The sequence below is a fragment of the Solanum dulcamara genome, chromosome 7, assembly GCF_947179165.1.
Source record: "Solanum dulcamara chromosome 7, daSolDulc1.2, whole genome shotgun sequence".
NCBI classification, from domain to species: domain Eukaryota; kingdom Viridiplantae; phylum Streptophyta; class Magnoliopsida; order Solanales; family Solanaceae; genus Solanum; species Solanum dulcamara.
The window spans coordinates 55,580,276-55,652,364 of record NC_077243.1 but is presented as its reverse complement, the minus strand read 5'-3'; the positions used below and the strand labels follow the sequence as shown (position 1 = coordinate 55,652,364).

Genomic DNA, 72,089 nt, shown 5'->3' with positions numbered 1-72,089 from the left:
TTCTCCCCACAAGGTGTTCTTGGTTCTAAGGGTCCACCACTGCTTGTATTGAAAAGATTTAACCACATCAGTGATTTGTCTAAACCCTATGCCCCCTTCATCATAAGGATAGCTAAGGTTCTTCCATGAGGACCAGTGGTACTTCCTCTTGTCATTTTTCCATCCCCAGAAGATGTTAGCAGTGATGCTCTGAATCTACTTGATGATGGTTGAGGGAGGGATGCTGGCTGAAAGCAAATGTATTGGCATGGCTTGAATAACATGCTTCACAAGAATAGCTCTACCCCCATAGCTCAAGAATTTAGCATGCCAACTAGTGATCCTACTTATAACTTTTGCAATAAGATCAGAGTAGTAAATAACTCTTTGCCTACCAATATAAATAGGACATCCCAAGTATGTTATAGGACTACTCTTTTGGTTGAAACCAGTGATACTCTTGATTTTCAGTATAGTAGACTTGAAAGCATTGGAGGGAACCACGAAATGACTTTTTTGCTTGTTAATCAATTGTCCAGAAACTCTTTCATAGGTAGTTAAAGTTTCCATAATGAGAGCTAAGGTGTGCCTTCTTCTAGAAGTAAAGATGATGATATCATCTGCAAAACTCAGATGATTGATCTGAGGTCCCTTTTTTGCCATAAAGAAACCATGGAATTGGGTATGCTGATGAAGATTATTCAGTAGTCTGGACAGTACTTCTGCACCTAGGACAAATAAAGCAGGGGAGAGAGGATCACCTTGTTTGAGACCCCTTGTGGAGCGAAAGAAACCATGTCTTGAACCATTGACTATAACAGAGTACCAGTTATCAGCCATGATTCTCCAAACCATGTCAATGAAAGTTTCTTTAAACCCCATTCTTCTCATCACAAGACAAGTGTAATTCCAAGAGACCCTATCATAAGCCTTGGTCATGTCAAGTTTAATCACAACATTGCCTCCAATATTTGGTTTTTTGATCTGGTGGATTATTTCCTGGGCAAGCATTATATTTTCAGAGATGTTTCTATTCTTGACAAAGCCAGATTGGTTCAAGGAAATGGGGTTGGGGAGAATAGGAGCAAGTCTTAGGTAGAGGAGTTTGGAAATGATTTTGTTAGTGAAGTTGCTAAGGCTTATGGGTCTGAACTCAGAAATTTTTGTAGGATGGTTTACTTTTGGTAGTAGAACCAAACAAGTATGGGTGAAATATTTAGGCATTGTTTGTCCACAAAAGAAAGATGTGATCACTTTAAGAAGGTCTTCTTTGATAATGTCCCAGCACACCTGAAAGAAAGTTCCATTCATCCCATCAGGGCCAGCAGCAGAGTGAGGATTCATAGTAAAAACAGTAGTTTTCACTTCTTTCATAGTAGCCATGGCTTGTAAATCTTCATTGTCTTTGTCAGTCATTATTGTAGGGATGCAATGGAGTGTCTGCTGTTGTATGTGATCCTCCTTTCCAGTAAAAATTTGTTGGAAATATTCACAAGCAGTATCAGCTATCTCTTTATCACCTTGCACCCAAGAGCCTTCTTCATTTTGGATCCTATGGATGTAAAGCTTTTGTCTCCTGCCTCTGATGAGAGCATGAAAGTAGCTAGAGTTCCTGTCACCTTCTTTGAACCAGTGAAGTTGAGACTTTTGTCTGAGGATAGAATCCTCCATCTTCATGTATCTAATGTACTCAACATTGATAGCATGCAGTTGAGACCTATTTTCATTGGTGTTTATACTGATCAGATTCTCTTCAGCTTGTCTAGCCTTCTCCTCATATTCTTTGACTTTAGCATAGATGTCTCCAAATTGATTTCTTGACCAGCAGCTAAGAGTAGCAGTAAGTCTTTTTATTTTCTGATGAAAACTCGACATTGGATTTCCTTCAGAAGGTCTGCTCCAGCAAATCTTGATAGTATCCATGAAAGAAGGTTGCTCAGGCCAGTAGTTCAGGAATTTGAAATACTTGATGGGGTTGTGTTGTTGGTCAATCATTTCCAAGAGCAAGTGGCAGTGATCAGAACCCACAGAAGGAAGATGAGTAATGCTGGTATGGGGCATGGTCTCTAGCCAGTTATCATTAACTATCCCTCTATCAAGTCTCTTCTAAATTCTAAAGTTGATACCCCTCAGGTTGGACCAGGTGTATTTCTAACCTGAGAAACCAAGGTCTTGAAGACCTGAAGCCTCAATAATACTAATGAACTCAAAACTCTTTCTCATATTATAGGGGACACCCCCTAATTTTTCTTCAGGGTCTACAATAACATTAAAGTCTCCTATAGTGCACCATGGATTGGAAGTAGTAGACTGCTGTAGAAGGCTATCCCATAAAGGTCTTCTGAGATGATCTTTACATTTAGCATAGACAAAGGTAGTGATGAATTGATTTGGGATCATGGCATGATTGAGCTCACAAGTGATTAGTTGCTCATCATTCTCCAAAATCTTGCAATTCACATCTTTGGTCCAGAAAATCCAAATCTTACCATTGGGATTGTGGATGGCATGGTCCATATTAAGCTGGTTTCTGAAGTATTGTAACTGAGAGTTATCAGAAAAAGGTTCCATTAGAGCTATAAGAGAAATTTGATGGATATTTTTGAGAAGTTTTATTCTATCCATGGCTCCTTGGGTATTAATACCCCTTACATTCCAGCTAAGGGTACTAATCATTGAGAAATTCTTGAAGTATGGGACCTGGTACTTGGTCTGCCTGTGGGGGCAGTTTTTGTAGAAATTTTTGCCTTGTTGCTAAATCTGGTCCTCTGTATCCCTCTAGGAGATAGACCCTGTGAACTAGCCACCTGTTGGATGTCTTCCTCATATATATACTCAGAAGAGGGGTTGATGGTTTTGATTAAATGCTCACTTATAATATTATCTTCCTCCTGATCATGCAAGGGCTGATAATTATTATCTTCTTCATTTTCTGAATCACATACAACATACTTATCAATAGGGTCCTGTATGTTGGTGTTGAAGGTGAAGTGATCTGTAGCTACCTCTGGAGTTTGAAAAGGGGTGATATCTATACCCACCTGATCATCATCAAGTACAAATTGTTGATATCTCTGTTCACTTTGCTGCATTGCAACACTGTCAGTTAAAGGAGTTTGGCATTTCTCAGAAAGGTTTCTTTTCTTTTTTATGGCCTCTCTCCTTTTCTTGCTTAACTTGTTCTTTTTAGCATTATAGTCGTTGCCACTACTGCTTGCAATGGATCCCAAATCCTTGGCCATAGAGCCTAAGATGTTTTGCATGGTAAAATCATCAGTAGGGGGATCTCTTCTGATGGATTCAGTATTTGGTATGTCATTTTGAGCCTTGTGTGCAGGGGTAGCAGGGGCTATAAGGGCACTCCTAAGGTCAGTGATATTCTCATGCAAAACATGAGACAAGATCCCTCCCCTTTTGGGTTCCCCATCCTGCAGATTAGTGGGGTTCTCCATTACTCCTCCAACCCTTCCTCCATCAACTACACAACCAACAGTAGCAGAGATATGATGTGGGGGTGTAAGGGGTATGGGGAGTAATAAGTCAATACCTACATTCCTTGTTACATTGTTCCCCTGAGTAGTACCTTGCTGTTGAATTATGGTGTTTTCCTGCATTTTTGCTGAATTCTTCAAAGTGGAATTCCTTTGGTTACTTGGTTCTCCTGCATCTTGGTTATTAGTTTGAGCCTCGGTAACAAGATCAACATAATTATTGGAAGTATAAATAGGAGTAGAGGGCTTACCTGGACCTGTGATATTTTGCTGAGGTTTATCAACTCCCCTGTTCTGCTGTGGTTGAATAGAGCTGATCACATTTGTTTGTTGGGGATTGTTTTGTCCCTTAGACTATTTCTTCCTCTGAACTTGCCACAATAGTTCTTTTGCATTGTCAAGTGTTTGTCGTGGATGAGAAGGAGCATCTTTTACAGATGTATTGATATTTGTGTCATCATGATCTTGGTTAGCATGCCCTCCTTGTTTTTGTTCATTTTTGCTGTTTCTTCTTCTTTTCTTTTTTTTTTGTTCTTCATCCCTTCTTTGAATATTACAAACATGTATCAAGTAACCCTGATGTTTGCAATACATGCAGTAATCAGGTATATTTTCATATAAAATAGCTTGCCACCTCCCTAGAGTTTTATCAGTTTTGTCATATCCTAGCCAAGCATGGGGAGGTCTTTTATTGGTGAGGTTCACTTAAAGTCTCACCTTGGCTATGCTTCCCCTTGTTTTTTTGTATGGAAGCAGTGTCTAGATAAAGTACCTTCCCTACAGATGCTAGCAGGGCAGTGGTGAACTCCATGTTATAACAATGTCAAGGTAGTTCTGGTAAGGCTACCCAGATTGGCACTATTGGGGTTTCTTAATCCAGTTTAAAAGTAGGTGTCCATGTCTGAATCCTCAAGAGTTGTCCCTCTATTGTCATTCTCTATTTGGTCCAGACAGTATTGTAATCCAACTCATTGTCCAAGTCAATGTAGACATGTCTAGCATTGAAATGAGCAATTTTTACACCTCTTGAGAGCTGAGTTTGAATGATAAAGATCCTTCTTATCAACTATATCTTTGGCATGGTGTGGGTAAATTTGCCAACCAAGGTGTATTTGCATCTTTGAGCTAGTTTGTGCATAAAATCTTCTTTTTCAAAAAACACAACAGGCAGGCCCTGTTTGGTTGTGTATTCAGGGGTGGCTAATTCAATAGGAGCCTCATTCTTTGCTTGATTGTTTCTGAGTTTGGCAGCAAAGGTCTGGACTACAGTGTAAGGGGCAGGCTGAAGGACCTGGTCCTTTAAGTTGGGAAAAATATTTTTCTGGGGGTTTTGGTTAGTGGGATTTAGTTGAGGTTGGGTATTGACTGATTTAGTTCCAACATGTCTAGGACCAACATTAGCATAGCTGGTGGGTACCTTAGGTTGGCTAGTTTGAACCTGGATGTAAAAATTACTAGACACCTTAGGGAAGCTATTATGGGTGGTGGTAGGCTGTTGAGTGTGTAGGTGGTTGCTAGTTTGAGGAATAGAATTGTTAGGCATTTTGGTAGGAATTTTAGGGCTGCTTTTAGAATTGATTTTGGTATGATCAGTGCCCTGCAAGGCGTTACCTACAGCATTACTAGGGATTACATTTGCATTAGGTTGCAAAAGAACTCCACTGGATTTCAAATTGGCAGTCTCAGAGTATATCAAGTTGGAAGGATTGGTATTACCTTGAAGGTCTGTAACATTAGCACTGTTATATTGCTGTGAAGTTCCGAAGGCATGTTTATTATTTTTGGAAAAAGGATGCATCGACTTTGCATTATCAATTGTGTGCATATCATCCTTTAGTTGATTGAATTGACCATATTGTTGATATTGGTCTTGAACCAATGTGTGTTCTTCAGCTTGATTATCTGTAAAAATATGCATATTACCTTGACGAGTGTCTCGACGACTTTTTGAATTTGAATTTGTTGTTGATGATTCGAGACACCTCTTTTGGATGGGAAGTTGCGCATTGCCCTTAGGGACATTTTGGATTTGATCTTGTGACAAATGGTTCGCTGGAGCTCCGGCGCCGGCACTCTGACAGTGACCCTATTGATTTGGCAAATTCGAGCTAATTTGAGAGGATTTGATTCCTTCTCTAGTGTTTGTGAGTTGCTGGTGGGGTGTATTTGTATCAATGGAATGCCCCGTTTTGCATTGGTTTCCACCTGAAAATATCACCTGAGCTCCGGCAACCTCGCTGGTACCATCGTCCCCAATAATTTCACCATCCATTTGGGTTGATATTTTGGTGGTAGGAGCATCATCAGGTAGGGAACAAACCCCAGGGGGTCCGCCGTCTCGAATATCGCCGGAGCCCCTTCGAATATAAAGGCGCAACTCCGGCGACTCTGCGATATTTCTCTCAGGCGTCGCCTGATCAGTGCTCTCAAATGGTGCGGTGGTTTGATCCAATTTTTGGACTGTATGTAGTCCAAAAGATAAGGAATCATCTACCACAGTTCTTGATACTCAAATCAAACCATGTTTCTAAAAATTGATGATCTTGTGTGCAATTCTCAGCTCCTCTTCAGAGACAGTGATTGCATCAGTATTTTGTTGACCGATCGATTGTTGTTGATTCAAGCCAGCTTCACTTGAAATTGCAGTATTATTTTGCAGATTCAGAGTGTCATTAGCTGGTGATGTTTGATGATCTATATTCGGTGGCCATGGGAGCTTCACCGGCGGTAGTGAAGCCATTCAGAACTGACCGGAGATGAACAGTGTGAGATAGAGAGGGAGGAGATAACCGTTAGAGATGACCGTTGTGCAAATTTTTGGTTAAGTATTTTGATGGGTTGTTTTCTTTAGGTCCTTTGGATGATTTACTAGAGTTAGATATGGTGGAGTTTGATGTTATTATGGGTATGGATTGGTTAGCTTCTTGTTATGCCAATGTGGATTGTAGAAACAAAGTAGTTAGGTTCCAGCTCCCAGACAATCCAGCTAGCGAATGGTTGGGGAATACGACATCGTCGAGGGGTAAGTTTATTTCATACCTCAAGGTAAGGAAAATGGTTCGAAAGCGGTATATTTATCATTTGGTGTGGGTGCATAACCTAGAAGCAGAGGTACTGACTCTTTAGTTAGTACCAGTGGTTAATGAGTAACCAGATGTATTCCCAGATGAACTCCCAGGTCTTCCTCCCGAATGAGAGATCGAGTTCACTGTAGATGTGTTACTAGATACTCAGCCTATATCTATCCCTCCTTACAGAATGGCACCTGCAGAATTGAAGGAATTAAAGGAGCAGTTGAGGGAGTTTTTAGAGAAGGTCTTTATTAGGCCTAGTACCTCACCTTGGGGAGCACCGATACTATTTGTGAAAAAAAAAAGATGGGTCGCTGCGAATGTGTGTTGACTATAGGCAGCTGAATAAGGCAATAGTAAAGAACAGATACCCTATCCCAAGTATTGATGATTTGTTCGACTAGTTGCAAGGTGCTAAGTGTTTCTCAAATATAGACCTGCGGTCAGGCTACCATCGGGTACAAGTAAGATAAGAGGATATTCCAAAGACTGTGTTAAAAACCCGATACGAACATAATGAGTTTAGAGTAATGTCTTTTGGGCTGACTAATGCTCCAGCGGTGTTTATGGATCTAATGAACTGAGTGTTCAAGCCATTCCTAGACTTGTTTGTGATTGTATTTATTTATGATATTCTGGTCTATTCACAATCAAAAGAGGAATATACAGATTATTTACGGATGGTACTTGGGGTGCTCCAGCACCAGAAGTTGTCTGCTAAATTCTGTAAGTGCAAATTCTGGTTAACTTCGGTAGCATTCTTGGGGCATATTATTGGAATGGATGGTATTCGAGTAAATACATAGAAAATTGAGGCCATAAAGACTTGGTCGAGACCTACGACACCTACTGGGTTACGTAGTTTCCTGGGGCTAGCAGGGTATTACAGGAGATTCGTGGAGAACTTTGCTTCGATTTCCACATCTTTAACAAGGTTAAATCAGAAGGCGGCTAAGTCCCAATGGACCGATGTTTGTGAATGAAGATTTCAATCGCTGAAAGATAAGATGACTACGACCCCTGTTCTAACTCTTTCTAAAGGACCATATGGCTACGTTTTTTATTGGGATACTTTTAGTGTTGGCGTAGGTTATGTACTTTTGTAACATGGTAAGGTCATATCCTATGCCTCCCGGTAGCTCAAGAAGTATGAAAGAAAGTATCCTACTCATGATCTGTAGATAGCAGCAGTAATTCATGCTTTGAGAATATGGAGGCACTATTTATATGGCGTGCATGTTGATATTTAGACAGATAAAAAAAGTCTCCATTACATCTTTAAGAAAAATGGGCTAAATTTACGGCAAAGAAGGTAGCTCCAGTTTCTGAAATATTATGATGTTGACATCCTATACCACCCAGGGAAAGCAAATGTGGTAGCAGATGCACTCAGCCATAACTCTATGTGTATCTTGGCAGAGATACAACTAGAACGGAAAAAGATGGTCCAGATATTTGCCAGTAACTAACCTTGGAGTCCGTGTAGATGATTCGGAAGATGGTGGAGTTTTTGTTCGAGGAGTTACTGAATCCTCTATCATAAAAAAGTGAAGCAATGCAGTATGAAGACTCTATTCTGGCACGATATAGGGATGCAATTCTTTAAAAGAGAAGGGCCCCATTCGAGATCACACTTGGCGGAGTGTTAAGGTATAGAGGCAGAATATGTGTACCTGAGATTCCAGGGCTACGGCAATAGACTATGGGAGAGGCACACTGTACCTTCTACTCTATTCACCCAGGGTCAACAAAGATGTATCATGACCTTAGATGTTTATATAGGTGGGTTGGCATGAAGAAGGATATAGCAGAGTTCGTAGCCTAATACTTGAATTGCCAACAGGTCAAGATTGAGCATCAGTAGCTTGGTGGACTATTACAAGAGATGAAAGTCCCGACTTAAAAATGGGAAGCAATTAGTATGGATTTTATTACAGGCTTACCTCGCACCCTACGAAAGTATGATTTTATATGGGTTATTATAGATAGCCTGACAAAATCAGCCCATTTCCTTCCAATTAGGACTACATATTCAGCTAAGGATTATACAAGGTTATATATCAGAGAAGTAGTAAGATTTCATGGGGTTCCCACATTTATTATCTCATATAGAGAAGCTCAATTTATAGCTAGCCTCTGGAGATCGCTCGAGAGGGGAGTGGGAACATAGGTGAATTTTAGTACAATATTTCACCCGCTAGAAGATATATTACAGACTTCCATTATTGACTTCAGAGGTAGCTGAGGTGATCACTTGTCACTTATTGAGTTTGCCTATAATAATAACTATCATTCTAGCATCCATATGGCACCATATGAGGCTTTGTATGGTAGCAAGTGTAGGTCACCTATTGGTTGGTTTGATATTGGTGAAATACAACTAATAGGCCTAGACATATTTTAGCAAGCTGGGGATGAAGTGAAGCTCATTTAGGAAAGGTTATTAGCAGCCTAGAGTCGACAGAAACTATATGCAGATAATCGACGTCGACCTTTAGAGTTTTAGGTTGATGATTGGGTATTTTTAAAGGTGTCACCCATGAAGGAGGTAATGAGATTCGGCAAGAAAGAGAAGCTTAGCCTGAGATACGTTGGTCCTTATTAGATCATTCGTAAAATAGGCAAAGTTGCCTATGAGTTGGACCTACCATCAGATTTGGAAGAAGTTTACCCTGTCTTTTATGTGTCGATGCTTCGTAAATGTACTGGTGATCCTTCAAGAGTATTCCCTATGGATAATGTCCAAGTGACAGAGGAACTATCGCATAAGGAACACCCTATATCCATACTCGATCGCCAAGTCAGAAGGTTACGTACCAAGGATGTGGCCTCCATCAGAGTATTATGGCAAATTAAGAATAGAGAAGAGATGACCTCGAAAGCCGAAGAAGAGATGAAAAATAAATATCCATACCTGTTCCCTATGTCTACAAGTAATCTAAACTCCTAAATTGATTGTATTGATTAATAAGAGGCCTATGGATGACAACTATTACAGAGTTTTCTTGAAATCCTTGTAAGACCTTATGAGATTAATTAACATTCGATGACGAATGCTCTGAAGGGGAAAAGGATGTTATACCCCGCACTTTCTTAGACCGAAATATTTTTTTTTGGTGTCTCTAAAAAGTTGCCATGTGATCCATGTGATCTATAAACTACTATGTGAGTAGTGATGGTTTGAAATAGGTTTGGCAGGATTTGAAAGGAGCTGGAGGGTAAATAATAAGTCATGGTAATCGACATACGTAAGCTACCGGTTTGGATGTCTTACATCATTAAGCTACTTGAGTACATGCCAAGATTGAGTAGGAAAGATTATGTAGGTTCTCAAGGAGAGACTAGATTATGAACCTATGAAAAAGAGTAAGTAGGTGATGCACCTACTTGGCATGAGTAGGTGATGCAGCTACTAAGGTGGACCTCACCAAGACATGTGGCAGTCGTGGGGTGGGTGCATGGATGAGGTGGACGTGTAGCATCTGGACACGTTCCACCCTTAGGGGATGACACACGTTACTTCCAAGGGTGGTGTATATAAGGATAAACTAATGACTAAGGGTTCATTTCCTTATCTTCAACTTTGAAAATTCTTGAAAGAAAGAAGGAGATAGCTACGACCATAGCTATAACAAGGTAAGGCCTCAAATTTTTATCCGTAAATAAATTATTTATGGTATTCTTTGATCAAGGAAATATGATTAACAACGTAAATTAATTATTAGGGAAGCAAGAAAGTCCAATGTGAAGCCATCAACTTTCTGATGAGTTAAGAAGCCAAGTTGCTAAGGTAGGGTTTCTTCTTTTCAAATTGGAGTTAATGGTGTTGTAATGTAAAGATTACTTCGTATTAAGTAGGGTTGGAGGTAAGAAAATTACATGATTATTGTTGACGTTGTAAATGGACACAATTGAAGTCGTTCTAGTCAGACTAAAGTTTGATTAGTATTTTCAGTATGATGGTATGTATTTGAAGGTAATTCATGTATGTTGAAGGGATGAAAATATAGTCATGAATGAGTATAAGTGTTGCTATTCGCAGCCACGTTATGCTCCTTTTCGTGTGGTTATGATTTTACAAAATAAAGATCAAAAACTTTATTTTGATGTGTTGTTTTAGGTGGGCTATTTGGAACTTTGACTGAATAGTGTTGAAGTGGTTTTATTGTATATGGATGGTGGTTGTTGTTGTTGGTATGGACTTTTTAATCGGAGGTAAATTGGAAGTTCGAATAGGGTGAGTTATATAGGGGAAATGCTGCCCGATTTCCGTCAACTTCTTAACGAATCAATATACTAGTCGAGAAGTGTTAATGAGGAAATGATTCCTATGGGTAACTGGTTGTATATTTAGAATCTTTAAAGTCAAATTTTACTCATAATAGTGTTACTTTCATGTTAAATAGGTTAAAGTGATAATGAAGCAAGCTTGGTTATGGTTGATCTGTAACAGGTATGTAAAGCTATCCCTCTTTTCTCTTAGCATGACTTAGACATAAGTGATATATGATATGAGCTTTGGAGGTAATTCCATTCATAAAGATCCAAGTATAATTCATGACTCTTATCCACTTTTTGATATTAGAACTCATACAATAATTGAGTTATTGCCTCTCAAGTCCTGTATGATGGAAAGTAGTAGTAAGTATGTAAAGTTATGCCTCCTTTCTTTTGGCATGTCTTAGATATAATTAAGGAATGATATGTATATGAAGTTTGGGGTAATTCTATTCATAATATTTGAGTGTGCTTCATGATCCTTATTCACTTCTTGATATTACAATTCTGAAGTGATTGAGACTCCCCCTCCAGTTTTCGGTACATTGGATAATAGTCGATATACACCCATTTTGATTCTTAGGGACTCTATGATAATTAATATTTGGACTTCTATAAGATGTTTCATACTATAGTGACATATGACTATGATTCTTGAGGCTCTTTGACATACTTTATGATGATATTCGAGGGATGTCTGATATGTTTTCATGTTTTACATGCATGTATATGTATTATATTATATATGGATCGGGCCATATGTTCCTCGACACTAACATGTTATATTATATATATGGATCAGGTCGTACGTTTCTCGGTACTATTATAATATATATGGATTGGGCCATATTTCCTCGGCACTAACATGTTATATATATAGATCGGGCCGAATGTTCCTCGACACTATTATATTATGTATGGATCAAGTTGTACATTCCACAGAACTAACATTTATACTATAGTCTATGCCTTCCACACACCATAAAGGTAAATTCCATTATATAGAGTTATGTAGATATTATCACATGTTGGCCACTACTGCATTCAATTATTGAGACTGTTTTCATGATTCATTTATTTTTAATGTTCTTATATTTTATATACTCAGTACGTATTCCGTGCTGACCCCCTCTCTTCGAGGGGCTGCATTTCATGCCCGCGGGTATAGACACGCATTTTAGGGATCTACCAGCTTAGGATTTTCACTCAATAATTTTGGAATTGCTCCATAGTGTCGGAGCCTAGATTTTTTGTATTGATCTTTTGATGTATATATTTATTTATTGGTACGACAGAGGCCCTATCCTGCCATATGATACCGTTGACACTCTTAGAGGTCGGTAGACATGTGTGGGTTGTGTGTATATGTGTTTGGTTGTGCCAATATGACTTATGTTTTGGGATGTTTCTATTCGTAGTACCGTCCTTGTCAGCCCATGTGTATGTCTATAACGGGATGACCCCACATGCTATGACAGCATCATTGGCTTATGTACTATGTTACGTATTGATAAGTTGTGATTCCTTAGGAGACAGGTTATGTTAATAGGTGCACATGTGACAGTTTGAGATAATATTCTATTTCCTTAAGTTATAAAGTATGTATGGTTTACTTATAGTTAGCAGGAGTGTACGCGAGTGTCCAGCTTCGACACTAGTCATGGCCTATGGGGCTAGGTTGTGACAAAAGTGGTATCAGAGCAGTTCATCCTTAGAGTGTCTACAGACCGTGTCTAGTATAGTCTTATTTATTGGTGTGTTGTGCACAACATCTATAAACAGGAGGCTACAAGACATTTAGGATGTTATATTTTCTTTTTATTTTAAATTGTGCGATAGAGATGTATTATCAGGAAAATTCCTCCCTAACAGATTATTATGTGTACAGTGATGCCTCCAAGGAAAGCGATAACTACCTAGAAGGTCAAGTCAGTAGCGGGAGAAACTAGTCAGACCTCGAGAGTTACTAGGGCCCGTGCCCAATCCATGTTGGGGATTATGCTCTAGTCGGCGAGCTCTACTACGCCTCCATCTCCAGAGGAGCTTAGAGCAGCAGCACCTACAAATCCTGAGGCTCCAGTACCTGAGCCTCCAGCCCCACAAACAGGGGTGAAGGATAAGGCTATGAGAGATGTAGTTCCATTGCTGACCAGACTAATGGAAAGGCAGGTTCGAAGGCATGGGCTAGAAGTAGATGATACAAATAGACATGATATTTTGAGAGTTCGTCATCTAGACATGATAGTATATCCTTGGAGGCATCACTGTGCACATAGTAATCCATTAAGGAGGAATTGTCGTGATAATACAGCTCTATCGCACGATCTTATATATAAAGGAAAGGCAACATCCTAAATGTCTTGTAGCTTTTTGTTTATAGATGTGGTGCACAACACAGCGATAAACAAGACTCTACTAGACACGATCTGTAGACACTCCGAGTAGTAACTACTCTGATATCACTTTTTTCATGATCCAACCCAATTGGTCTTGACTAATGCTCGAACTGAACACTCATGAACACACTAGTTAACTATATTCAAACCACACCTACGCATAATATGGAACTTAAGGAAATAGGATGTTATCTCAAAACTGTCACATATTTATTTATTAACACAACTTGTCTCCTGAGGAGTTACCACATCAAAACATAACATAGTAGTAAGCCAACAAGGCTGTGATAACGTGTAGGAATGTCCCAACTATACATACAAAGGCTGACAAGGCTTCCACTATATACCATGTACCAAATTATGCAAACATGAACACCGACATGGCTACCACTACAAAAGGGAACGTGCCCCAAAACATAAGTCATGTTAAAATAGCTGAACAACGTCTATATACAACCTAAATATATGTCTATATACGTCTAAGAATATTAACAGTAGCATATGACAGTATAAGGCCCTGGTTTACCCCTAGATAAACAAATATATACATCAAAAGGATCTACTCCAAACATCTAGGCTCCGGGACAATGGAGCACTCCAAAATAGCCGAGTGGAAATCCTAAGCTGGCGAAATCTCTGAAATGAGTATCTATACCTACAGGTATGAAACTCAGCCCCCCGAAGAGAGGGGTTCAGTACGACATATATACTGAGCATATAAATCATAACATACCATAAAGGAGATCACATCTAAAGTAGAGATTCAGGAGATAAGTATAATAATCAGAAATTACTGTACTTGTGCCTTACGAAACAAAGTCATGCATGTCATTATCATATACCATACCCGACCTATTATGACACCCGGTGCCATAATCATATGATCATATGATCATATACATATACTGTACCCGACCCTCTAGTAAGGGACTCGATGAATAAAATCGTGTGCACATATACTGTACCTGGCCCATAGTGGGACTCAGTGCTATAATCATATCATCATATACCGTACCTGGCCCTCTAGTAAGGGACTTGGTAAATAATATAGTGGAATACATACATGATAACGTACCTGGCCTATTTTAGAAGTGGGTGGATAATACAATAACAATATGCATAAATAGGGTATCATTAGCAACCTTGTACAATTAAATCATTATCTGAGATTTAATAGAATAATCAAAATGAATCATCATTTGAAAATCAAGACAATAGTCATTTAAAGTACCATTTGAATGTCATTATGAATTATACCAAAATATACATTATACCAAACTAGGATGGCTAGAATCATACACATGTATCAAGACATAATGATATAATTTCTGGAAATCAAGAACATTATCCATCCTAGTATATCTAAGAATAAGAGCTTCTTTGGAATTTATAAATTTGTCATCTGTTTGCTTCATATGGTTCATGCCAAAAGAAAAAAAGTTAGGTTTACATACTGACTACTTTCCAACATATAGAAGACTTGAGAGGCAATAGCTCAAATATTGTAAGAGTTCTAACATCAAGAACTAAATAAGGATCGTGAATTACACTCGACATTTATGAATAGAATTACCCTCAAGCTCATATCATTCATCACTTAAATCTAAGATATGCCAAAAGAAAGGAGAGACAAATTTACATACCTTTAGCATTTATCCGCACACAATATGTATATGCTGCCCCATAGTGTCTCAACCTATATTAAGATGTTAAGCACTATGGTTAAGTTATGGAAGGCATAAAATGTACTTTATCGTTAGTAGGTTATTTCTAGAAAATTGGACATCACCTTTCCTATATCAGTCATTTTTCTCACCTCCAAATCAGCCATACAACAACCAAGCAATATCAATAATTACATATTCAAATGCCATGTTAAGACTAGCCAAGATGAGATTCAAGAATACTCCGAACATCCCACATAATATTTGACTTTTATTGATTATCAACATGACGACCACGATGCTATTGAATTACTCCTAATAGGTTGTAGCCACCACACTCTACCGAAATGATCTATAACAGCCCTATAGTTAGCCATACCATGCATAATCATAACTATACAAGAAGCCACACATTATAATCAGCCCTTAAATCAATTACAACTCCAACTTGACATATCGAATTCTTTCATTTTCATCATGAAATCAACCATAATAATAACCGCAATATTAATCTAAAAAAATGGTGGATTTTTTTAGATTAGAACAGCCTCACATAACATTAACATATACAATCCCTTCACTTTTAACACATAATCCATAACGATAATAGTACGATAACAACCAACCCAATCTAATTCAAGCAACTCAAATTCTAACCATTTCAACACCAACACTAATCATGGAGTTTTCTTACTTCTTACTTCATTTAATACAAATTAATCTCTTCATTATAACATTATTTCTAGATTAAGAAATTCCACATTCATAACATCCAACAATAATCCAAATCCATATACAACTACTACATCTTCAAGTTATCATTAATGATCTATAGTCTAAACATTTTCATCGAAACATTCCTATAATAACTCAACCAACATAAAACATAACTTATAATCTTAAATATTATTAATATTCCAAGCTCAACCAGAACAACAACAACATAACAAAACAACCTCTAATTAACAACATAAGAATGGTCGAAACCTTGCGAGTACTTGTGGACACACCAAGGAAACCACATACGAATTTTACACCTTATTTCTTACTAACTTTTCATTAAAGTTTTGTGAGACATAAGCAAAAGCCACTAGACAATTATATCACCTTTTTATATGCAAGTAAACTACATTATCCTCACTAAAATCCTTACAACAGCCCACAACAAATTTAACTACAACTTTAACCATTAAATACCTTCATTCTCATCATAAAATTCATAACATCAACAATCAAAATACTAAGCAAAATTAGTTCACCATCATCTACAACAAACAACCCCCAACGTTTCACAATATTTCAGCATCAACACACATGATTTCATACATCTAATTTATGTTTATACACTCACAAAATGTCCAAACTCACCCTAAAACATATAGAAAATGATCAACTCTTACCTTGATACTTTGTTCCTTTGTTTGCTGAAATTTGAGGATTGAAAGGATGAATATTTTTGGTTGCTTCAATGGATGCTTCACGTCACTGTAGACCTTCCAATTTGTTGAAATACTTGAAGATAACTAACCTTTAATCACCAAACTTGGAGCTACTGCCATGGCCATGACCGTGAGCTTTCAAAAGCTTTCCATGGCATGTTTGTGGTTTCTCTTTCAATTGAAACTTAATGGTAAATATATAAAACACTTTAGGGATTTAATGGTGTAATAAAATAGAGGAGCTGGCCGTGCTTGGTGGAGTTTCCATGGCTGGTTGTGGCTCTCTCTTTGTTTACTTCTCTCTATCTCCATTTGATGAAGATGAGAGTCTCTTTCTTCTTGGAGAGCTACCTAGAGTTGGAGAGAATAATACTGCAGATATGTTTTTGTCAATAAAGAGACCAAGTGTTGCAGATTTTTAATCAACAAGGAGACCAAGTGGCTGCCCAATAAGCCTACTTGTCCCCTATTAACACATGGACCAATCAGAATTGGCCATATTGCAGTGGAGGACACTTTTCATCCCACTATTAGCTTAATTCATCTTAATTAATCTAAAATTATCACTTAATCATCCAATCATAGTTAATTAATCCCTAATCTCAACTAATATTTTTTTTACTAATTGAATTTTACAAACAAGTTAGCCATTTAAAATTCAAAATTAAAAGTCCTTGAATTTATGTCCATTAGGTCATGAATAGTCCAATGTACCAAAAATACGGAATATAATTCCATCTTTAATTTAAGTCGACTTGATTGCAAATAATTTGACGTGTAAATATATGGGGTATAACAGTGCAGTCCCTAAAATAGTAGCTTTACACAGCGTAGATCGGGACCTCTTTTGCTTATTTCTTTGGCCTAAATACTTCCTAGTACATTATTTTAAGTGTCCGTAAGAACTTGTAAAATTTTGGCTTCTTTTGTCGGTTTTTTGAGCTGCAAATGGCTTCCAACCATGTTTCAAATGATCCTGAAATTGTACTAGAACTGGAAAATAAGGAGTACTTTGATGCAAGCAGGTCCCTATCATCCAAATGTGCCTGTAAATATGATGAATACTTGGGCCGAGCTGTGTTGAAAAAAGGGGTATATCTTGGAGAAGCTTGAGGATGGGATGCCAGAATTTTATGATCGGCTTGTGTTTAGCAAATAGATGTGCTTTGCTGCTGAGCCTATCAAGGCTAAATATACTTTAGTGGTGGAATTCTAGGCCAATGCACTAGAAACTAATTTTGGAAAGGTCGAGGTGACCATAGTTCAAAGTGTGCAAGTCAATTTTAGCCCAACGGTTAGAAATGTATTGTATGTTCTCCCAGATGTTGATAATAAGGTGTACATGGACTGAAACAAAAAATTGGGAAATCAATGGCTTTTGGACAAGTTACATGATGGATTGCCTCCAGATTGGTTTGTGTCAAATAGGGGATCGATGTAAATGATTTCACCACCGGTGTCAAGTCTTGACTTTCCATTATTTGTGCTCGTATCATCCCCTCCACTTATGAGACCGAGGTTACACTAGACAAAACCCTTGTTATTTCCAATATTATGGATGGTTTAGAGGTAAATGTGGGAAAGCTCATTGTTGTCATGACCCAAGTTAGGCCCTAGGTGTGACACGACAGTGAGGATTCCTGAAGAAATCCCAACTAAGACTCTTAGCATATCATAAGCATAAGTAGGATAACAATAAAATGGAAACTCATAAGAAATACAAGAACATAACATAAATATAATGAAGTAAGAAACAATAGACTCCATACACATATCCAACATGCCTCTACATGAACTAACATAGGTAGGGACTAGGACATGTTCCTAGCTCACCTTCAAAGAAAAGTAATAATATATTGTTAGATAGTCTCAATGTATCATCATAGTCTAAGAATGACAGTAGAAGAGAAGATAGACTGGATTGCCCTCAAAGCATGAGGACTCACCACACAATTTTTAATAGACTATATTAGTAGGTTTGAAAGTAATAAGTATGAAGGCAATGTAATTCATAATAAAAATCACGTAGTGGAAATGATAAAATAGCACGATAAAAGATGTAGTAAAAATCATAACTAGATATGAAAAGGGACAATGCACAATAAACCATAAGAGTATTATGTAAAAGTAAAGACTAGGGTTAGACAAGTAAATCATCATAAGGGACCATACATATGTGGATATAACCGTAATGGATATTTAAGACCATGTGATCTATAAATGGAATTTGATATAACTCTCACACCGAGAAGAGGGAGGCTACTTGCCAAGGTAGACTCCGTATCATAAACATGAATATGAACTATATGTGAATCCACTAGCTAGGCTATAAATGCAAATCTATAGTGGTAATGTAGTTAAGGGATTATAGATTGCTACTAAGTACCTCTTTGGTCGAATTCCCACCTCAAAATCCTCTCGGTGCTAATTCAATAGCCCATGGAATTCATATCATTATCATAAATTATACTTGTCATAAATCATAATTCATACTTGTTCATAGGAATATCTCATTATCGTATGATTCATGTAATGTGGCTATAGGCCTTACATCATTACGAATCTTATTTCATAAGGAGTATCATTAGGGTCTTAAGTCACCATTAAGGATCTTAAGTCACCCTTTTTCATAAACATGATTGAAAAATTATTAAAATATTATTCATAACCTTTCATGACTCATTCATAAACCTTGATAATTATTCATAAACATTTATTAAAATCCATTGAAATTCATGATCATAATTTCTTGAAAACATACTTAAAAATAACACATAGCATAGTTCAATGAAAGACAACTTGAGATCACACAATGGGTGACGTGAATTATACATAAATTGACCATTAATTATAATATAAATTATAATTGAGAAGACCCAGATGCAAATTCATGAAAACTAATGTAAATTTGAAGTATAATTCAAAATATGCATCATCCATGTCATGAACCATAAAGAGTAATGTAGGAAATTCATAGATAAATCTATAATTCCATGCAATAATCTTCAATTCATGCTGAAATAGGTTCATAATCATAATTTAAATCATAATTCATTTAATTGAAATTGAGATCACAAAACCCATAAAATACATACTTGAATTGATTGAAAAAATTGAGAATTGGTTAGGCTCCACGGGTGAAAAGGACCTATGGATGAATAACCACATACCTTGGATAAGAAGCTAAAAAAAACTTGAAGAAATTTTGAATTTTGATGAAGAAAATGAGATGATTACTTGCTTATCTTCAATGAAGATTTGAGGGCCTTTGTAGATAGAGAATTTTGTAATTGTTGAATTGTCAAAATAATGAGGGATAATATGGGTGTTTTTGTATACTTAATAGGGTGGAATTTAGTCCCAAAAATACCCAGGTTCATTAACTAATAGATAGGAAAAAATCCAAAGTGTCTTTACTAAAAAATGAAATTCTGGAAAAACATATTTCCAGGTCCACGTAACTGGTCCCTATATCCTATTTTAAAAATTCTGTTACGCAAAAGAATCGCGGACTCTACTATCTAAAAAATTTCCCACATCATAAATAGGTCCTCAAGACTTCAACACGCAGTTGCTTCCAAAATCTATTTTTCATAAATTATGTCTTATTTCATAGAATAATCTAAGTTAGAACGGTATGGGGTATTACACTTTCTCCTCCTTGGGAAATATTGACACCAAAGCACACGCAAGTGTACGTGGTCTTACATGTAATACAGTGTCTCCTTTCAGAACTGGATTGTCGAACCCAAAGGACTTTAATCAGGCGGGAGTAATATTTTCAATTAACTAAATTATTCACATGTGTTGCAAAACGTTGATTTCAATTATATTGTCTACTAAGTTATTAAATCTACTATTAAGAATCACTTCAACAATTTAATGAGTTGTGATCAAATGAGTAAATAATTCTAGGGTTATAGCACCTGCAGATTTCAGGTCTAACATACTTCACTTTGGCATTTAATGTGTCTTTCAATTACTGATTTATAGGGTTGATTTTACAATTATGGTCTCTATACCTCTAATTACGTACCTATATTAACAGGCTAACTACATCATTGAGCAAGGAAAGGCATGAACCAGCACAGATGCTTTAATCCTATCATCCTGTCTAATAACCAAGTATGGTGTATCGATATATGTCATGAGCATCCTATACACGAATAATCCTAGGCAATTCTAGAGTAAACATAATCCTTATACTCTAGTGTTCTATCTCCCTTTTGTCTCTCGAGCTCCGGGTGGACAACTAATTTATTTTAATGTTGAGCAGGCATTAAAATAGTATAAATGAGAATATAAGATCCATTATATGAAAGACACCATTTTCAACCAAAGAAAACTATATTAAAACCTTCATCTTGTAACTACAACCCTAGAACAAGGGATTTTAGCCACTCATAATGTTTGAAAGAATCTAAAATATAATTAATAGCATGAAAAACCAACTTACAAATGAAATAGAAGAAGAAATAAAACCCTAGGAGAGTTCTCATTTCGTCTTCCTTCGTTAAATCATCAAATAAAAACTAAATATTTTAAAATAAAATATAAGTGGACTATTTATAGCCTCGATAAATGTAAAGTTTCAACCCCTGTAGTAACTCCACGACGCAGAGATGTTTCTGCATAGTCTAATTTTATATTTATTTTTTTGCAGATTTTAATATATACTCAACCAGGTCTGCGTGAAGACCTGGCGCATACTCCTCTATTTAGCAAAATAATTTCCAAGTGATAGAATTAAATGGCTCGAGCAGACTGCGCAACACAGACACAATTTAGCATGGTGTATTTCCTTCACATTTGGTCCCAACTTCTTCTTTAAGATCCACTTTTCATTCAACTATCATTTGAATGTCCATTCCTTTTTATCAAGCCCTAAAAGTATCTAATCATGTTGGTTAGCTATATTCACACACAAGTATTCTAAAAATGAATTAAATTATAAGAATTTGCTCTCAAAATCTACTATGAACATGGGTTATTTTGTCTATTGGATGCGTAAATGCACCCAAGATCACCAACCCCCCCCCCACTTACAATTTTATTCATCCTCGATAAAATCCTCAATCCTACGTGCACAAAAACACTCATCATGCATGTAAAACATTCTTACCAAACCACAATGATTTCACAAATAGTTTACTTTCATAGCATGTTGACTATATTCAAACAATCGACTCACCCAAAATGACCTAACCTCCAAAGTTGACTCTGACATGCAGAAAACTCACCTGAATTGCTAAATCAAAACTCATTCAAGATGACCATTCTTCTACTAAACAAGTTCACTCACCATGAAAGAATTACCAATATATTCTCATAGTTACATCCAATTCCAATAACAATAGGTATTAAGTAGAATTCACTCACTCTCTCAAATGAAGTCACAAGTTACTCGAGATAAGCCATAGGCTTTCCCTTAGTGTACTATGTAGCTCAATTAAGGTGGCTAAGACTTAAGAATCACTTAGCAATTTTTCGAGTTGTAATGTAGGCTAGGGGATGGGTAGGTATAACTCTAGACATGTATAGTGACTAGGTTCCCAAGAGCTTTTAATACACTAGATTTATTCATTCCATGGAAGTTCTTCCTAACCTCATTCTCACCACTTTATTCTTTCGCTAGCTTACCCTTTCTCTTTTCAGCTCACTTATCTGTGCAGGGAATGTCTTTTCATTCATACTCCTTTTTTTCACAACTACCATGTAGTTTGCTTTGTTTCAACTTTCAAAATTTTTTTCTTCCCTAACACAAAATTTCATTTCAGTTTTTGCACCAATGGCTTTACTCTTCGTAAAGCAAAGTTGTAACCCCCCTCCCAATTTCTTTCGCTTATTCTTTCCTAAAGCGCTTAGGCTTTTTGGATCAAAATTATGGTCTAAGAAACACATGAGAATAGAATTCAAATAAGGATACCGAAGAATTAAGTCAAAGGCTCAAAAAGGCTAACTAAGGTATTGTATTATGGTGGGTTTTTAGAATTAGTCACTTTGAACTGAGGCTACAAAAGAAATTCCTCGTTCCTTTTCTTAATTCTAACCTTCCTTTGTTTTCGCTACATAAACACTCTAGGCAAGTTCTAGCAATCAAAAGTAACAAGGACTGCACAAATTCTACCTCTCACACACATGGCACATGCCTAATTTAAGAATGACAACTTTCATGATATTTCAACTAAATCAATCACATCAATTCCAAATTAAGCTTACACATTCAAAGTCTAAGAACATAACTGTAGGTGTCTTGACTGAGCCAATGCTTTCTTAGAATGCATGTGTTTCAACGCATTTGTTGGCTATTTATGCAATCCCATGGTTTAGAAAACACTTCACAATGACAATAAAGAAAGAAAATATCATATATGAAAAACACATCTTTTTTTTATACGGTTCAAGGTGATAATCCAAGGCCAAAGAACCAAAAACAAATGCCGTGAAGCCCAAAATAAAACATCTAAACAATTCAACTAAGATAAAAATAACTCAAGCAGTTCCACCAAATAGCACATATGTATAACAGTAAACACTCAGGTTCCCACCCCACACATAAAAAATTGATATTGCACTCAGTGTCACACACATAAACATCCAAACCAAGTGTGGTATGAGACTGCACTGTCTACTCGTCCATATCTCCTACAATAGATGGATCAATAACATCCAATAGGGTGAAATCCTTTGCCTCCAAATGTGATTCACTATCCGAACCTTCCCTGTTTTTGTCCTCATCAGTGGGGACATCATTCTCAGTAGGCTCATAAAAAGCAGGACCAAGTTCTAGTACAACCATAGCGTGCTCATTGAGTGGATATTTGTTTTCCACTTTACGCAGTTTCTCCTTTATCGAATTGCAACTACTAGTGCAGTGTCAGAGCATCTTCCGGCCAAACATACGGGTTGTGATTATATCATCATATTTTAGATACTCCAGTGAAGTGAGGACTGGTTCATAAGTGGTGTTTGTCCTCTTAATCTTGGTAATATCATTATCTTCAGAAGTAAAGGGGCCATATAATCATCCGGGTCCTCAAGGACCCTGGCCTTGCGGCATAACTCAGTGATTAGGCCTCCAAAGGCGTAGCTATGGCCGTGATGGACTCTGCACTTACGGATAGTTAAGTTGATCAAAACACCTACATTAATCTCCATACTCTTAATAATGGCATACACCAAACACACCCTATCCCTCATACTTCGGTGTATTGTAGATCTGGATAAGGATATGCATTACAATCTTCACCTACACACGAGCTTTCTTGTTCAAATGGGCATATGGGAGAGCTTGATGGTAATCTCGATGCCCGTGACAGACCCACTTAGTGGTGGATTTGGGCCCACATAAAGTATGCCAAATATCTGATCCATCAAATGGGCAGTAAGAAATATTAAAGTGCCAATATCTCATTTATAGCCATAGGATACAATGGAAAATCAACTCCCCACACTGTGATATAATGAGTGTGAGTATCCGACTGGTAGTTGGTGTAGAATTCCCTAACCATATTCAAGTTACACGACTTTAGGTTAGGAAATAAGAAACTCATGTTGAGCTGCATTAATCTCCTCATAATCTGTGGGTACTCTCAGGTCAAGCTCTCATCCTCTATAGGCATATTCAAAATATAGCGAGATTCAGTGTGATATTTCTACTAATTTTTTCTTGCCTGATTTACCATCTTCAAACCAAACATACGAGATTAACCTCGCGGTATAGATAGTATGGGTGGTGTGGAGGGCACACCTCTGTTCTTCTTCCTTCTACTAAAGGTTGCTGGTTCCTTACCATGCCTTTGACTGGATGACATAATTTCCTGCATACGAGTCACAAAACAAAAGAACATATAAGCTCCTACACGTACATTCGCAATTTGAAGGCCTTCAACCCTACACTCAAACATTATAGTATCATGAAAGTTATATATAGGTACTCAGACTTCCCTTTATTCAAACAATATATGCATATATTCTTTCACACCAGCCCATACTTCAATCAATCAACAGGGTGAACCCCAAGCAATATGAATTCATAGAAGCCTCCCAATATTCTAGTATGCCACATAGAAATATACATGATTTAACAACAATGCACCATCCCAAGTGAATACCCCAAACATTAGGACAATAGAAGCGCACCCCACACTTAACTCACAAAGCAAACTAAATTTAACAAAATATAACATGCGTGCTTACTAAAGACTTCAACATACATGATCAATCACAACCACAAACATCCACTCCCCATAATATCAAAACTAGGGTTTCAGTTCAATAACTTTAACCCTTAAACAAGTTTCCATAATAAGCAAGTTCTCATAAAAATTTACATACCCATCATATTTAAAAGCAAAGAACAAAGCAAGAATCAAAGTCATAGAGGCGAAACTCCAAGCCTATGAGCTTAACTATGCAAAATTTAACCACCCATATCATAAAACTAGTTCAAGAATACAAATCTTGTGTGGGTGAAGAAGAAAATAGAAATTTCTTGCTTGAATTGTACTAGGCTGTCGCGGAGTTCGCTTGAGAATAGAGAATTTTGAGAGTTGAAGCAGTTTAGTTTAGAGGTGGGGTGAAAAATAATTGTTAAAGGGTTTTTTTAAGGTTAAAACAAAGATGGGTTGAGTTAAAATAAATCAAAATGGGTAAGGCCCGTCTTTTTTACTGAAGATGCTTGAAAAATGTCCAGGTTCATGACACAGAGATGTCACGGACTCCACTTTTTAGATTTCCAAATTTTTTTAAAATTAAATTTATACAGGGATAAGCAAGGTCCTCGTCGCGGACCTGGCGCACACTTTTATTTGACATAAGTTTTCCAAAAATTCTTGCGATACATACCTGGCCAAAGTTTAACAGGGAGGAAGTAGGTCTGCGATGCAGAAATATCGTGGACTATACTATTCATAGATCGTCTAGTTCTTTTTTTTTATTTTGTTTTTTCATGAACAAATTATAACATCCTAAATATACACTAAAATAAAATAAAATTTTAGCAAACTCCAAAATTCTAATTATAACCTATGACTTAAAATTTTATACCACCTCACAAGTTGCTTCCCGTGTAGCTCTTGGTTTATAGTCGAGCACGACTTAGTTCTAGGTTTATTCACTCTTGAGCTCAATTTTATCCTCCTAACTATCAATATCCTGCCTAAAATAATGATTAACATGTTGGCCATTCACTATGAACATGGTTTATTTGGAGTGATCCCCTAGTTCCACGACTCCCTGTACCGATATTCGCACCACCTCTAATGGTCTCTACATTTTGATCGAAGCTTACCTAGAAAGACATGCAAACGAGAGTTAAAGAGTAATACCTTCTGGCCTGGCTCTAATACGCGAGTGACTATATACTTTTCATGCCATGTCTTCCTCTTCTATTTATATAATTTCACATTCGCATAAGCGTGAAGTCTGAATTCTTCAAGTCCATGAAGTTGATTCATAAACTTTCTACCTGCCACCTCTGCGTAAAGGTTTTGCCCTACCAAAAGGTGACATGCTTTTCCAAACACCATATGGTATGGTGAAGTGTCGATTGGTTTTTTCTACATAGCCTCGTAGGCCTAGAGAGCTCATATAGTTTAATGGCCTAGTTTTATCTTATAACATTGATAGTTTTCTGAAGGATTTGCTTCACTTCATGATTCAATACTTCAACATGTCCTCGAATCTGGGGATGATATGATGTGGTGACATTGTGCCTGACACCAAACTTATCTAATAGATTCTTCACCATTTGATTTATGAAATGCTTACCTCCATCACTAATGTTGGCCCTTGAAGTGCCAAACCTTATGAAAATGTGCTTCTTGAGGAAGCGACTTACCACTTTAGAGTCATTGGATGGAAAAGTAATGGCCTCAACCCATTTAGAAATGTAATCTACCGCCACTAGTATGTACTGATTTCCATATGACAGTGGGAAAGGACCCATGAAGTCTATTCCCCACACATTAAAGATATCTACCTCTAATATGTTATTAAATGATATCTCATGTCTTTTTGATATGGTGCCCATCTGTTGGCATTGGTCACAACTTTTGACAAAACCTACAGCATCTTTAAATAAATTAGGCTAAAATAAACTAGACTGCAATACCTAATGAGTTGTGCATTCTCCTCCATGATGTCCACCATAAGCAGATGAATGACAACTTTGTAGAACCTGTTGGACCTCAGATTCAGGCATAAATCTCCTTATCATTCGACCAACACCTTATTTAAATAACTACGGTTCATCCCATATATAGAACTTTGCTTTATACATTAGCCTGTTCTTTTGTTGGGAGTTTGGTTCGGGTGGAAACACTCCACTCACTATGTTGTTCATAATATCTACATACCATGGGAGTTCTTTGACCTCTAATGCTAATAACTGCATATTTGGAAACACTTCCTTTATCGAAATTTTTGCACCCACGTGTGACGAGTCCTTTAATCTAGATAGGTTCTCTGCTATTTGAGTTTTACATCCCTTCCTATATTTGATTTCTATATGTACTCTTTGAATAATAGGATCCACCTGATTAATCTTGTTTGGCGTCCTTCTTGTTGAACAAGTACTTGAGAGCTGCATGGTCAATATAGACAATCACTTTTGTACCTACTAGGTTAGAGCGGAATTTATCAAACACATAGACCAATATGAAAACATCTCCATTTTTGTCACAATGTAATTGGCCTGAGCTGAGTAAAGAGTCTTGCTGGAATAGTAGATAGAGTGAAATATTTTCTCCTTCCTTTGTCCTAACATTCCTTCCACTTCTATGTCACATGAATCACATTAACTAAAAGGGTAGCTCCCAGTCAGGAGCTATAAAGATTGGTGCTTCATTCAACCACTTCTTCAAAAGTTCAAAGGCTTGCAAACAATTATTATTAAAAATAAATTTTACCTACTTTTCCAACAAGCTGCTTGTGCCTATTTAAAACTTTAAGTGCTTCTTCAACCTGCATATCAGAAAAACACGATGAGAGAATTATAGGTAAAGTATTATTGACACCAAGAAAAGCATACTTGAGATGGGCAAGAAGTGGGTTCAACTCCAAGCTAGGAGCTTCCTCTAGAGATGGCTTAGGCGAAGGACCCAATTCTCTATTTAGTGGCTCCATATTCTTTTTCCACATACTGACATTTGCAATGTCAACCACATTAGCTAAATCTTTAGCTTAATTCATCTTCAATATCTTGACCCATCAATACTCTTTCTAAAGTGACTTTTGCTTAAATTCATTGAGCTGCCACTTCCTAATTGATGACAGTTATATCAGAAAAATCTTCATAGACTGCAGGCAATTTTAGTGCTTAATATACATCAAACACCTCAAATTTGTCATGTGCTCTCACAATTATTCTACCTATAGACAATTTAATAAGCATGCCTCTTGTTGCAAAGAAAAGACGCCCCAAAATAAAAGGAACCTCTGGATCAGGATCAAAATCTAATACAACAAAATCAACAAGAAAGATGAGGGATCTTACTTGAACTAACATATCCTTAATAATACCATCGGGTCTAGCTACAAAACGATCAGCCAATTATAAGAAAATGGTGGTTGGTTTAGGTTCTCCCAGGACTAATTTCTTAAGCATAGATCTAAGCATCAAGTTTATACTTGCACCTAGATCACAAAGACCCCTTGCATTACTGTAGTTTTGAATGGTCACCTGTACCATGAAATTACCATAATCTTTTTGCTTAGTTGGTAGCTTTACTGTGTTCAAGATTCTTGAACTACACTCTTTAGTAAGTGCCACTGTTTTAAATACAACTAACTTGCTCTTGTTAACCATAATATGTTTGACAAACTCGGCATATTTGGGAATACCCTGCAACACATAAATCCAAGGCAAGTTAATTTGAACCTGTTTAACCATATCTATGAATTTTTCAAAACATTCATCCTCCTTTTTTAAAATTTTTTTGTGGGAATGGGAGTGATGGTTTTGTCTTTGGATTTTGCTCCTTCTTTTGTAAGATAGGCACACCAACTTCAACCTCTACTGATTTATCTTTACCTTCACCACCTTTGCTTTATGGATCTAGCTCAGCTAGTGGTCATCCACTTAGTGTTCTCACATTATTTACCTGCTTCGTGTTTGGATCAGTTTTACTAAGTAAACCACCTTGAGGGTTAGAATTTTGAGCACTTGCTAGTTGTCCCACCTGCTTCTCTAAATTTTGAGTAGTGATTTGATAATGACGAATGTCTGTAGCTAGATTAACTTGGTCAGCCATGACTTTCTTAAGCATGTCTTTCACGCTTATGTTTCCTAACTACTTGATTATTGTCTACTCTAGCCTTTCTGATAGTAGTGCTAGCCTTTTCTTTGTAGTCTATTTGTACCTTGGACTTGGTAGTGGTTCTATTGGTTTCTACCTCAAGAGAAGTTTGGATGGTTCCTCCAACTGGACTCATAAGTACTGCCATAATTTTGCTGGCCTCCCCCCCTTTGTGCATTTTGTATGAAATTTACTAATTCAAGATTTGTACCATAATATTCTGCCGTGTGTTCACTTCTGCCACACACTTCACACCATATTTTCTTCTATTGAACTACATTTACTGGAGCCCATTAATTCCCAAAAGCTAAGTTGCTGAAGTGAGTGGACATCATATTTTGCATTGCTACAATCTGCGCTGTCACAACATCCACTATAAGCATACCACCTGTTATTGAATGACAGGCCTAGAGTTTCCTCTATTACATTCTAGATTTCCTAGACATATATGGTTCAATAATGTGTAGAGCTCATCATATGTCTTCTCTAAAGCCTACCCACCTGTAGATGAATTAAGAAAAATTTTGGTGTTGGGTTGCAACCCCTTAATGAATGTATTAACCAGCAACTCATTAGCTTGGTGATGATTTGGACAGATAATGAGTAGATATTTGAGCCTGTCTCAGGCTTGGTATAAATTTTCACCCGAGTTCTGCTTAAAGCTTAGTATTTTGGCTCTTATCTTTGTTGTGTTCCCCAAAGGAAAGAACCTGATCAACAATTTGTTAGCCAAATCATTCCATGTGGTTCCGACTTTAACCACGTTCTAGCCTTTCCCAATAGAGAAAATGGAAATAGGGTCAGTCTCACTTAGTCAGGAGACACTCCAGTTTGAGTGTAAGTGGCACTGATTTCCAGAGAGTTCTTAATGTGGACTTGGAGATCTTCATGAAGCAACCTCGTGAACTGCCCATTAGTGTGCAACAATTGATCCATATTCTTTTTTTGGTCAAACCTTTCTCCAGCTAGCGGTTTTTGAATGTGAGAGGTTACATTTGCTGTGAGTAAGACTGCTACATCATGCACTGTCCTAGCTACCATATTCGCTGGGACCTCTACAGGCACTTCATTTTCATCACCCAAATTGACTTGTAGTACTAGATATAGAGCAGCTGCTCTCCTCCTTTGCTGATGTAGAAATCTCTTAGGCTCAGCTAACGTCTCTACAATATTCCCACTTCTTTCTAGTTTGCCTTCGCAAATTTCCTTGCAAGAAATCACAGCTAAGATCAAGTTGTAAACACTAGAACAGACAACTAAAAAATGTTGAAAATAAATAATTGCCAAATTTAAAGTCCCTGGCAATGGCACAAAAAACGTGTTGCCACCAAAGCACACACAAGTGTACGTAGCCTTATAAGTAATATAGTGGCTCCTTTCAGAACTAGATTGTCGAACCCGAAAGACTTTAATCAAGAGGGAGTAATATTTTCAATTAACTAAATTTTTCGCGTGTTTTGTATAATGTTGATTTCAATTATATTGTCTACTAAGTTATTAAATCCACTATTAAGAAACAGTTCAACAATTCAGTGAGTTGTGATCGAATGAGTAAATAATTCCAGGGTTGTAGCACTTGCAGATTTTGGGTCTAGCATACTTCACTTTGGCATTTCATGTGTCTTTCAATTACTGATTTACAGGATTGATTTTATAATTATGGTCTCTTGACCTCTAATTGCCTACTTATGTTAACAGGATAACTCCATCATTGAGCGGGGATAGACATGAACCAACACAGATGCTTTAAACATATCATCCTATCTAATAACCAAGTATGGTGTATAGGTATGTTATACGGACATCCTATACACGAATCATCATAGGCAATTCTAGAATAAACATACTCCTTATATTCTACTATTATATCTCCCTTCCGTCTCTCAAGTTCTGGTAGACAACTAATATATTTTAATATTGATCAGGCATTAAAATTGTATAATTGAGAATATAAGAGCAATTATATGAAAGACACCATTTTCAACCAAAGAAAATCTATTAAAACCTTCATCCTGTGAATACAACCCTAGAATAAGGGATTTTAGCCACTCATAATGTTTAACAGAATCCAAAAAATAATTAATAGCATGAAAATCCAACTTACAAATAAAATAGAAGAAGAAATAAATCCATAGGAGAGTTATACTTTCGTCTTCCTTTGTTAAAACGTCAAATAAAAAATTAATGTTTTAAAATAAAATACAAGTAAACTATTTATAGCCTCGAAAAATAAGAAGTTTCAACCCCTGTAGTGAAGTCTGCGATGTGGAGATGTTTCTGCATAGTGTAATTTTGCATTTTCTTTTTCTGCATATTTTTTTCTATCCACTGGCGCATACTCCTTTATTTAGCCAAATAAATTTCAAGTGTTGAAAATAAATGGCTCCAGTTGACTGCGTGATGCGGACAGACTTTATCATGGTGTATTTCTTTCACATTTGTTCCCAAGATCTCCTTTTAGCTCTAGTTTCAATCCAATCACCATTTGAATGTCCATTCTTCTTTGTTAAGCCCTGAAAGTGTCTAATCATGATAGTTAGCTTTTTCAGACACAAGCATTCTAAAAATGAATTAAACTATAAGAATTTATTCTCAAACTCTTCTATGAACATGGGTTATTTTGGCTTTTTGATACATAAATGCACCCAAGATCAGAAACATTCATCCTCGAATGAGGTAGAACTAGATCAAGTAGAGTAAAGTGTACCAAGACATCTTGGCGAGTCAATCGAGTCACAGGTGCCCCTAAGTAGAAAACCCCTCAACAAAGTGCCTGTAGTACCATTCCAATCCAATGAAGCTACGAACCTCAGTCATAAAGGTGGGTCTGGCCCAATCACGAACAACTTCAATCTTCACTGGATCTACCATAAGGACATCATTGGATGCTACGGTCCCCAATAATACTATAGAATGAAGCCAAAAATCTCACATTGAGAACTTGGCATAAAGCCACTGATCTCTCAAATTCTGGAACACTACTCTTAAATGCCGCTCATGCTCCTCCCCACTCAGCAAGTATACTAGAATGTCATCGATGAAGACTAAGAATAACGAGTCCAAGTATGGCCTAAAAACCCAAGTCATTAAGTCCATGAATGCGACATGGGCGTTAGTCAACACAAAAGACATCACTACGAATAATATTGGCCATAATGAATCCTAAATGTAGTCTTAGGGACGTCCACTGCCCTAATCCTCAACTAGTGGTAGTTGGATCTCAGATCAATCTTAGAAAACACAACAACACCCTGAAGTTGGTCGAATAGGTTATCGATTCTAGGCATGGAGTAATGGTTCTTCACCGTCACCTTGTTTAATTGTTTGTAATTGATACACATCCACATAATACCATCTTTGTTCTTAACGAACAAGACTGGGGCACCCCAAGGAAATACACTAGGCTGAATGAATCCCTTATCCAAGAGATCTTAAAGCAGAGCATTGAGCTCCTTGAGCTCTGCGGGAGACATACGATATGGTGGGTTGGAAATAGGATGAGTACCCAACTCTACATAAACGACAAACTCAATATCATGGTTAGGAGAGAGGCCAGTCAAATCGGCAGGAAACACATCAGCAAAATCTTAAACTGTTGGTACTGAATTAACTGTAGGTCCCACCCTACTCACATCTCTAACACAAGACAAGTATGTCAAACATCCACTAGCCACTAACTTTTGAGCTTGAACAAAAGAGATCACCCCAAACCAGCGTGCTATTATAAGAGCCCTACTATAGTACTGGCGGAATTTTAGGCATGGCTAAGGTAAGAATTTTGGAATAACAAACCAAGACCGCATGATGAGGGGATAACTGGTGCATGCATAAAATCAACTCAAAATCTACCATATCAAGTAAGATGAAATCAAACCTAGTGTCATGCCCTTAGATAGTCACCACACGAACCTAAAGACATGATCCACTATTAAAGAATCACCTACCAGGGTCGAAACATATAATGGCTCAACTAAGGGCTTCAGACTCATACTCAGTCAACGGGCACATATATATAAGAATATATGGAGTCGGGATCAAATAAATCGAAAATAGGCTGATTGCCTAATAAAACCGTACATGTGATCACATTGTCCTCGGCCTCAGACTTTGCTTTTGCTGGAGCTGTATAAAGGTGGGCCAAGGATCCTCTACCCTGAGCATTGACTTTGCCTCCTAACCTACCTCCCCAAGCACCTCCCCATGCACCTTGATGACCACCCCTGCGGTCTTGTCCTTGGCCTCCGCCTGTAACTGGAGGTGCTGGTACTGGCACATATCAAGTTGCCTATGGAGAAACTAAGGCTAGCCTGCGGTAAGGGCACTCGCAGGACCAATGATCTATCTCCCTATACTCATAGTACCCCTGCAAATGTCGGCTAAAAGCTGGAGGTGAGCCACCTCAGCCAGAAGAACCCAATTGTGAACTGCCTCAACTTGACTCATACTGGTACTATAGCCAACGTGACGGTGCTAATCACCCTCTGAAGTCTAAAGGGAATCCTAGAAGGGGAGGCTAGACTGATCTGGCTGAAATCATTAGCGAGATATATCATAGGAATCCCGATGTCTAAAGAGGCACTCACTCGGACCATCATCCTATCTATCTCTCTTTCCACCACACCCTTGGGCCTCGTGATGGAGCATCTCAAGTGTATGGTCATGGTCTAGCATCTCTAGAAAGAAGCAATCTATTAAGACAAAAGACCGAGTCTCCATCCATAGCAAGAGCCTCAATTCTCTAATAAAGAAGTGAACTCTCTCATCTTTTTTAGGTAAGATCACGGTGGCACCTCTAGAGATCTCATGAAATCGGGCTTTGTACTCTCACACAATTATGGAGCCCTATTCCAACTGTGAGAAATGATCTCTGGTGCTCCTAGTAATAAAACAAGCCAAGAAGGTCTCTAAAAACTTAGCCCATATCAGCAGTGGAGACCCACCTGACCTGGTCTCTAAGTATGAATGTATCCACTGTTAGGCGAGGCCATCTAGCTGATAAGCAGTGAAGTCCGCTCCTTTTGATTCTACTAGACCTTGTAGTCGCTCTAGGAAAGTGAGTAGAAACTCATAGGCATCCTCACCTACAGTCCCAGAAAACCTCGATGGTGATAGTCTAAGGAACACCCGATCATCTTTTGCTCCCAAAGCAGCATGACGCCCTCCAAATTATCCAGCTAAGTGGCAGGTGCATGTGGCTGCTGAACAACTGGTGCCTCTTGTGAAGGCTAATCCTATAGCCCTAAAGTGATAGGGGCCTGCTATATACCATTATTAGCAGCCAAAATCTAAGCAAACATCGCCTGTAAGTCCGGAGCTACAACTGGCTTAGGCGGTAGATGGGCTGATCTCGAGCCCACCGGATGCTGATGTACTCGAGTTACTGATCGCTCCCCTTCTGGCTTTGGAGTTTGATCTCTATCCTGGGAAGGTGTTGCAGCCCTGGTGCTTGTGCGAGACATCCTGTATGAGAGTGGAAAAAGTAAAATTTCCAGAAATTGATAAGACACACACTACATGATAAGATACAAAAGAGATACATTCCTACAAGACATCCTGTAGCCTCCCAAAGATAAGTCACTGACATCTCCATGCCTATCTGAATGACTCTACTAACCGTAAGCTTTGTACAAGTGGGATCGGTAAACCTGGAACTCTGATACCAAATTTTCATGACTCGATTTCTCAAGTCATGATGGCGACTACTATGCCCACCAGTAGGCAAAATGACCCATATACCAAAACTGCGAGTAATGGGATGTCAGGGTAGAAGACCAACAATTCAATCTAAAACAATTATGAAACAATAGGAACATACATGCATGGACGAAACCAAAGATATAAATATACAAGTTAAAAGATTCCTCCCCGAACCTAGAAATCATATGTACAAACCTACTACAAAATAAGTACAAGTCCCAAAAGTGGACCACAGAGAAAGAGTTGTCTCAAAAAGTGAAATACATGCATAATATTTTTATTGAGGGAGAAAAGTAAATTTAGAATGAAATATGCTCACCCTCACCTCCGATCACAACCATAGCTGGCTCGAATCAATGCCGGTAGCTAGTACTCAGACCTGCATCACGAAAACAAATAAGAGTGTAGTATGATTACTAAACCAATAGGTACCTAGTAGGCATCATAGGCCGACTAAGCAAGATAAGAAAGGTAAACTGAAGTGCGAGTAAATATTCACAATCAAAGATAAGGCAAGAAGTAAATGTAGGCATGTACACGAGCATACTTGAAAAATAAAGAGAAAGCATCTAACTAAATCCATCGAGCTCCCATAAATTCGACTGGTATGCTCATGTACAAGTATAAGGTAACTACCTTGATGGACTCGCATAAGCCCAACAAAAATAAGGATAACTAAAGTAAAAAGAAACTGAGTTAAAGGATTCCCACAATATCACACTTTCCCGGCCTTAAACCCAACCGTCCTAAAGGCCTGAAGTTTAATCTAATGCTAAGGGTAAATAAGGACTTCAACGAAGATTTCTCAGGGAATCAGGCATAGAACCATGTGTAAGCTAGACTATGAACTTCAACCAGGAAAATGTATCTAATGAGTTAACACGAAGAAGCTGAACCACGGACTTCAACTAGGTAACTGTAGCTAATGGGTCGAACACAGGTGAGCTAGACTATAGACTTCAACTGATATAGCTAAGGAGCCTGAACACAAATAATCTAAACCAAGGACTTCAACTGGGTATTTATAGCTAAGGAGCCGAACACAAGTAAGACATACCATAGGCTTGAACTGGGTAGTTGTATCACCCACTTTCCCAGACTTAAACCCAACCGTTGTAAAGGCTTGAAGTTTAACCTAATGCTAAGGGTAAATAAGGACTTCAACCAAAGATTCCTTAGGGAATCAGGCATAGAACCATGTGTAAGCTAGACTACGGACTTCAACCGGGTAAATATAGCTAATGAGTCAACACAAAGAAGCTCAACCACGGACTTCAACTGGGTAACTATAGCTAATGGGTCGAACACGGGTGAGCTAGACCGCAGACATACCAACCGAGCATCACAAGGAATACCCTCGAATCGAGTTCAATCAACACACCACTCCAGCCCGAATCATATAGAACATGAATTATTAAGGAGACTTCCAAAATCAAGAACAAAGTGATACATGAACATTAGGAGAATAGGGCATTATGGAGGTAAGGTCACAAGCTATGTTAATGTCTTGCTAAAGCTCAAACTATCAGACTTAAGTCTGCTACATCAGTTTACAGGGAGATAATCATCCAAAATAACGTTGGAGAAGTTCTAAGGCCCAACGATACCAGAATGATGCAAGTCTAAGTCAACACTAGTCTAAGAATAAACTAAGGGTAAAATACTTCCAAAATATATAATCAAAAGGCACAGCACAGACCACAGGCTTACAACATATATAAACAATGACAGGAGTCATACTTAAACAGTCCACCAATTCCCCAGATAGTACCTAGGACATAAATTTCTGGAATTTAGCATGCTTGACACCCCAACCCCTCTAACTCATACAATTCAATATATAATTACCTAAACATGCTCAGTCTCATGATGAGAAATCATAGCCTACCTATAGGTCAATCACGCATGCTCCAACACATGAAATTAAAGCTTTTCCCTTCAGAGTGGCCTCTGAATGCTTCATACAATCAATAATAGAATCACAACATTAATATGGTCATTATGACACTATAATTGTAGAATTCGGAGATGGGCCAATTTTAGTGTCAAAAATTGAGAATTATGGGATCCGCTTCGTAATTCATGGAATTGAATCTAAAAATAGGCTCCAACTACTACCTCAGCTCATGTTCCATAAGGGAACACAACTCACACACCAAAGAAGACCCAAACCTAACATGCATAAATGATCAACTTCATGTCCTAAGAACTTATAAATGTAGGGAAAAAGCAATTTTTACCTCAAACAAAGCTCAAATCCTAATTATGAACACACCACTAGGTTCTCCTCAAAATCTACAGAATTTAACATTTTAAATCACCCAAATCACCTAAGAATTGAAGGAGAAAACAAGGTTTAAAGTTGGAGAGAAATCTGGAAATTGGTTCTTAAGACCAACCCTCTAATATCACTTTAGCAACCCCCCGGTGATCACTTAAGTGACACCTGCCAAAAGGAGGGCATCATTGTAGCAAAACCTAATCACTTAAAAGACCAATCGCTTTAGTGACAAGACTTCTCTTTGGTACTAATAAAACAGTCAGAATTTTATTCTGAGGTCATTTTCTTAAAGTTATGACCGAAGTCAACTTTTCAGGTTATAAAAGCTTCAAAATTGGGAAACGGGCCTAAAATCCAAACGAACGACCTGGCGATCGAACAATCAATGCCAGCAAGTCATAAATGACTTGGGGTCACTACAAAAAATACTCTAAACGAAGGAATGAAGGATTAAATTTATAAATAATCTGGAGGGTCATTACATCATCATATTATTTATAAAGAAATGAAATTCCACAATGTTCAAAGTTGCATTTCCAAACACACCCCAAACATTAAAGATTATTCTTGAGATAATTAGGATTTATATTAAACAATCACTTCAGTCGTAGTACAAAAAAAAACAATATGTAGCATTAAACTTCTTATAGTTCATAACCACTCAACATTTTATAAATCAAACTTGTAACAAATATAAAGAACCTACATGTTCTAAAAGGGGAGGTAAAAACTAAACGCTGTATTTTCTTGATATGACCCAAAATTAATTGCCAAAAAACAAAATTTAAGGTATCTACAAGATTCTCCATAGCATCTTCCTTACAAATACTAACTTGATAGATACCATAACCTAAAATTACTTACTAGCATTCCTATGGGTGATTGGTATCAGAAAACAAGCATAACCATGAAACATACAACTATTCAAAGTTTTATATCTCTAACAAATGCCCAGTTGAAAGGAACAAGAGCCTTCTGCTTGTCCTTGCTTGTGCCCTCTTCTCCAATTTTCAAATATGATGAAGTAGACCAGATACATAATCTAGTGCTTTGTGTCCTTCACCAGAAAGACCAGTCAATTTCTCTATTTCCCATCATCCCACCAGAAATACAAGAATATCTGCATAATCCTTTATCGTGTATACACCAAGGCGTTGAGCTACAATAGAGAAATGTTGGAAGAGGTTGTCATCCCAGCTATCATACATCAAATGAGCTGGCATCGAGATTTTTTTCCTCATCATGTGAGCAACAACCAATACAGTTCCATCTGCATCAACTTCAAATACCTTATCCATAATCTTGGTATATGCAGTTTTGTGGCGCTTCTCATCAACAACAATTATACAACAAACCTGTACTAGTTTTATGTCCCCGTGATCCTTAGCATGCCGAGCTGTATTTTCATGAGAAATGATAGTAGCCCTCTCTTGGAAGGAAGTGTAGATAAAACTCAAATATGGGTTGTTTCCAGTTCATGGATCCTAAAAGTTAAGCATCAAATGCATGACCAAAAGATCAATTTTAAGGATGAGCACTTTAAGTGAGAAAATCTTAGTCAAAAAGGGATTATTATATAACAATTGCATTTCAGGTTTTCTGTTTACCTTATCAACAGCTAAAACCATGCTTCTTAATTAAAAAAATGCCAACATGTTAATCATGTACCTCAAATCTCTAAATGGAATATATAGCGAACATGAACTCCGATTAATTGAAAAAACAAAGATAAAAATAATGGCGAAAGAACACTAGCAACAAAAACTAATACAATAACCGAAGCATAGGAAATTACAGGTAGTAATAACAATCAAAGAATAATATAATAGGAGATAAATAATAATAATATTGATAAGGAAAAATAGACAATGCTCAACTACCTTGGTTAGATAGGCAAACTAGTGTGCAAAATGAAGCAGATTTCAGGACTCAAACAAATTTATTCTTCAAGATCTAGCGATACACAAGTACATAACGCAAAATAAATTAATCATCTCCATGTTCACAAGGCTTCGAGGTGGGGGAATGGATAATAAAAGGGGGATAAAGGGACTAAAATACCTTCCTATAGGACGAGAACTAAAACTAGTATCTAAATAGAACCCACATTCAAATGCATTAAGAGAAAGCACTCTCATGACTATTAACAAATTCAAGCCATGTAAATTTTAAATTCTAACTTGAGAGCTCAAAGCATAATGTAGCTTACCAATTGTACTAACATAACCTTTTCTATATAATACAACTAATTCTCTAATATATCAATAGTTATACAAACATCTGAGAATTTTTTAAATGTGTGAGATACAACTCATTTATGTGCAAGCTATTCACACAAACAGTCACAACACAGATACCACACACACTCTAAAATAGATATGCTATTATATCAGTTTATTGATTAAATAACTATGCCACAGATGTCTCTATAAATTTTACAAATAAATTTCCAAGATGATTTAAAAGCTTAACAGAAGCCTATGTGGCTCAGACTCTTCAAAAATATAAATGGGTGGGGGTTGAATCCTCCAACAATACTATATTTTTGAAGCATCCGACACATATGTGGCATCATTTTTGGAGAGCCCGAGAAACATAGAAAGTAAAAGAATAGTACAGAGAAGTAAGCTCACCATCCCTGAACCAATGAGGTACTAAATTGCCTTTTTAGTTTGTCTTATATAAACTCTTCCAGAGAGATATAAATATTTGTTGAGAAGGTCACCATGCCTATTTCCCTCAGTAGCCCATGACTTCGTCCAATGAACCCATGGAGTTGGGCTAGCTTTTATTTCATTATGAACGTCATCTAGGGTGTTCACCATTTTTTGATAAGTTGGAAGAGATTCCTCTGTGATCATATCTCCAACTAATACAACAAAGTAGTCATCAGGAATTTCCTAGCACCTCTCCCTCATCTCCTTGACTTGGTCATCAAATCCTTCTGAGGCAGGATTAGGAAGAAAGTCACTGGCCTTCCAACACTTCTCAACAGGCTTTAAGTGCACCAAAATATTATTCTCACCCCAACCATGCAAGGAATCAAAGATTTCACACTTCTTTGGCAGCATGGAATGAGTAACTTAAATATGCATCTCTCGTGGAGGACTGAATGGCTTCTTCACATTTCCACCTTCCCTACAATTACCACAAGCAAAATTAGAACTACTACTATGTGTTTTTGAAAATATGATCTACAAAAGAAAATTCATAGTCTGAGTTTAGTTTAAAGAAAATGATTATTTGGTCCTAAGAAGAAAAAAATACTTGTCGAGAACAAAGTAATGGATGAATTCACCAGTTCTCCCTGTATTTATTTATTACTTTGGATAAAATATATTTCCTTACATCCCAAGAAGAAAAACACTACTCAGGAACAATGTAATAGATGAAGTCACCAGTTCTTCCTTGTATTTACTTATTTATTTGGATAAAATAAGGCTACCTTACATTGTCACTCACCCTTTTACTATTGTTTTTCAAGTAGTTATTTTCTCAAAGCAGATTTGGATGTGTGATCTAACATTCACATATGAAGAAAACACTCTCTACCCAATTCAACTTTTCGTACATGAAGAAGTGAACCACATCTGTTCAGCACAATTGAAGTACATTGACAAAACTATTTCTAATTGTTACAATCAATCAGTACAATGACACTCTTCTAAGAAATGTGTACGTTATCAATTTAAATCACTCAGTAGGAAAAAGCAATATGACCCCTAATAATGACTACGCTAGTGGAAAACAAAAAGATAGAAAATAATCGGTAAAGAAATTTCTAGTTAGAGACAAATGTAGTGCAGAAGTTATGGGTTCATGCGAACCGGAAAGCTTTCAGCTTAGATTTTGAATGTTACTAAACTCCCCCAAGTATAAATAGTAGATTTTGAGCCTAGTAAATGAAATAATTCTTCTATGATGGTATTGTAACATTCCTCAAAATGCTAACAAGTGCCTTAAAAATGGCTTGGAAATAGGTCGCTTGCGTAACACATTATTCTTATCTTTTTGGCAAATCTGAGTCCGTAATATCGATCAAGGGTCAAAACCTGCAGGAAAATGGTCTCGATGGATTTTTAGGACCCGTGTACTGAAAGATGATTTTTTTAAGAATTGCATAAAATAGGAAGGTGAGCAGCAAGTCCACGCCGCAGACTTTCTCTCCCATAGTGCAAATTTACCCAAATTCTGGCCAAAACTCACTTTTAGACAAATAAGGCATAAAACACATGTGAGGAATGTGTTTCACCCTTTTGTACATAAAATGCATCTGCTGAATACGTTTTATGTGTTTCCAAATTTAGATTTTTGTGGGGGAGCTTTAGACATTTCCTAAATTTTTAGTTAATGAATCTGGACCTTTGTAGGGACTAATTCTACTCTATAAATTATCCTAACGCTCTTATTTTATTCATTCAATCACAATTCACCTATTTAAATATTTGTCTCTCTACAAAAGCTCTCAAGGACTCCATTGAAAACTTCCAAGAAATTCACTCAAGCTCACCATCAAAACTCTCAAATTTATCAAAATTCTTTAATCCTATCACTCAAGGTATGTGGGTATTTGATACTAGGGTGTATTCACCCATGGAGCCCAACTAATCTCTTTTTTTTCCAATCAATTAAAGTATATATATTTTTATAGGTTCTATGATCTTCATTCCAATTCAATAAATATGATTCTAATGATGATTATGAGTCTATTTTAATATAAACTAAAGGTTATTGCATTGAATTGAAGAATTTTTTTATGAATTTTACTACATTGATCTCTAGGGTTCATTATATAAATTATGGATATTTTCAATTATACTTCTAAATGATATTATCTGTATGAATTATGTTTGGGTTGATATAAAGTATATGATCATGCATGTTTTCAAGTTAATTTCATGATTTTCAAGTCAATCGATCATGTATTCATATTTTACCCTAATTTCAAGTACAAGCTGTAATCATGAATTTCAAGTATGTAAGCAAGTTTTTTGAATGAGGGTGACTTAAGACCCTAATGATGGAAGGCCTACACCCGAATTATATGAATCATATGACAATGAGCTATTCCTATGATATGTTTACGATTATGATATGATATGTATGGCATCCTGATATTACACCAATGGTTTTGAATGTTTTGTTTAAGTATGTCCCGATTAGTATGGTACCCGAAATACCATCAATAATCGTGGATTAATATTATTATAAACCAAAGTTCATTAGTATTATGGGAATTTGGTATGGCAGCCATGATGATATGTGATGTTATAAGATTTCTATCTCTTGTAAGCCTATATTATAATTATGATATGTATTTCGTAGGATGTTAACTTATCACCGAGAGGACTTTGAGGTGGGGTATCAAACTAAGCCCTAGTAGCATCCTCTAGTCCTTTAAACTACGTTGCTACCGTAGGTTAGCCAATATGGCCTAGCTAATGGATTCACATTTAGCTCTTAATGATGATACCGTTGGAGGGAGTCTACCTTGGCAAGTAGCCTCCCCCTTCTCTATATGGGTATCATCGAATTCCATGTTATAACTCGTATAGTCTTAATACTGGTTATAGTTGTCTCCCGCATATGTTCAGTTCTTAGATGATTTACAAGATTACTCCTATCCTTCACTTCTATATGATACTCTTATTTTTTAAAGTGGTTTGACCTTTTACATGTTTACCTATGATTTTACTAACCATTGTATTATGTTATTTAAAATAGCGATTATACAACATTGTTTTGATTATGCATTGCATCACCTGCATACTTAGTACATTCCAATGTACTAATGCATACTTTATTGCCTATATTATATCACAATGTAGGGATGGACGCTCCATCTTATTCTTGTGTCTAGTTAGTAATCTATTGTAATGATTGTGTGGAGAGTCCTCATAGTTATAGGGCAAGCTGACTCATTTATTGCAATTTCTAGACTACGATGAAGTTTTAAGAATATCCCATGTCATGTCATTACTTTCTTTAGGGTGAGATAGGAACATGTCCTTGCCCCCTCCTATGTTGTCATGTAGAGGCATGTTGGCATATTGTGTAAGGAGTCTATGTTGTCATGATTCTTTTTAGATTTGCTATTTTCCTGGACTTTTATGAGTTTCTGCTTATTATTTACCTTATGTATGCATATGATATGCTAAGAGGCTTAGTTGGGTTTTTTTCAGAAATCCTAACCGCCATGTCATGGCTAGGCACTAGTTCGGATCGTGACATACTTGGTATCAGAGCACAAGGTTTGAAGTGTCCTAGAGATTCCAACATGTCGCATCAAGTAGAGTCTTATTCATGGGTGTGAAGCACTTCACTTTATGAGTAGGAGGTTATGAGGTGTATTAGGAAATCTTTACTTCTTTCATGATCTATATCGTGCGATAGAGTGGTACTCTAAGACCTTCCCTCCTAAGGAATGTTCTTTGTAATTTTCAACAAATGCCTCCACGAAGACAAATATCTCAATCTAATGGTCCTCTTCCTGATCAAGTAACTAACGAGGATTTATAGACTACTATCACTGCGCTAGCTCGCATTGTGGGCAACCAAGGAGTAATGGCTCCTCCAAAAGTGATCACACTACTTCAAGAGTTAGAGACTTCAGAAGGATGAACCTTTTCATGTTTCATGGTTCGAAGGTTGAGGATCCCAAAAACTTTATTTGTGAGGTATATAAGATTGTGGATATTATGGAGATGTCTTCGAAGGAGAAAGCAGAGTTGGCATCCTACCAACTCAAGGGTGCTTCCCAAGTGTGGTACCATAAATGGAAGACCAAAAGGGTTGAAGGAGGCGCCATAAGTTGGGAGAATTTCAAAATTACTTTTTTTGACCGCTTCTTTCCACTTGAGTTGAGGGAGACAAAGGTGTTAGAGTGTATCAATCTCAAGAAAGGTAATATGAGTACGAGGGAGTATGTGCTCAAATTTAGAAAGTTTTCCAAGTATGCTTCTAGTTTGGTGTCTAACTCTTGATTCCAAATCAATAAGTTTAATCGGGGGTTGCTGACTAAGAAGTCTCAGATTGAGGATAGACTATCTTTTGATAATGATACGGTGCGTAAGTATCACAACGATAAGGTGCCTAACTCTAGGTGCCAAAATGATGATGTTAGGGTTCAAACTTATCCCACATGCCAAGGGTGTAGAAGGTACCATCCAGGAGGTTGCTTAGTCGCTTCAAGTGCATCTTTTGGTTCTGGCATAAGTTGAGACTTTGTTCTTGGGTTGCTACAAATGATGAGGATAGTTGTCGAAGAGCTCAGCCTTACCCTTCTTCGAGGAAACCTTGTCGCGATCAGATTTCTCAGGCCATGATTGCGCCTACTATGACCCACTAGCAGGTAAGCTAGCCTATATTTCGGAACTGCAAGTAATGAGATGTTAGGGCATAAGACCAACAATATTATCTAAAACAATAAATTAATAATAGGAATATACAATAAACGAGCGGAAGCAACTAAATATACATACAAACAAAAAAGATTCCTTCCAGAACCTGGAAGTGACATGTACAAAGCTGCTAATAATAGAGTACAAGTCCTAAAAATGGACCACGAAAATAGAGCTATCTCAAAAAGCAAAACACAGGAAAAATATATGTACAGAAGGAGACGAATAAATCTAGAACGTAGTGTGCTCACCCACGCCTTCTATCATGACCGCAACTTGCTTGAATCAACGCCGGTAGCTACTACTCGGACCTACATCACCAAAATAGATGCATAGTGTAGTATGAGTACCAAAACAACAGGTATCCAGTAGGCATCATAGGCCGACTGAGCAAGATAAGCAAAAGTAAACTAAAATATGAGTAAAAGATCACAACCAAAGATAGGGCAAGAAGTAAATGAGGGTACGTATACGAGGGTACTAGCAAACAAAGAGAAATAATCTAACTTCGTTGGGCTCCCATAAACCTGACGGGTACACTCATGCACAAATAAGGGTTAACCACCTGCACAGACTCCCATAAGTCTGACAGATGCAAGAATAGCTGAAAAAATGAATAAAACCAAAAGGAATTCAATAATATCACCATTTCCCAGACTTGAATCGAACCATTTCAAAACTCTAACACATCAACCCACATCTAAGACTCAAAAATTTAACCAGGTGCAAGCTGGACCACGAACTACAATAGGCAATTGTAGCTAATGATTCGATATGAGTTTGCTATACCACAGAATTTAATGGGGGAACTATACCCAAGGGTCAAGCACGGGTATGCTAGACCGCAGGATATAACTGGGTAACTGTATCTAGGAAGGTTAAAAACAAGAAAGCTGGACCACGTACACCAATTGGGTATCTGTAGCTAAGGAGCCAAACTCAAGTTAGTTGGACCACAGACTTTGACTAGGTATCTGTAGCTAAGAAATCAGACCTAACTAGAATAAGTGACCAACTATACATCATGTGCAGAACCCCCAAATTGAGTGTCATTAATGCATCGCTCTAGCCCGAACAAAATATAACCTAAATCATCGAGAAAAGTTCCAAAATCAAGAACATAGTGATACAGGACCGATAGGAGAATAAGGCGTGGTGGAGGTAAGGTCAAAAGATGAGTTACTACCTATCTAAGGCTCAGATTAATAGACTCCAGTCTGCTATAACAGTCTACAGGGAACAAATAATCTAGAATGATGTTGGAGAAGTTCTATGGCCCAAAGGCACCAAAATCGCTCAAGTCCAAGGCAACACTAGTGTAAGCCTAGACTAAGGCCAAACATGCTTCTAAACATATAACCACAGGCATAATTTTCATCATAGGATAGGAACAACCAACAACCATACGAGCCATGCTTAAACAGTCCAACAATTTCCTAAAAATAGCACCTACGACATAGAATCTATGAATTTAGCATGCTTGAAACCCAAACCCCTCCCAACTCATATAATTCAATATCCAATTGCCTAAACATGCTCAATCTAATGAGGGAAAATCATAGCCTACCTATAAGCTAACCATGCACTCCAACTTATGAAACTAAAGCTTTTCCCTTTTGAGCAGCCTTCGAATGTTGTCATGCTATCAATAATAGAATTAAAACATTAATACGGTCTTTATGACATTAAAATTATCAAATTTGGAGACAAACTAATTTTGGTGTCTAAAATGAGAAATATGGAAAGCATCTGAAATTTTGGAATTAACCCAAAAAATAAGTTCTAAACATCTCCCCAAGCTCAAAAAATAAATTTGATAAACAGTACGGGTTTGGGAAACTATGCAAAACAAGCATGCAACAAAACTTTACCAAATTCCAACTAAAAGATGAAAATAACAGCTTCTTGATTAGTGAATTCTGAAAAAATGACACTCCCCAATTCCAACAAATTACACCACGACATTCCTTACAAAATACCCCACAATCTAGCCTAAAAATCACTAAAAATGGAATTCATATGATCAAGATACAATTTCCACAAATTCAACAAAATACCACTGTGAAAATAACAAAATTAATAGATAATTACAAATTCTTACCTCACACAAAGCTTCCCCTAGAGTTTTTGAGCTTATCACTAAATTCCACATGAAATTCTCTTGAATTTGGACCTTTGAATTGCATAAATTAATCTTGAAATGAAGGAAATATCGATGTTTGAAGTTGAAAAATAAGCTGAAAATCATCCTTGGTCTTTATTAAAACACTAGGAAATTGTCCATCGCAAACGTGGATACAGTGATCCATAAACGCGGAGGTCAATAAACTTGACCTTCGCGAACGCGGCTAGAGGTCTGCGATCATGGAGGCCTAAGACTTATACCTCTGTGAATTCGGCCATGGCTCCGCAATCGCGGAGAATAATTTCATGGACCTCAACAAACATGGCCATGGGACCGCTATCGCAGAGAGCAATTTTTTGCACCAAATATCAACTAAAAAGCTGATATTCCTCAAGTTCCAATATTTTGACAGGGTGTTTGAAATTTGTTCAGAATATCGTGCACGCAAATGAGATATGCTATCCCACCAAATTCAATGTTCCAGACCCCATGGTGCTGTTGAAATTCCCATTGAGATCATTGAAAATAAAAGTAGGTCCCATACACAAGGGCCATTTTAATCCAAATTCCACAACGGGCCTCGGAATTAGATCGAAAGTCTCAGAAAGTGAATGAAGGGTCTTTCTAGACCAAACTCAATATTCCAGAACTAACTGCACTATCAGAAATTTCATTCAAGAGTGTTTTCCAAAATTGTTGACAAAAGTCAACTATGAGTCAAATTTCTGTTGCAAAGAGTGGCAAATGGTCCTCTACAGAGCTTATTGAAGTATCAGAATTCCATTCTAAGATCATGTTCGTAAAGTTATGACTGAAGTCAACTTTTCTACACCAAGGGCAATAATCAGCGATGGAGGTTCCCACTTTTGCAATCAATTGTTCAAAGCATTACTTGAAAAGTTTAGGGTTCAACATAATTTAGCAATTCCTTATCATCCACAAACTAGTGGACAAGTTGAAGTCTCAAATCGTGAAATAAAGCAAATACTTGCAAAGACGGTGAACGCAAATAGAAAGGATTGGTCAAGGAATCTTGATGACGCTCTATGGGCTTACCGCACTGCATTCAAGATGCCTATAGGTATGTTTCCTTATTAACTTGTCTTTGGAAAATCTTGTCATCTGCCTATAGATTTGGAACACAAAGCTATGTGGGCATTGAAGAAATTGAACATGGGAATCAAATAAATGATGTTGATGAGTTTCTCCTAAATACATATGAAAGCGCAGCCTTGTACAAAGAAAGAATCAAGAAATATCATGACCAAAAGAGTGAAAATAGAGCATTTGTGCCCGGAGACTTAGTCCTTCTTTTCAACTCAAGGATGCATTTATTCTCAGGAAAACTCAAGTCTAAATAGCTGAGACCACTTAGAGTGAGTCATATCTTTCCACATTGTGCGGTTGAGCTAGATAAGAAGGATGGTATGAAGTTCAAAGTTAATGGTCAACGAATCAAAGCATACATGGGCACAGAGGATGAAATCAAAACCGTGGATGCATGGAAGCTTAGTGAAGTCTATGTAACTAAGTATATCCACATCGTGCCGCGATGTTAAATAAAGGGTTGCTTAGGAGGCAACCCAATTTAGTCATGTACTTTTACTTGTTAGATTTTAGGATAACATAGACTTTTTCAAGGTCCGTTTAAAATAAGAGTCACAAAAATAAAAAAAAATAGGCCAAAGGTTGAGTACGTGCCCATGCCGACTTGGAAATACTGGAAATCGAAAGGGACTCAGAAAGATACACGAGTCTAGTATACGGGTCGTAGTAACATACACGACTCATACAGTTGACTAGTCAACCTCAGATTAAATACAAGAAGTAGTTTTAAGTCTATGAGTCTACACTACAACCCGTAGACATCTCTATGGCTAGTAGCCTATATATGTAGACTCCAGGTATGTTTTTTTTCCTTTGAAAAAATGACGATACAAGCCTATGACTCGTGTCTACACATACGGGTCATAGCTTGCCTATTTCGCAGGTAATATAACTGACTCGACCCACCTAATTGAATCTCATAAAATAAAATTATTTGAAATGTTATAATAACTCTTTCTCTTCTCTTCCAAACAAACCTCACCAAAATCCATCATTAATGCACACAATTTGAAGCTCAAAACTAACAATAGTCCAAAAACCCCTAACTCATTTATGTATCTAGGGATATCCAAACCAAAGTCCATCCTAGTTTAATATTTAGCAGATTTCCTTCTTTCTTGTGGTAAGTTGATCTTTCAATGATATATTTCATGTTTACATTGCTTACATAGGTTTAACACAACTGAAATGCGTTAATTAGGGTTCTTAGTTGTAATAGATTTTATGCTTAATCGACTACATAGAGGTGGTTAAATTGCCTATGAAATTTCACTTTCTGAATATGAAAATCTCCTAGATGGGGGTATTATATGAGTGGTAGACAACTCTACGAGGCATAATTACACTTCATCAAAGTAGATTTAAAGTCCAGTTAGGAACCTTCCTAGGTACGGACTAGTACGAGCCTACTTACAACTCGTATACTATTATACATCTTATTTATACTGATCGTCAATAGAATAGAACAACTGTTAGAGTATGGTGGTTATTTTGTGATGTTTTTTGTTTGTTAAAATGTTAACTACAAGCACTGGTTTTTTTAAAATTGTGCGTATGATTCATTAACAAGAAACAAGCACGAAATCGTTCTTTTGAAGTATATTTATCATCACTGAATCTTGCATGGTTCAAACAAGGGATTTCTACGATTCGAAGATCCTTCTACGGTTCGTAGTTACCCCTCATAAATGATACCTTTAGATAAGTGGTTAAGTTTTCATATTTACCAAGGGACACAAGCCTAAGTACGGGTCGTAGAGCAATTTATGTCTCGTGCATTGAACTCATCTAAAACAAATTGATAAATTCTAGTAATATAGTATTTAGCCTACGACTCAACTTTATGGTCCATATTAACCCCTACGGGTTATAAGAAACTCTTGTAAACAAACTTCAGAGACTCAACACTTGCAAGATTACGTCCATGGGTTGAGTATACGGGTTGTTTACGCTTATACGAACCATATATTCACCCTCATAGAACCACAACACTATGAATATCTAGTATTTTCTTTTACATTTGTACTTGTTTTCTTGTTATGTTTGTGTCCTAACTCTCCCTCCACATGTACAATGTCTCCAAAACAACCACCGAAGCAGGGTAGTGGGAAGAAAATGTCGTCAAAGAAACAAGCCATGGGAAACTTTAATGATGCCTCAAAGATGTGTCCATAGATGTTGAACTTAGTTCTTCTGAGGAAGAGTCATCTCATGAATTCGTGACACCATTACTAATGAGATCCAAATATATCACTCCAACCAAGTCGTCTCTTCTCCAGCACTATGTAAAGACTCAGTAGTGGTGGAGGAGAGTGATGATGATTCCATACCAACATCCACATCAGGATCCGAATACCTTATGAGGGAAGGCAACGCCCAAGTGTCCATCTATACCAATCCACATAGGAGGTCAACCAAAGAGGTGGTGCATGCTCGGGCTTGTAGATTTCTACAGAATGGGGCAAGAGAGAAATGATCATCAAAATTTGAGGAGGCCCATTATTGAGGAGCCCTATGTGATCACAACTGGGCTGGAAATAGTTCCTGAGATTCATTACTTGTTTTGTCCTCACCGACTAGATTGGATGGCTGGGCAACCAGGAGTTACAACAACAACATGGTCTGAGAGTTTTACGCTTCATACGCAGACAAAATCAAGCAGTTGGCTCCTTCCAAAGCAAAGGAAGAAGAACAACCAATCCTCTTAACCACATTGGTTTGGGAGTTCCTAGTTAGTCTATCCGAGGAGACTGTCTGATGGATCATCTATAGCCCAAACTCTCCTCCAGCAACCCTGACAGCAGAGTTTGATTAGAAAATGAGGGTAGTTCTTGATAAAAATGCCATGCAAGATCTGGTGCAACGTTGTAAGCTACTTAAATAGGTAGCAGGTAATATAGTATAGTATGGCATCATATAAGATTAGGTGTCACACCCGACACCGATCAAGAAGGCATCACTAAAGTTTGTGACTATGTTTTGGTGGACCATTGTTAGACACTGAATCTGTCTGACCAATACAGATAACCATTTCACATTGGATTGGGATGTGCTCGTTGAATGCTTGATGGATATTTATGAAGTAGATGTGGTGAGTATCATTATTTCAAAGATTCATGACAGGGCAATTCCGTGGAATTCCACGATCTCATTCCCATGTCTTGTGTTTTCACTATGAAGGGATGCTATAGTTTTAATGATTTCTAGGGTCGATTAGTGCTAATAGTACTATAGACCGCGGGCTAATTAAAGATGATACAAACCCAATCAAAAAATAGTGTGCTCCCTTTCTAGAGGTGCAGCTACCGGAGTTTATACATATTCTGCCACCTGTCAAGATGATGTCGCAGGTGTTATAGACCAGCAGCGACCTTCTGTAGAGCTATCAGAGGTTGCCTCGGCTATTTTTGAAGACTCTTCTATTAGTTTACCACGACCATAGCACACAGGTTTGGTTGTCATTTCAGCCAAGTCTCTACATACTATGATGTAGCAGCAAGCACAGACTGAGGCCGAATTGGTCCAATTAGTGCAGCAGCTCAAGCCATGGGTCCTTAAAGCCATCACCGAATCAGAGGAGCATGTGGTAGCAAAGTTTGAAGCTGCTTTGGCTGATCTAGAGCGATAGATTCAAGCACATATTGATGCCTTTAAGATAAGGGTAAATGCGAGGTTGCAAGCCTCGCACACTGCTGGCATTACTGCCATTCAGACTGATATAGGAGCACTCTGTGCAATGGTCACACACCTGGCTACACTAGCCCCTATGCAGTTTGCTTTACCTATTGTTCAGCCACCTTAGTTGTTTGTTTTGCGGATAATGAGTCTGAAGAGGTCTAAGACAAAAGACACCGTATTAAGGATGCCACTTTGGACAAGGATGAGGCAAGGAAGAGAAAAATAAGGGAGAACCAGGAGGTTGAGGAGGCCACTCGGGTATCTATAGTGACCGAGGAGATATAACAAGAAGAGGAGAGGCAGCATGTTGTTGGAGCTTTGAGCTCCTGTCTTGACACTTATAATGACGCACAGACTATCGTGTCACCACATGCTACTATACTTGGATCCACACAAATGGACCCAGTGTCACGACCAAACCCCGTGGGCTGCAACTGGGGTATAATCCTGACCCTCATATATGTATCTATCAGATATAAGAACCAAACACATGAACCCAGTGGGTGATACAATATTCATACACGTGTAGCCTCTTTTATTTGCATCATGTTATGAAAGGGAAACTCGGCCGACAAGATTGCCATAGCATAATAACATTTACAACACATCGTACAACTATAATCGCACAAAACTCACACATTACCCACATACAAATGTCTACAGACCTCTAAGATTAGTAATGGTAAGATATGGCAGGACAGGGCCCCCACCATACCCCTGAATAAACAAACATATATATCAGATGACCAGTATCAAAGGCTAGGCTCCAGAATAGTAGAGCACTCCCAACATCGCTGAGTGGAAACCCTAAGCTGGCAGATCTCCAAAATGAACATTTATATCTGTAGGCATGAAATATAGCCCCTTCGAGGAAAGGAGGGTCAGTATGTTATATGTATTGAGTATAAAGCATAAAACACCATAACTGAGACAACAACTGAAATAGGGGTGCAGGGGGCAAGTATAATATTTAGCCATCTATCGTACCTGCATTTTATAAAATAAAGGCATACATGCTATCATCGCGTATTGTATCCAGCCCATTCGGGGACTTGTGTAATAACTACATCATTTTGTCATCATAAGAACATATATACCATTAGCGTTGTGGAACGTACAACCTGATCCATGTATATAGAAAGTAAACGCCAAGGAATGACAGCCTAATCCACATATCTTATAATAATGCCAAGGAACGTACGGCCTGATCCGGATATCGCATAATAATACCAAGGAATGATAGACCAATCTGTATATCATATAACAATGCCAAGGTATGACAGACCGATCCATATATCATATAACATGCTGTGGAACATACGGCCCGATCTTTACATAGCAAGATATGTCGAGGTACGTTTGACTCGATCTATATATATATCATAATACATATACGTGCATGTAAAACTGTAACGTATCAAACATCCCTTAAATATCACCATAAAGCATGTTAAAGAGCCCCTAGGTATAGGAGCTTACACATCCCAACACTATTCAACCTGTAGGAGGATCAAGGGTCGTAGTTCCACTACTTCAAGGCCCTTATCATTCCAAAGTGAGTACAAGTCCGGAGTTATACCCGAAACCTATAATGGAATCACCTCTAGCTCATATCATATCTCGCTTCACTTAAGTTAACTATTTCAACAGAAGGAAGGAATAGGATTCACGTGTAATACTGTTAGTCATGTAGAAGACTTACAAGTCCATAACTCAACTATCACAGGAGTTCTAATTAGTACGAAGTGAATAAGAGCCTTAAATCACACTCAGAGTTTTAAGAGTGGAATAATATCAACCTTATATACATAATACTTACATCTAATTCATGCCAAAAGAGAGGAAGAATAACTTTACATAGACTACTTTTCAGCATATAGAAGACTTGAGGAATGGGAGCTTAACTACTTTAAGAGTCTTAACATTCAGAAGTGAGCACGAATTATGAATCATGAATCATGTCCAGAGCTCATGAATAGAGTTACCCCAAGCTTCATACACATATCATTTGTCACTTAAATCTAAGACATGCCCAAAAGAAAGAAAAGATAGGCTTTACATACTTATGCCAAAACATGTCAAAAGAAGGAAACGTTAGCCCTACATACCTCTTACAGGTTACTCTTAACACGTTCGCCTTGTCGTCTCTTGAACCTATTTAACATGAAATCAATCCGAGCATCAACAATCCTCGACTTTCCAGCGTCTTAAGTTACATACGAGTATTCATAGAACTCATTTCCTCGCTCATTTTCTCAACTAGTCCTTTAGCTAGTTAAGGCGTTAACAAAAATTGGGCAGCATCTCCCCTATAATGTGCCCTATCCGAATTTCCAATTATACTCCTAATAGATACAGCCAAAAAGAAAACAATAACCTGAAGCATATATATATATATATATATATATATATATATACAATTTACATCAATCTTATACTACATAAACTCCAAATGACTCGCTCGAAACCACGATACCAAAATAAGGTTTCTAGTTTCCATTTTGCAAAAGCTTTAACCGTATGAAGCGGGGGTTATGTGGCTGCAAAAAGAAGCTCCCCACCTCTTTTAGAACACATTTAGTCCCTGCAACACACACCACACAACCAGCAGCCGCCTCCAAACACACAACGCCTTACTTCGGCTACAATTTAACTACGACGACTTCAATTTAGATTGTTTCTTTCGCTGACCATATACATGACTTTTTTATACTTAAAGAAATATAAAAGGTACATAATACCCTCCATATAAACCCCATAAAGTCCAAATTTAAAGGAGAAACCTTACCTTACCCGAAATTGGCCAAAACAAGCCAAAATTGCGCCTCGGAAACCTCTTAAGCGTGCTGGAAGTTGCGTGGATTTTTTGCTGTCAATTTTGGCTGAACCAAGCCATAATTTTATACTTCGAATACCTCCATATCATCGTGGTATACTCTGGATAGTTAATTTACAGAAAAAAATTGGGACTTCTGGTTGCTGCTGAAGTTTTTTGGATAGAAATGACCTTAAGAGTCATGTAATACATATATCTACATTGGCTTAGGAGTGACACATGGAAGCCCCCTAGGAGTGACACGTGGAATCCCCTTAGGTATCCACATCTTCCGAACTTCCACCCATAGTAGGTGAGTCACCTACTTGCTTAAAGTAGGTGCATCACCTGCTTACTTCAAGTAGTTTCATAATATCGTCTCACTTTAAGAGCCTATGTGTTACTTGCTACTTAAGATCAACGTGTACTCAAGTATCTTAGTATGCAAAATGTCCCAAGTAATAGCTTTCACAAGTACGTCGAGTTCTATGACTCACTACTTAGCCTCCAACTTCTTTTGGATTTTTGTAACCCTATTTCCATCTTCTATCTTATGGAGTATCTCCTTCTCCTTTCCTTAGGATTATTTGATAGCGTTATAGATTATCCGACTCACATAACGATTTCTAAGAAACTTAAGAGCCTTCTCAGAAACTTAAGAAGCTTACGAAGTGTTCCAAGGTACCAAAGTACCGGGTATAACACCCAGATGCCACAATATTTGTTGTACTACATTGAGGACAATGCAAGGCTTTTAAAGTAGGGTTGGGGTGATTATAAATGAATTTACAAATATCTAGGCGAAGTCCGAATATCCTAGACACTCAACTAAGTCCTTGGGGATTTCTTGCCTATGTTCTTTTTCCCTATAGGACCTTTTTAATTTATGTTAAACCGGCATATTTAGTTCATAGATGTAAACTAATATTAGAGATCTATGGCATGAAGGCTATTTATTTTAAACAAAAATAAATAGACCCCCTTCGAAATTTTCTTGAATTGCTATGACTGTTCCTTTGATAGATAGACTAAGTAAGATCTTTGTGTGACATGATGTAAACTAGTATGATAAAACATGACTTAGACTAAACCATGAACCAAAGATTGATGACTGACAATAAAACTTGTTACCAAGTGTGTGTGAGGCATTTATGTGTTTGGACTGTTTGTGCCAATCTAGAACTTGCCCCATTGGTCGTACTATGAGGATTGCATTGTTGGATAGAAAAGTATCAGAGGCCATTTTTGACTTAGTCCACATAGCCTTAAAAGAACCAAACAAACATTGTTTTACCCTTTGAACTAAAGATATAATCTTCTAAAAGACCTTTTTGATCAAATAAACACGTATTTCAAATACTTCTAATCCAAATGGTAATCCCCTTTTTTGGCCCCGGTACCTCCTAGGATAAATCTACACCCCAACTCAAGCTAAGTTGAGGGTTGACACTACGAGAGGAAAGAGAGAAGAGAAGGGGTGTGAGAAAAGAAAAATAAAAGATAAAAAAGGTTTGAAAAAAATTATGTGTGAAAAGTAAGAAAAAAGAGGTTGGCTAAAATGAGTAAATGGTTTAATAAGAGTTATCAAAGAGAAGCAAAAAACATAAGAAAATTGTACAAACAAAAGCCACACCTAAGGCGAATGCAACAAGCGAAGACAAATAGTGAAGCGAAGTGTGGGTTTGAAAAGATAGAACTTAAAGATGATGTAGTGTTTGTGGATGGCCGAAAGTTAATAAAATCTAAATGCACCACACCTGCCCCCAAACCAATGTTACAAGCTGCAAAAGTCCTAGTGATCCTAGTTCAACGGTTCAAGAGTCTAAGTATTGAAAATAAGAGCAAGCCGATGGTATTGTGCATGAAAGTCTGAATTTCATTTGTGAGCGCTAGTGTTTTCCCACATCCCTGAAGTTTAAAGAATAAATGCAATTTATGAGTGAAAAAAGTGACTTATTTTCAGTGAGGGCACAAGTGACATGTTTGAAATAATGGTTGCAATAGTATCATGAATGGAAATTGTAAAGGGTCGAGAGTTAATAGACGATGATTGTTGTACATTCCTAAATCTTGTTTTACATAGAGTCGTTGTTGTATAGTACTCTCGTATGAGGATAAGAAACTATTCTAAGTTGAACATGTTGATGTACTGTGTATTTATGGTACTTTTAATGCTTTAAAACTTAAGAATGTGCATGTGTTTTAAGTATATGTTAGCATGTTTGATGTTGGTTGTGTATATTATGCAGGAAACTAAGTCAGAGAAATGATTGAGGGATCATAGAACCAAAGGAAAGTAATTTTTGACGTCTACAAGTTCAGACTATGGCTCGTCATTAAACATACAGGTCGTAGGTGTTAGTCATCAAAGAAGCGGTGAAGGAATAAAGGAATAGTAAAGAAAACGAGCAGGTTATACGGCTCGTTGACATGTAAACGAGGAATAGAAGTCATCAGGGCTACAAGTTCCAAGTGGTGAAAGAATGATAGTGTCTATGACCCTAATTGATGAGTCGTTCCCAAGGTAATGAGGCATAGAGAGTTTTCGTGTAGACGAAGAACCCATCAGTGCAAGGTGAAAGAGTACGAGCTGTGTATACGGCTCATCTTAAAGCTTACGACCCGTAGAAACGAGCGTAAGACCCAATCTGAATTTTAGTCTCCTATGGTTTCCAAATCCATATTTATTTAGGAAAATTAGTCTATAAATACACTTTTTAGGTTCATATTTTTATAGGTACGTTTTTGGGTTTGAGAATATAACTTAAACTACATTTGAGCTTTTATTCTTATATTTGGGTTTTTGTTATTGATATTTTATGTTCGGATTCTATTGAAATTTTTTTTAGCTTTCATACTTCTCATTGTAAGTTTATGATTTCCTTTAACTTAAATACTATTAAGTGTGGACACTTAGTTATGAATAGCTAATTCCACAACTAGTGTTGTGGGAACCATGAAGAATTAACGACATAGAACTTAATAAAAAGTAATTTTTGAATAGTATGCATGCATGTATTATTTTTCCCTTTGGTTCGATTGCTTTTTAATGGTGGCCAACGTTAGAATTCGCCTTATATTTATTTTGCTGATCAAGGAGCTAATGGATGGGAACAGAGATTAAACAATGAGATTTAGGACTAATCATCCTTATCTAATTAGCTTGAACGGATCAAGGAATAGCCAAATTTGAGATTATTGGTAAGGATTAGTAAATCATACACTCGTAGATTGATCAAGTTACCTAGTGAAATTTATCTATTTGCTGAATCAAGGACTTAGGTGAAACTGATTCTTCATGTAAGACACTAGGAAAGAATTACTAATTAAAAAGGTCTACTTAGCTAATGATTCGCGGAGAACACACAAAACCCTAGTTTTACTTCTTATTGATTTAAACCACATCAAACTGTACTTTCGCCTGTTGTCATTTTCTATTTAATTTATTGATCAGGTTATAAAATTTCCCCCATTTATTTTCTGTTTTTATAGAAATAACTTGATTAATAAAGCAAATAATACACAATTAATCTAAAGTCTAAACCATATTCCTGGTGGGATCGACCCTAACCTTTGTTAGGTTCTATATTTGATTAACAATCATTTTATGTTTATTTAAGGAGGTGTAATTTAAGCATATCAGTTATTTTGGGCCTATTTGAAGAGTATGTATGAATTATAAGACTCTTAACCTTACCAGTCTCATTCACATGAATTCCAGAACCATCTCTCTCAAGTCTTCTCTCTCAAGCAACTTAGGGATTAAAGATTTCAAGTCTCCATTGAATCTCAAAGATATAGTTTCATTTAAAGTATGTGGGAACTTTATCAATGGGTTCTTTTTTACCCATTGAACATCAAAGTAACCCTAATTTATCAATTATGATTCTTACTCAACCCTAGGATTTCATGATTTCCTTGTGGGTTCTATTGAATTTCAACGTATTCTTCATGATTGATCTTATTGTGTATGATTTCATCATAATTCAATGTTTCATGAACCTATGCTGTGTAAGTATATTATGATCATGATTAAAGATATGTTACTATACATGTATTATGTCATGAAAGATTTATGAATCAAGGTTGCTTTTGAATAAAGTGTCAATAAATTTATATGAAAATGTGATTCTTTTGATTAAGGTATATTTCATTATGAAAGAGTATCATGATTTTTATAATTTTGATTAAAGTGCCTCTCATGAGTATGTTGTGTATCATGATTTAAAGGAGCTACACATATGATTTTTAGATTTTTATGAATGACTCAGTATCACTAGAGTTTTACTGTTCAAAGAATACAATTATGATTATGCATGTTTTCTGTTAGGAGATTACTTAGCATCGAATTGGACTAGTGGCTATTACACAGATCTCAAAACTACGTGTTGTCATAGGATTTGTCTTTATTGGACATAGAGCTTAGTAGATCCACATTAGCTCATGATTCATGCCTTTATGCCTTCGCAAGCATATTTGGCTCTTTTTATGGGATATTATAACATACTCCATGTTTTAGTTCACATGATTATATCTCGGTTAACGGTACCTCCCATACTTATGTTTCACTGTCAAGAATATTGCACTGACCTTATATGATATTTTTCATAATCATATCAATAGTTTTATATTATTTTTATTTGGTCATCGCATTATCACATTTTTAGAATTATCATGTTATTATGTCATGTTTATGCATTTTCTCCACGCTCAATATATTCCACGGTACTGATTGCATACTTTCTAACCGATATTATTATATAACATAGGTTCTAATGCCTCATTTCACGCCCACAGTTAGTATAGATCTAATTTGCTTAGTATGAGAGTTGGTGCATCCTCATATCTCAAAGAATATATTATCTTTCCATTTCATCACTTCTCTTTCAATTATCAGATTGTAGAGTTAGCTAGGGACATCTCTTAGAAACTCACATATATAAGTAGAGGATTTTAGACTAACGAGTTAGATTATGCTTATGTGTCTTTAGATTTTGTCTAATATGATATGAGACTTTTTAGACTATTCATGATTTACTTCCACTTTTTAGTTATGTATTAATCTTAGAGTCATGCTATGCCATTTGGTTAGCTTGGGGTTTCTCGGGACTCTAGGTTCCTTGTCACATCTAAGGAGTAGTCTAGTGTCATGAAAAACTTGGTATCAGGGTATTATGTTCAAGTATCTTAGGATGTCTGAAAGCCCCATTAAATAGGGTTGTGTTCATGGTTGTGAAGTATGACATATTTATTTATAAGAGCCTACAAATCTTTTTTAGAAATACTTCACTTCTTTCATACTCTTAGTAGTGTGATAAAGTTTGACTCTATATAGTTTCCTTGTAAATCATGCTCTAAATGTTTATAGAATCATGCCTCCAAGAAGGGCTCCCTTAAGAAGGAATCATAATGTGGAACAAGATGCACCTCCAGCTCTGGTTGATCCTTTGGCAGAACAAGTCACTCATTATGAGCTTACAACGTTTTTCCAAGTGTCAGTCAAATCTATGGCTGCCCAAGTAAATCATGAGGTTATAACTCCCGTGGACCCAAATATGGGTATGGTAGCAACTAGAGTTTGGGAGTTCACTCAAATGAATCCTCCACAATCCCATCGTTTTATGGTGATAAGGATACACAAATGTTCATTGAAGGTTTCAAAAGATCATTGAGATCATGGGTATCACACTGGTTGAGAGTGCAGAGCTATCTAATTATTAATTAAAGGGAGTGGCTAAAATTTGTTTCATATAGTGGGAAGATGACAGAGTTGTTGATGCGGATCCATTGAATTGGGACAAGTTTAGTTGAGGTTCTCTACATCGAGTCAAGACAACATGAATGTGAAAGTGTATGGATTGAAATTCATTCAACTCACAAATATACTTCGGCTATGGTGGCCGATTCTAGGACCCGTATGAGGAAGTTCATTTCCAGTATCTCAAAGATGGTTGTGAAAGAATGTAGAACTTATATGATGATCGAAGAAATAGAAATTTGTAGGTTGATTATTCATGTTCAACAGATTGAGCAACATAATCTTAAGGAGAGTTCTAGGGAGCCTAAAAGTGCTCAGAGCAGTAGTGATGACTATTCTCATCAATGATTCGATGGTTGTGGTTGGTCTCCATTTTGTCAAAAGTATTCAGGCCCGACTCCATTTTTGACTAGTTCTCTAGTGCCTTATAACAAAGATAGGGTACTGCATCCTAAGTCACAGGGTAATAAATATAGTAGATATTCTTTCCCTATATGTCATAAGTGTGGGAAGAGACATTATAGAGAGTGTTTGGATGGTATTGGTAGTTTCTTTAGATATGGAAAGGCTAGTCATACATTAAGGGATTACCTAGTTTCCCAGGGCAAGAGTGGTGACTCAGCAGGGTACTTTATCCGGATCATGGGGCAGATAACGCCAAGGTAGGTTTTATATTTTTCTGACTCGACATGATCAGGAAGATTCCCTTAATGTGGTCAATGATTTGTTAAGAGTCTTTTATTTTGATGTTTATACATTGTTAGATCTAGGACGCAATATTTCCCTTGTGACTCCTCATGTTGCTATGAGATTTAATGCAAGTCTTAACTTCTTGTTAGAGCCTTTCCCAGTATTTGCTAATCGTAGTGACTCAATTTTAGCTATGCAGGTATACAGAGATTGTCCCATCTTAGTTTTTTAGAAAATAACCTCAGTTTATTTAGAAGAGTTAGAAAAGCTTCATTTTGATGTCATTATTTGCATGGATTGACTACATGCTTGTTATGTTTCTATCAATTGTAGTACCAGAGTTGTAAAGTCTTAGTTTCCTAATGAGCCAGTCTTTGAATGGAAGGGTAGTACCTTAACACCAATAGGTCGGTTTGTTTTTTTAAAAATGAATAAATATTCTTCCAACAAACGCCATTAAATTCTCATAATAATAGAAACAAAAACTAAGAGGAAATATGAAAAAACAAATACAAAATAAAATATGAAACAAAATAGTATGAAAGACAAGAGGTCAGGCTGTCAAATATTAAATAAAAATCAACGAAAAAATTACAGTAACACAAAAATCAGTCAAGAACTAAAGCAACAATGATAATAGAATTGTCAACACCGAAAGAAAGAACCACATTCATCGAAAAACTACAATTAATAACTTTAAAACTAAAAATAAAATAACAATGACAATGGATAGAGTTTGAACCCCTTTGGTCAGATCTGAAATGCAGAGAATAAACAAAGTAAAAATAGTAAAAGATAAAAAAAATAAAAGTTTACCTGTTTGTAGGAGTTATGATTTTGACGGGGTTTGTGGATCCCTATGATTTATTTATTTTAATGAAGAGAGTAAGGATGCAGTTGTGGTTTGGCTTGTTCTAGCTTGGAGTTGGCTGGAAATGGAGAAAGGGAGAGAGAATTTTGTGTTTGGAGGGCGAAAGAGAGGTGGAGAGGAAGAATAAATATTATGGGTGTGTTTTTTAGGAAGAATAAGAGAGGAAAGAGAGAGAATTTGAAAATAGTTGTATAGGTGTAGGAAATAATAGTGTATAGGTGTTGAACTTTTGTTGTAGTTGCTGATGTGTGTGTTTCTTAAAGAAGAATAATAGAGGAGAGAGAGAGAGTTTGAAAATGGAGAATTGTGTGAAAATTTTTGTGGATTAGTGGGGTAGGGAAAATTGTGGGAAAATTTTAGTATTTATCTGTATTTTAATGTATTCCTAAATTATGCCCAAAATACTAAAATGAATATGAACAAATATAACAAATGACCTGCAAATTAACTAACAGTGATAAAAAAGCTTTAATTGAAATAAAATAAATAAACTAATAAAAATTTGAATTTCTTTTTTTTTGTAGAAATAAGAATAATTATTGATAAAATTGAGTTAAAATTATAAAAAATACAATTTTCAATTATTTAACGAAGAAAATACTTAAAATATGAATTTTTAAAATGACAAGCTAAAATTTGGTGTCAATAGTTAGTACTTTGAATGTACTAAGTATGTTGGCATGCATGGACATTTAAGAAACATTAGAATATTTGTGTAATATGAGACATAGTGCAAGCATGCATAAACATTCAAGTGAATAACCTTTAAATATTTATTTTGTGGGAAGATGATCGTAACCGACATTTAAAACTATGTAAGCTATTACATATAATCCAACATAACCCCTACATTGGCATGGGGAAACTACATGTTGGGTAGAACTCCGTCAACTTTAATCATTTCTTTAACTTTAAATTTAAGGGCTATTCGTGGATCCACTAGCCTAAGCCTATAAGGGCTCTTATGTTGGCGCATAGTTAATGCAACATGAGACTATATTTAAGGTCCCCTTAGATCGATTCTCCATCTACATGCTACATTCGTTGCTAGGTCAAATCCCATGGAATAGTATTTAAACATCATAATAACATAAGCATTTATATAACTTTAGAATTTAAATCATCATTCTGTACAATAGCTCATTAAAACCTTTCATTCGATTCAAATATATGAGAATTTTCCTTTCACAAAGAATCCATTCTTTCGCTAAGAATCTATTTCATCATCATTCAATCATTCTTTTATTTCATAAGACTCCTTCAATCATAAACATTTTCTTTCATAAATTTTTATTTGTAGTCAAAGCTTTCAATTCAACTTCATTTCAACATAATGACACTCGGTGGGTTTATTTCATGCAACCTTTAAATACATTTAAAAAAGATGCTAGCATGCATGAGAGAAATAAAATACATCAATTAAAATATATTAAAACAACCCACCAATACACTTTAAGGATACTTTCTTGCCTTGATATAAGAACCTTGATAAATCTTCCATTTTATGAAATTGAGAGTCAATATATACCAATATAGGTAAATAAACTTCGAATAAACAATACTCTATGCATTTGGAATCATCATACAAACACCGATAAGATTTCACCATTTGAAATAGTAATATTAAGTTGAGAAACATTTGGGCTCCATGGGTGGAAGAACCCATGGATGAGACCCACATACCTTAGGGAATAAAACCCTAAGGCAAGCTTCAAAGAAATGGAGACTTGATCTTCTTGGAAGGAACCCTAGCTCTCTTGATGAAGAGGAATACTTGAGAGTACTTGAGAGGTTAGGGTTTGGGTCTTATAACTTTGAGTGAGAGTGAATGAGGGTAAAAAGTCTCTGGATCTTTTAGATAGGTGAATTTTGTCGTAAAAACGACCTCACTTTGTCTTATAATGCAGGAAAAGACCAAAATATCCCCTTTAAAAATCTGGTCGGACTCGCTTCAAAAGGACCCATCACGGTCTGTGGTGAGCACCTTGTCCTGTGGTGGTAAACCAATGCCCTTGGTGATCACCATAGTCTGTGGTGGTTTCCCATGATGAATGACTTGGGGAAATATTTTTCGAAGTCTGCAGGGTAGGTCTATGAACTTCCTCCACAGAGACCTTCACGTTTCATGGAGGCTATCACGGTCCATGAACCTTTGCTATGGTACAGGTCCTGCAGGAGCATGCAAAGTGACCATAACGAAAATACACCACGGTCCATAAAGGGATCCATTACATGTCGTGGTCATCCGTGGCCCTTTCTTTGGGATGTTTCCTTGGGAATTAGGGGAGGGGGCACCATAGAGGGATTCATGAGCCTTGGTTCTCAACATGGTCTGTGGTCCATCATCATGGTCCTTTACCTACAGGTTTAAGTCTCTGAATCACCACCACGATGGCTTACCACAAGGTGTGGTGAGTACCACAGCCTGTGATGGCCTTTCGTAGTAGATACCTTGTGCGCGTTTTCTGCATTTCTCTGCACTTTCATTCTTTTTTCCTCATTTTAGGACTTTCCAAATATTCGGGGTCTTATAATATCTCCCCTGATGGGAACATTCGTCCTCGAATATGAATCATTAACATAAAAATTGACATGCCACAAGGACTAGCAACCCAACATGAATACAATGACACTTGAAATGCATAAACATGAGATCTTTAAACTTAGCATAAATTATGACTTTAAAATTCAACTTCATACACATCCATGCATATGAGGACTTAGGAAAAATGAAACATAGAAGTCTTAAATATTTGAGCATGAATAACTTTGTACCTTAGGAGTGAGTAGAATGAAAGAAATAAAGATAACATTCCATGATATCCACTTTTTCTTTCCATGTAGCACTTTCAACTTTTTGAGCCCTCCAAAGTACTTTAATAGATGGAACTTCTTTCTTCCTCAGTCTCTTAACTTGCTAGTCCAATATTTCAATTGGAACTTCTTCATAGGTCAAGTTTTCCTCAATATTCACTACTTTGAATCGGCAATGGAACTATGATCACCCACACATTTTCTCAACATTAACGAATAAAATATCGGGTGAACAGTAGTCATTTTCAAAGGCAACTCCAACTCAAAAGCAACTTTTCTAACACATTTCAAGATTCTATAAGGCCCTACATACCTAAGGCTTAATTTCCCTTCCTTACCAAACTGAAATACACCGTTCATGGGTGAAACCTTCAAATATATCCAATCATCCACATTAAACTCAAGATTCCTTCTTCTAGAATTGGAATAGAAGTTTTGACGAGTTTGAGCCATCTTTTTTGAGCCATATTTAATCTTTCTCTTGTGAATCTTACCTTCTCCATAGCATCAAGCAGTAAATCGGGACCCAAAAAAGTAATATTACCTACTTTGAACCAACCAACCAGAGATCTACATTATCTCCCATATAAAGCCATATACGGTTCAATCTCAATGCTTGACTGATAGCTATTATTGTAAGCGAACTCAATAAGCGTTAAATGATCATCCCAACTTCTTTAGAACTCCAACATACAGGCCCATAACATATCCTTTAGTATTTCACTTGTCTGTTTGGCTTGCCCATCGGTTTGAGGATGGAATACGGTGCTTAGCTTCACCTTGGTACCAAGTACCCTTTAAAATGTTCTCCAAAAATGAGAAGTGAATTGGGTACCATGATCTGAAATAATCGAAAAATGAACCCCATGTAACCTCACCAATTCCTGAATATACAACTTAGCATAATCCTTGACACTATATGATGTCTTGATCGGTTAAAAATGAGCTGACTTAGTCATTCTATCAACAATTACCCAAATTAAATCATGATGTTACCGAGTATGAGGCAAACCCACTACAAAATTCATATTCATATCTTTCCACTTCCAAGTAGGAATTTGGATATATTGGGCTAGGCCAGACGACCTTTGATGTTCAGCCTTAACTTGTTGGAAGTTTGGACATTTGGTTATATAACTTGCTATGTCCTTCTTCCTGCCATTCCACCAATATAGCTCCATTAATTCTCAGTACATTTTCATCAAACTAAAAGGAATGGAGTATGAAAAATTGTGAGCCTTCTTCAAAATCAAACTCCTTAGGCCATCCACATCCTTAATACATAATTGACCTTGGTAGAGAAGTACCCCATCTCCCCCTTGTAAAAAGATCTCTACTTTGTTTTCTCTCACCAACTTCATTAACTGTACAACAGTCGGGTCAAGTTCTTATTTTGACTTAACATCCACCACCAAAGATTATTCGGACGTGTTATGAACAACCATGCCACCATCATCGGAAGCACTCAACTTTACCCCCAATCAAGCCAACCGATGAAGATTTTTAACCAACCCCCTCTTCTCTTCCTCTACATAAGTCACACGTTCAATAGACAGCCTACTAAGTACATCGGCAACAACATTGGCCTTACTCGGATGGTAATGCACATTCATGTCATAGTGTTTGCGGAGGTTTAACTATCTCTTTTGTTCGATTGAGGTCCTTTTGAGTGAACACATATTGGATACTTTTGTGGTCGATGAACACATCCATATGTACTACATAGAGGTAGTGTCATCAAATCTTTAAACCACATATAACGGCCTCTAACTCAAGATCATGAATAGGGTAGTTACGTTCGTGCACTTTCAGTTGCCTACAAGCATAGGCTATAGCCTTGCCGTTTTGCACTAAGACACATCCCAAACCAATCTTCAAAGCATCACAATAAACCACAAACCCTTGTAACCCTTATAGTATAGTCAAAATAAGAATGGAGGTAAGTCTATCTTTCAATTTTCAGAAGTTCTTTTGACACTCATCCGTACATATGCATTTTGCCTTCTTTTGAGTCAATTTGGTCATAGGAGATAAGATGGAAGAGAACCTTCAAAAAATCTTCTATAGTACCTGGCTAGACTCAAAAAGCTCATAATTCACCCGTGATATCCAATAATAGTGGCCGTTCTCATTTTTGTAAAAAGTTCTTTGATAATAATTCTTCAACTACTCCAGCATCAAAGTTCAACATGGATAGTGTCTCTAAATCTAAGACCCAAGGAAGTGCTCTGAGTGGTTATACTATTCACACATATTGGAAGTATTGGAAGGGTAATGGAGAAGATTGTTTTGTATATTTCAGTGCTTGATATAGTTATGTTAAGACGGGTCATTGAGTGATACATTGTCCCTCAGGTGATGGTAGTGGTGCAGATTGTTGACCTCAGACTCAGACTACTACTTTCGATCGTTCAGCTCAACAGGGTACTTTACAAAGTTATTATAGTGGTCAATATTTATCATGACCCAAGCTTAGGTCCTCAATATGACACGACGAATGGGAAATCTGAAGATATCTCAAACAAGGCTTATACCATTCTTTTATCCTTATCATCAGTAATGACACTAATAACAGCAGAAAAAAGGGCAAAGAGGGACTATGGGAGATTATTATAACAAGAAACATAATAGCCAATGTTTATCATACATATCTCCAACAATACCTCTACCATTAGACTTGGCAGGGGCTAAGACATGTCCTTAGCTCACCCTCAAATAAAAATAGAAATGAAGTACCAAAAAAGGTGTCTTAATATGTCAACATAACATAGGCTAGAAAGGGGAGGGGTGTTGTTCCTGAAACATGGGAACTCTTAAAAAGTAGTCTTCAAGAGATAAAAACTAACCACGTGGAGGAGGAGGAGGAACACTGATCCCTACATGGTGATATCATGTAGGCAATAAAGTATGTGTTAGTACTTTTAATGTATTAAGAATGTGAGCATGCAATACAATATACCATGATACAATAAGTTGATGTAATGGACCATGATAGAAACTTGCAATTATGTGAAGTATCATTTGGAGTTATGAAGCTTAGTCAATGAAATATAGAAATCCTCATGAATCATAAAATAAACTTAAACATTATAGAGGTAAGAAACCATATACTTGTAAAGTACCATGAATTGTAAATAAGTATACCATAAACCTTTTGAAAGAAATCTTTAACATTGTGAGAGAACATACTTTACCTTGTAGTATATAGTAGACATCAGATGAAATATCTTAAAAATTGAGAGATGGGCCTTGCACCATTGTGAGAGCAACCGTTACTCGACATAAATGATGTGAGCTATAACTTGGAGTCCCAATGTGTTACACCCCACACTCTTGAGTTTGGAATATCTCTTAAGCTTCTTAGAAGTTACTATGTGAGCCGGATAGTCTACAACGTTATTAAGCAACTCCAAAAAAGGGAGAATGTTACACCCCATAGTAGGGAAGCTTGGAAATAGGGTTATGAGGAGTTGAAAGAAGTTGGAGGCCAAATAAGGAGTCGTAGGAATCGACTTACCTACGTAAGCTACTAACTTAGAAGTCCTACACACTTAAGCTACTTAAGTACATATCGATCTTAAGTAGCAAAGAGTGCATAGGCTCTTGAAGTAAGATGAGATTACGAGCTCACAAAAGAGAAATAAGGAAAGGACGCGCCTACTCGAAGCAAGTAGGTGATGCACATACTTGGACAAGCAGGTGATGCACCTACTTAGGGTCAAGTAGGTGATGCAATATCTTGGGGTGGACCCCACTGCCACATGGCAGTATATGACTGGCCGAATATGTTGAGGTGGCATCCTAGGAGGCTGCCATGTGGCACCCTAGGGGGCTGCCATGTGGCACCTTCTAAAGAGGGCTGCCATGTGGCACCTTCTAAAGAGGGGTATATATGTATGTTAAGTGACTCTTAGTCACATTTCTCATCCAAATCTTCAGCCAAAATAAAGGAAAAAAATGTGAAGAATAAAAGGAGAGAAAACGTTGGAAGAAAAAGAAGGGCAGCCATGGTTTTGAGAAATTAAAGGTAAATTCTTCAATTTTTCTCCGTGAATTAATTATCTATGGTGTTACTCAACCAAATATAGATGTATATATGTATCTTACGATGTCTACCGAATTATTTCTTCAGCTTTACACCTAGAAAAGTAAGAAAGAAGAAGAGAAAAACGTTGGAGGGCAAGGGGAGGAGCTACGGGTTTGGGGGCTGCCAAGGTAAGCCTCCGAGTTTCATTCCGTGAATTAATTATTTTATGTGTTCCAAGGTTATATATTAGTGCTTTATAACCAAAAATTCTAATTTGGGGCAGCGGAGAAGGGACATAAATAGCCCACTTAATTTCAGCACATTTGGAGAAGTTTCGAGTTGCAATTTGGCAGTTTTGGCCAGTTTTGAATAAGGTAAGGTTTCTCCTCTTAATTTGGATTTTATGGTATTTTTATGAAGTATATTATATGTTGTTTAAGTATGGAAATGTGAAAACATCATAGAGATGCTTGACGTTCGAAATAAACTAAGTTGGAGTCGTTATAGTTGAATTGTCTTTGAAGTAAAGGGTTGTGCTTGTAAGGTGCTGCTGCAGGGGTGTGGTGTTTTGTTTCAGGGCATAAATGTATTTTAAAAGGGGTGTGGGTGCTTATTTTTTCATCCATACGACCCCTCGGTTCGTATAATTAAAGGTGTTATAAAATAAAGGCTAGACACCCTATTTTGATATCGTAATTCTGAGCGAGTCGTTTGGAGTTTATGTTGTATATTGTTGGTGTGAATTGCTTAAACGTATGCTGCAGGAGGTTTTTGTTGGTTGGATGTAGTGTTTAGGTATCTAATTAGAAATTTGGATAGGGCACGTTATAGGGGAGGTGCTGCCCAATTTTCGTTAACGCCTTAACTAATTAAAGAAGTAGTTGAGGAGACGAACAAGGAAATAGATTCCATGAATACTAAGGTGCAACCTAAGATGATGGAAAGCTAAAATTGGTTGATATTCGTATTACTTTCATATTGAATAGGTTCAAAGGACGACGAGGCGAACGGTATAAAGAGTAACTCATAAGAGGTATGTGAAGCTCTCTCTTGGCATGTTTTTGACATAGGTATGTAAATACTATCTTTTCTCTTCCTTTTGGCATGTCTTAGATGTAGGCTATGGATGATGAAAGCTTTGGGGAAACTTCACTCTTAGGTTCTGAATATGACTTCAAGACTCTGAATCACTTCTGGATGTTAAGACTTTTAAAGTAGTTAAACTCCTACTCCTCGAGTCTTCTATATAACTGTATAACGATTAATTTGACTAAACTCTTTTTCGTAAAAAGAAAGGCTCTGAGATAACCAATGCTCGGACTACTATAAGATATTTCATACTGGTATAAGTCCAAGATATGTAAAACTCTCTTTTACATAGTCCTTAGTGACATTTAGAGGGTATATGTCAGGTACTTTTTGCCCTAATCTCCAGGGATGATTCACCTGATGACTTCATTGAGTCTCCGATAATGATTTAAACTGTGTTTTGTTTCTCACTACTCTACTCATGTATACTGTAACACTTTTTTCATCGCGCCTGGGCTAGGAATAGTAATCATGCACAATTCTACTGCATTATTCATCATGCCCTCACTAGAGGGATGGGTACGTATGCATATTTATGATGATATGATGATGTGTTGTAATAAGGAGGTGATGATACTACAGATATGATTCCCTAGATACTTGATAGGGCCGGCTATATTGAAAATTTGAGCATGCATGATTTTACTTTCTCAATTATAAGTTGTTAATTTGATAATTTACCCCCTGCTTCTCTATTTTAAATATGCTTTCAGTTGTGTTATATTATGTTTAACGTACTCAGTACATATTTGGTACTGACCCCCTTCTCTCGGGGGGGCTACGTTTCATGCCCGCAGGTACAGGTACAAGTTTTGGGAGTCCGCCATCTTAGGATCCCTCTCAGCTCAGTTAGAAGAGGCTCCATTGTATCGGAGCCTAGATTTTGGCACTGGCCATTGATGTATAGTATTGTTTTGTTATTCAGGGGTAAGGTGGGGGCCCTGTCCCGCCATATGTTGTCATTGATATTATTAAAGGTCTGCAGACATGTATATGTGGGTTGTATGTGTAAATATTGTTCAGCTGGGTCTACTTGAAATATTGTAAAAGTTTATATGTATGACAGCCTCATCGGCTTACATGCCCTTTCATGATGTGATATAAATGAAAGAGGCTACTGTTTTATGAAAATGTTATCATCCAATAGGCTTCTGTTGCATGGTATTATGTTAATTACAGTTTGACTTGACCACAACTGATAGACACATATACGGGGGTTCAGATCGAACCCCAGTCGCGGTCTACGGGGTTGGGTCATGACACAATGTTACCCCTACACTAGAAGAAAGGGGGAGACTATTTTCTAAGGTAGACTCAATCATGCCCAGGTGGATCTACTAAGCTACTTGAAGGATGGAGCCTCAACTATAGGTGAACCTTTCTAAGGAATCAAGCCACTTCTACGAATGATCTGTTATCCTATGGTGGGACGTAGTTATGGGACAATGGGATATTACTATGAGCCTCTTGCCTCAACTATGGGAGAGGGTGCCTACCCCAAGGTTCCATCAGTGCTAGATAAGCTCTCAACGGAATACAAAAAACATAAGTCATAAAGTCAACATCATGTGAGAGGGGCCATTCTACTACCCATCCACTATTTATGAAAACATAATCATATATTAGATCCTTAAAACCCTTACTGAGTCAAGTATGCAAGATTTTTTCTTATTTCATAAAGAATCCTTCATTCATATCATTTCAATGTTCTTTCAATTCATAAGACTCCCCTTTTATCATAGACGTTGATTTCATAAACATTCATTTGTAGTCAAAAGCTTTCAAGTAAAGATTCATTGAAAATATAGTAAAAACTAGGTGGGTTCTATTCAATTCAACTTTCAAACATTCTTTTCAATAGAATCATGAATAAACACTATCAATAGAGTGAATTCAAAACATACTTTAAATAAACCACCATTGATTTCAAATACCCATAATAGATTGAGATAGGAAATTACTTGAAGTTCAATAATTCATGCAATTGAGTAGTAATATAAGCTAACATGAAGATAACCTCAATAATTTCAACCATAATCTAACAAGATCCATTTGAAAATTCATAAACCCAATATAGGAAATTGGGTCATTCATAGGTTGTAGTCAATTTCATGCGAATTTAGTGAATAACCAATATTTCAATTATGCTCTATCCTAATAATATGAAATTTAAAGTAGCCATAAATAATTAATACTTGAATTCAAAGGAATTAGTTGGAAAGGATTTTGGGACTCCATGGGTGGAAGAACCGATAGATGAAGAAACCTACATATATTAGAGTAACTCTTGAAGATAGATTGAAAAAGTCTTGAAGAACTTGAAGTAATCTTGATGCTTGGTCTTCAATGGGGAGCTTGAAATCCTGTAGTTCGAGTAGAATATGGTATGAAATGATTTTGGAAAGAGGTGAAATGAAATCCAGGGTTTTTGGGAGTAAGTCTGCGACACAGAGACTTTCCCCCAAAGGTCATTTTTTTCCAAAGTTTAATTTTTCCCTAGATTTGAGCATGTCTTAAGTTCGAGAAAATCTACACTACAAAGGAACAGAGCCGCGACGCCCCTAGGTTGCACACTCTTCTATTTTGGGCATTTCTTGAAAACTTTATCTTTTGAAAAACGAGTCCAAAAAATTCTTCAAATCCATTTTCCCCTGTTTTACCTTATTATAACACATTTCAACCTTTAAAACACCCTGAACCTTACAATATCCCTCCTTTGAGAATATTCTTCCTCGAATGAGATCCTACTAGCATAGAATAAACACTAAAAGAGGACTAACAACTCAACATGAATGCAATAACACATCAAAATGCATATAACATGGGATTTTCAAACATAGCATAAAACATGACTCTTAAAAGTCAACTTTATGAGTATTAATGCATATGAAGGGACATGAGAATAACTAGAACTTGGAAACTGATAAGGATAGACATGAGAAGCTAACACTTCAACTAGCATGGAAACTTAAACACTCGGATTATCAAGCCAATCATACCATAATTAATAAGAAACCAATCCACAGCAACAATTATCTATGACCAAAATAAACCCATAATATATCGGATGAAGAATCCTAAGCCATCTCCCTTGTTCTTCTAATAGCCAATGGATAATCC

The 72,089-nt window shown here is 37.0% G+C and overlaps 1 pseudogene; it reads right to left on the bottom strand.

The window, feature by feature from the left end:
- Window positions 1-37,519: 37,519 nt before the first annotated feature.
- Window positions 37,520-46,449, bottom strand: LOC129894757 (stearoyl-[acyl-carrier-protein] 9-desaturase, chloroplastic-like; annotated as a pseudogene).
- Between the last annotated feature and the right edge of the window lie 25,640 nt (window positions 46,450-72,089).